At 40.0% G+C, this 72,089-nt stretch overlaps 2 protein-coding genes across 2 annotated transcripts in view; both read right to left on the bottom strand.

Moving 5' to 3' along the window:
- Positions 1-10,497: 10,497 nt before the first annotated feature.
- On the bottom strand, positions 10,498-55,566 carry DYNC1H1 (dynein cytoplasmic 1 heavy chain 1). Its single transcript, XM_027637564.1, has 78 exons — positions 55,262-55,566; positions 52,592-52,679; positions 51,813-51,986; positions 51,315-51,570; positions 50,212-50,398; positions 49,770-50,041; positions 49,433-49,660; positions 47,879-48,955; positions 47,465-47,644; positions 47,044-47,193; positions 46,607-46,753; positions 46,320-46,460; positions 46,010-46,186; positions 45,787-45,897; positions 45,584-45,703; positions 45,155-45,394; positions 44,463-44,618; positions 43,983-44,096; positions 43,266-43,376; positions 42,977-43,186; positions 42,455-42,601; positions 42,067-42,233; positions 41,187-41,360; positions 40,344-40,509; positions 40,075-40,263; positions 39,803-39,991; positions 38,845-39,127; positions 37,939-38,039; positions 36,303-36,462; positions 35,776-36,019; positions 35,410-35,593; positions 34,751-34,963; positions 34,340-34,578; positions 34,073-34,229; positions 33,440-33,667; positions 32,979-33,209; positions 32,727-32,867; positions 32,233-32,466; positions 31,461-31,667; positions 31,247-31,368; positions 30,721-30,886; positions 30,318-30,481; positions 29,956-30,085; positions 29,039-29,172; positions 28,680-28,794; positions 28,396-28,557; positions 28,105-28,319; positions 27,814-28,018; positions 27,500-27,673; positions 27,280-27,399; positions 27,032-27,152; positions 26,283-26,478; positions 25,506-25,623; positions 24,154-24,369; positions 23,386-23,598; positions 23,068-23,195; positions 22,501-22,654; positions 21,620-21,766; positions 21,389-21,539; positions 20,943-21,196; positions 20,638-20,772; positions 20,448-20,542; positions 20,181-20,355; positions 18,744-18,819; positions 17,432-17,592; positions 17,044-17,155; positions 16,901-16,961; positions 16,403-16,526; positions 15,952-16,065; positions 15,512-15,682; positions 15,109-15,326; positions 14,799-14,902; positions 14,185-14,396; positions 13,198-13,351; positions 12,266-12,408; positions 11,725-11,893; positions 11,236-11,363; positions 10,498-10,884 (listed from the first exon to the last, which is right to left on the bottom strand). Exons 1-78 carry the CDS (start codon positions 55,530-55,532, stop codon positions 10,756-10,758), a joined length of 13,950 nt encoding a protein of 4,649 aa, XP_027493365.1. The 5' UTR covers positions 55,533-55,566; the 3' UTR covers positions 10,498-10,755.
- A 4,865-nt stretch (positions 55,567-60,431) lies between these two features.
- The window catches only part of PPP2R5C (protein phosphatase 2 regulatory subunit B'gamma), a 50,071-nt gene continuing 38,413 nt past the window's right edge, over positions 60,432-72,089 (bottom strand). The window contains exons 10-14 of the mRNA XM_027637775.1: positions 71,676-71,803; positions 70,060-70,161; positions 68,116-68,188; positions 65,785-65,901; positions 60,432-63,376 (exon numbers count right to left, since the gene is read on the bottom strand). Coding sequence (XP_027493576.1) covers positions 63,245-63,376; positions 65,785-65,901; positions 68,116-68,188; positions 70,060-70,161; positions 71,676-71,803 — 552 coding nt within the window. The 3' untranslated portion in view covers positions 60,432-63,244. The remainder of the gene's footprint in view (positions 63,377-65,784; positions 65,902-68,115; positions 68,189-70,059; positions 70,162-71,675; positions 71,804-72,089) is intronic.

Raw genomic sequence — 72,089 nt, forward strand, 5'->3', positions numbered from 1 at the left:
TGATAACAAAACAAAGTTCAGCAAGGGGTTATGTACTGATAGTAAAATGCTTCTCCCTATTTGAGCTGCAGGACTGTGGAGCCAAGCACTCTGAATATGTGATTACAGTAACACTTGGCACAGCTTGGATGCTGGATTCAGAAGTACTTGATTCTGCTCCTCTCTCTGGAAGGAACCCCACTCCATAAGTGTTCTGGATTTTTGAGCCTTAGGAGCTGAAGTGCTGCTGCCCCTGTTGTTGTAGCAAAAGGCTCCCACCACTGTGTGCTGTACAGTCTGAATTTTGGATGGCAGCAAAAGGGAAAAATGTCTTTCATTGTCCTGGAAATTGCAACAGTCAATTGAAGCAGATGGGTTTCCAAATGTAACAAGAAAAGGAACAGAAAAAATACAAATGTAAATTCTGTGCTGTGGTGAATGTGGGGGGGAACTGTATATGTTTTTGAAACAAAAAAGCATCTAGAATGTGCTATAAACACAATAGCACTTACATAAACACATAAACACTTACAGCATTCATGGCCAATCATGTGTCTTGCCAGGGAAGGGGTTTTTCAGGTATTTTGCATTCATTTACTACTAACTATGAAGTGTTCAGTCTATTATATTCTTAGTTTGTATTTGGAGGTCTTAATTTGACAGCAGAGGGCTTGGCAATAGATCATTTCAGAGGGTCTTCTGCCTGTGCATAAATAAAACTTTTATCATGAGTTGCCCAAGAGTGAGGGTGCCCTGAAGAAAGAGTGACCTGAGTGTCAGAGCTGTACATTTCTAATACTTTGTTACGTAGTGATCATCTTTAAATGTTCTTCACTTTCAACCAAGAAAACCTTACCTAGGAAACATCTGAATAATTCATACTGGGACAATGAAAAGTGATTTCAGACAAATACTGGATTTTCTTGTAGCAAATTGTGTAATTGGGAAGAACTGGTGAGTAAAGCCATCCTGAGCAGGACTGGTCCAAGCAGGAGTGGATGTATCAGGGGAATGTTCAGTGCCCACAGCAGCAGTGGTGTGAAGAGGAGAAGACAGAGATGTGCATTCTTTTGTACCAAGGTGCTGTTCTGATGAGGAAGAAGAGGGTGTGAGGCAGAGGGTGTTTATCTTCACACTGTGCAGGGTTCTCGTTATGAGAACCCCTAGCCAAACATTTCACTTTTAGGGCTTTAAAATGCACAAGTATGGTTTCCAAGAATATTGCACTGTGTTGGTTTTTTTCTTACCTATTTGTGACTGGTCGTAAATTATATTGTTTTCTTTCTGTATCAAAGAAAAAAAGTCCAAAGCAGTTTTGGACTTTGCAAAAAACCTCTTTTTTCATGAAGAGAGGCCTTTCCATGTACTGTTCCACTGGTTTTCCTGCAACAGTTTTTAAAAAGCTGTTGACAAGCTTCTGTTGCAAAACATAAGTTAGTTTAGCAGATGTGTAGAGTGATTTCTGAAACTATAACAGTGATGGTCTCTCCTGCACAGTGCCATGGAGGTTATGCTATACTTGCTAAAATGCTCTCCAGCATTCCTGCTTTGCTCTATCAGACAGTTCTGTGCACTGGAAATCTGCAGGAAAGCTCCCACCCAACCATTTCTCGGTGATCCCGTGGGTGGGAACTGAACCTGGCAGCACAGACCTTGCCTCACTCATTTGGAGTATTTTTATTTTAGTTTTTAGGTGCTCACCATAGTTGCTCAGAAGAGGGATCCCTTCATGCAGGGTGCAGCCAGAATGTCACTTGCAGCAAATGTCAGGAGCTAAACCTCTGCTGATGCACAGCATGCCAGAGCCAGAAGATTTGAGAGATGTTAGCTAATTTAGAAGATCCGCAGCTTACTCTTGCACTTGAAAACTCAGCCCTGCCAGTTACAGAGTCCCACAGTGATATTTACATGGAACTGGAAAATGATTTTCAAACACCAATGGAAATAAACGGTGAAGAGGCAGCTGCTTTTCCATCAGAGGAATCATGTGAACTGTCTCAGGAATCTAGATCTACTGCAGCCCTGGGTGCTTGAATGCCCTTCACCCACAGATATCAAACCTTCAAGATCTCTGGGATTCATGGAGAACTCTTTTAAAATTGCTCTGCTCCATTGTCTGCCTGTAAGTCTGCTGCCCAGCCCTGCCCAGATGGGCACAGGCAGCAGGTTCACTGTGTGAACCTTGGCCTGTGTTCACCCTCACAGTCATGATTTTACCTGAAATCCCTCACAGACCAACCATTCTCTGGAGCCTGGGCCTTGTTGTCAACAGCTGTTGCCTGTAAAGCAGATAATTTTGGGCAGTCTTTTGGGAGTAAAGACTCCCAGCCACGTGTTTGGATGAAGGATGATGATCATTTGCTCTCATTCAGTTCAGCTGGCACTGCATAGAGCTCTTTAGCTCCCACCTCCATGCTGGGAGATGTTGAAGGAATATTGAGTAAGATATTTTGCCTTTTGCCTGCTATCTTTTGTTTTGAAAATGGTTGGAGAATCTGAAGAGGGGGAATAATCATGATGATCCTGGTCTGGTTAGAGAAGGTAAGGAGATTAAAAGGAAGTGTCTGAGAAGGAAAGAGGTGTAAGCAACAGGGTCTAGCTCAGCTGGAGACAGGAGTGGGCTGGAAGGCTTGTGGGGTTTGTGAGCTGCTCCTGGTGCAGCTGCTTCACTGTCACTTTCACAGGGACTTGTTCCTGGTACCTTTTCAGAGTGACATTGCTTTGGAGTGAGATGTTTGTTTTACTGAGGTTTTTATACTCAGTTTAAAATTAATCTAGAACAGTATTACCTTCTGCATTGTGCAGAAAGATGCAAGAAAGCCAGCTAGGAAGGAAATAATAGGAAAAAAAGTAATTTGATTTGGAAAAAGTAAAAATAGTACCTCATTTCCTATGAAAAGGGTGACAAGAAAGGGAATGGAGATGCAGCCTTCAAAAAGGTGGAATCAGATCTGCTTCTTTGTGAAAAATGGACTGGATTTGTAGTTCTCCAGTAAGTGTAGGAAAATGCTATTGCTGGTATTTAAAACGGCAGAATTGTTTTTCCTTTTCTCAGTGAGCAATGGCAGGTAGGGGTGGCAGTATCCAAATCACACCTGCTGGACTGTAAGTGATTAAGAGGGGTGCTTAGGAAACTTTGTGTGTCCAGCCACAACTGTCCCTCCAACAGATGGGAGATCATCTGCTCCAGCAAATGACGGGAAGAAATTCAAACGGTCTTTGAATACCCTGGCTGCCTCTGTGGGGGAGATCTGGGTTTCCCTTTGACTGTGGACTGTCTTCTGTCAGCCTGAGAGTCTCGTGAAGTAAAAGGGGCTGCAGAAAATAAACCAGTGAGAGAGGAGTGGGAGTGTTGCTTCTCTGGGCACCTGGCCTTGCAAAGTAGATGCATGTACATGTCTGTGTACGCATGTGCTTTTTTATATACACACACACTTACAGAAATGCAAGGACCAGAGGAGTGCAGGCCTCCAAGCAGTCACTGGCTCTGCTGAAGATCAGCCTGGAGCTGCAGTGGCACAAAGTGCTTTCTTTCACAGGAGGACTTTGTTTATCCTTATTTTTCTCTCACCCTTTTGGAAGGAGCAGTTCTCCAGGTGGAGGAGGCTGATCAGGGCACGTGTGAGGGGCGGGGGGGGGGGGGGGGGGGGGGGGCAGCCAAGGCCTGGCCTATAAATCTGGAGGAGAGGGGAGGTGCTGGCACCAGGATGGCCTCAGCTGAGAAGAGGCAGCGGCGGAGGAAGAGGCGTGGGGTTGGGCGGCCCATGGAGGGTATGGAAGGAAGGGAACCCCCTGCAACAGAGCCCTGGTGGGGAGTGAGTGTATAGGGACCAAATTTTGGGAGGGGGGGGCAACTGGGATAGACGACTGGCTGGTAGCACAGCTTTGCCTTTATCCCCCCCTGGTCTGTCTGGATGTCTTGAGTACAAATAACTCTGAGGGTTCAGAAAACTTGTAGTACCTTAAAGAAAAGGAAAAAAAGTCGCTTTACAGAGTATAAGCTTCTTTTTTTTAAAAAAAAAGTTTTTTCTCATGCTGCATGAAGGACCAATGAATGAATGAAGTAATTGTTGTGGTCGAAGACAGTGGCTGCTTCTTGTTTCTTTTTAAACAGAAGCTACTTTTGGTTGAGAACTTTAACACAGACTCTGTGAAGGACTGACCAACTTCTCTAGGATAAAGGGCAATCCTTCTAAAATTGCCCATGTCTGGGAAATTTATCTACAAGAATGTATTCTCTAATGTGCTCTCCTACTCTCTGCCTGTTTTAGTAGGTGCTCAGGAAAAGGAGGATTCTGTTAAAGGCCCAGACTATGTAGAAAGACTGGCATGTAAATGCATGGTAACTTTTCTGATTGCTGCTTCTCTACCTCCCTCTTGAAATATAATTCAGAAAATGTTTCTTGCTTTGCCATTTGCCTGATGGTGCAGCTCATAAAAGAACAGGTGAGGGTGAATTAATTTAAATGGTGTCACCTGCAAAGACACAAAAAGGGAGGGATGGAGGAAACTCTTCCACTTCTGCTACACTGTGGGAAATAGGGGGTCTCTGTAGCAAGAGCTCTTTCAAAAATGAGAATGTTTTAGTCATTTATCTGCAGTTACATTTTTGAGATGTAAGACCACCAAATGCAAAGGAACAAAAAAATCACAGTGTAAACTACCATTTGTTTTGTAGAGTTGTTTACATACCTGGAATAACTGTTCCTAGCAAATGCAAGGCATGTTCTGATTTGCTTCCCTTTGTGTTTTTTGGGGATGTGGAAGAGGGAAGACTTCTATTTTCTCCTTATGTCTCACTTGTACAACCCAATCAGCACCACAGTTGTGGGATATTTGGAAGGACAAGCTGGCTTCAGATGGGAAAGCTTCGTAGAAACTCAGCATGTACAGTTTGTACTAGAACTTCAGCTTCAACCTGAAGCTGCAGTAACTTCTGCTCTGAGTGGCATTTCTTTCCTTTCCTCCTCTGCAGCAGAAGTGCACAGTGGAGTCAAGCACAGACTCTGAGTCTGAATCCAGGGCAGAGGTAAGAACTGACTGAAGTGTCTGGATGGTGATGGGATTCCCTGATAGGTATCCAGCTCTTCCTTCAGTAGGGAGAGTCTAAGGCATGGTTTTGGCATTATTGGGTTTGTGTAAAAGGAAAGGGAGAAAATACCCCAACAACCCCAAACTCTACACTGTCCTCTCCATCAGGCTTTTCCTTACAGCTGTTACTAATTTTAGCACAACTGATTCTGGGAGGATGAGGCAGGAAAGAGACAGTGTTTTAGGCAGCAAAATGCTAAGAAGTGCTGACCTGGGTTGTTCCTGATGGTTAATTTTAAGCAGCTCTGGTCCAGTAGGATTTCTACAGCTCTGGGTAGAGAATCTCTCCCTTCTGACTGTCCATTTTAGAGGAGATTAAGAGAGCAGCTCTGCTGCTGTGGCAGTTAGTTATGGATATTGGTAACTTACTGAATGTTGTTCTGTCAAACCAGAATGTTTAGTGTTGATAAGAAAAGACCTGATGCTGCAGTGAAGAACTAAATAATTAATTTGTGGGTAAAAGTCTTCAGAATTGATGTTTGCTGTTGGTCCTTGTGAGTCACTGTGCTCTGTGACTCAGAGAAGCTGCCTGCCAGGAACCTGCCACCACTTCACCTTCCAGAAAATGCAGGGTAAAGCTGGAGTTGTCTGTGGTCTTCTGGGTCAAACAAGGCTGGAAGTCCAGTTGTCTGTCTGGACAGGGTGGAGGGGGGGCTGGCACATGTGCCAGCCTGAACAAAGACTTGGTTGCTCCCACCAAGGGTTCTGAGGCAGGTTCCAGGCCAGGATGGAGGATTTCTGGGCTGTTTGGAGAAGCAGAAGGGCTTTGTGGGGATGTCTCAGTTCTCGAACCAGCACAAGAATACAGAGTCACAAATGGTCTTGGACTTCAGCTCCCCTCCTAAAGCCTTTGAGTTCCTGTTATGAGGAGCCCAGATTCCCAAGCCCTGCTTTGTCTCAGCTGTACTCAGTTCTCCCTTGTCCCACTGGAAGCAGCACAGCACTAACTGGTAGTGTGTTCTCTGAGCAGCTGTGGTGGATCCTTCTAAAAGAGCACTTTCTCTGCTGTAAACTTTTTTTCTCTTTGTGTGACTGCTTTCAGAAAACCTGTGGTTTGCTTTCCAAAGGGAGTCCTCCCTGCATGATTTTTTTTTTTTTTTAAATAGGCCCAGATTATAAACACTCTTTAGAATTTCAAATCATCCATATGTAAAAGAACAAAAAGAGACCTGAGTGGGAGGGAAGCTCTCTAAACTCTACATTATTTCCTGACTACTATTATTTAAATGCTGTTTTGCTTTATTTTTCTGGTGGTGAGGTATGTAATTACTCATTGCTCTCTTTAGAGCAACATTTTAAGTGCAGTTAAGACTTACCATAACTCTATTTTAGGCTAACTTTACCAGACCTTTAAAAGTTAAGCTGAGACACACTTTTTTACTGTGTTTTAGGAAGACAGTAAAATCTGGCTTCCTCTTCTTTAGGATTTTTACATACTCTGGTTTTTCTTTGATCAGTAATTCATGGAAAGTTGCCTTATAAACCTATGTTAACTTCTCTTAAATAGGTCATGCCTAGCCCACTTGCTGGAGGACTCAAGAAAGCAAAGGACACCAGGGGATTGCAAGTAGGTTTTGGGTTTTACACAGAAGCCTGGACTTGGTGTAGCATCTGAATTTTAAAATAGAGGTGGGAATGTGTGGATTAACAGGAAAACTTCCACAGTAAGTCTGTGACTTAGGGAATCCCTGCAAGTGATTTTGAAGTCCACTGTATGTTGCCTCTTGTGGTGTTTTGGGGTTTTTTTTGTTTTTTATGGACAAATAAGCATCCACCACCTCTAGAGATGTTTATTTTAGTTTTTAGATCCTTATGATGGTGATTCAGAAGATGCATCTGTTCACTCTGACTGTAGCTTGAATTCTTCAAATATTATAGAAGTCGTACCATGGACAAACAGTGCCCCAAAAGCAATGGCTTTGGAGGATGCTGATACTTCAGATGATGGAGAGTCCTTCCCTAATTCTCCCGACTGGCTCTGCCCAAAAGTCAGCGAAATTCAGACAGTAAATGACTGTAAAACACCCCTGGATCTTCCTAGCCAAGAGGACTTTCTGTTGCAATCACCTGAACTGCCTGGAGACATGGAAATATTTACCCCCATGAGGCTGACACCTGACCATGGCTTTCTGATGAGTATTAACCCCTCAGCCCCCATGGAGCTCATTGCAAGCCCAGCTGACAGTGCTCCACAAACCTTGCTAGCAGCTCCTTGTGATGGTACAACGGCCAAGCAGCCCCTAAATAAAAGAAAACAAGTGATTCCCACTCCAGAGGGTGGCAGTGAAAAACTAAGAAGAAAGAAGTTCCGTGTGACTTAATCTGAGGGATGAATAAATAATTGGACAAACTGTTCTGAAGAATCAGCCTGGTGGAGATTTCTTTTGCAGAGGGTACCTGAACTGAACAAGCTTTAAACAAGCTGGCTCAAGCCTGTTACAAATGCAGCTGCGCTGTCACTGCAAACTCTGAGATCCACCTGAAAAATGGAATCAAACAAGTTACGTGGCAATTCTAGTGAAAACCAGCACAGGTATATCCACGGAGTGTCAGCCATGCTGGGGCCTCTTGGAGCACCAGCCCCAGCTCCTGTATGCAGTACCTGCAGGCACTGGCTCAGTTTCAGTGTAATTTCACCAAACATGGCAAAGATCTGTTGAGGAGGGAAGGAAGAATGTCCTCATGGCTGGAATTAGCTTTCAATACCTATAGCTCATCCCACACCTCCTTTATGTCAGTGTTTGGCCCTTGGTGTGTCTGACCTCCCCTACAGAGGAGGGCAGCAGCTGCTGCTGAGCTGTTTTCACAGGTCTGACTACAAACAAGTGAACTGCACCACGATGAACTGACTGCAGCCAATGGCAATTTAGCATTTGTTTTCTCCTTCAAGTGGGGAGAAACTGTCTCGTTGCTATTTAAATACCTGTTCCTACCTGATTTGAACAATGTTTTAGGTAGACAGTCTTCATACACCCGCCAGGTCAGCATTTATGATGTGAAGTAGCTGAATTAGGTGAGAGCTTCTTGCTTAGTGAGAATAATCACTCAGGAGCTGAGAAGTGGTGCCCACAGGTGGGAGGCCGGTTAGGCAGCAAAAACTGTATCTCTGACCTCCCTCTCTTGTATTGTAATTTCTTTTATCACCTTTAGAGTCTGGGTAGTCCATTTATGTGGAAGGGGAACTAACAGCTATGACAGTGTAATGATATATGTTAGTACCAACTACTTGTGAAAGCATTTGTTCTGTGCAACTGGCAGAGATTTTTAATTTGCAGTTTCTTTCATAAGACAGAAAGCCACTCAAAATATTATTTCAGTTCTAGTCTTGCACCCTTCCAGTAATAGCTGCATATTTGTTGCATATTTATTATATTAAAGCAACTTTTTTTTCATCCTTATCCCCCAGCTGGAAATGGTTTTTAATGAGTTTGGAAATAAAGTGGTTCAACAGTAGGATGCAGAGGCTTTTGCCCCAAGACAAGCTACTGTGGTTCCCCCTTGACTTGTCCTAGAGGCAAAGATTGGTGCAGTGAAAACCATGAAGTTAACTGAACCAAAACCAAACAACCCCCTTGCACTGTAGATTTGTGTGTACTGAAACTAGGCCCTAGTTCTTTTTGGAATAAGGACCTTTGAAAAGCTTGAAAAATATGACCTTGTGATATATACCCTTCAGTCTTGTGTCGGGTTGTTGTGTCATTTTAAGTTCTAGCTATTGGCCCCCCCAGCTGCCAGCCCCTTCCTCTCAGGCTAAATAAAACTGAACTGACTTTCAAACTGCAGCCAAGAACCCTAAACTCATCTAGAGAGGATTTCATTGAAACCAGTTGTTTCACACAGCATGCTGAAATAAATAACCCACTGGGAAAAAATAATACAGGATCAGGAGGGAAGCAATTTGAAGGATAAGCCACATGGGACAGTATATTTGTAATCTGCTTATTCAGTATGAGAATCCAACTGTGGATTAACTTCTGAACTGAAATTGCACCTTTTGTTAATTCAGGACAAATGCAAAAGGTAACATAAAAGAGCTGAAGAGTTTGGGAAGCTCTAGATATATGAGACACTCTTGATCACCTCATGAGTATTTCCTAATAGGTGGGAAGAGTTTTACAGTAGCTCTAAGCTGGTACCACAGCCCAGGTGCTGAGCTACTCACAAAAAGCAGGTGTTGAAAGAGGCACATTCAGCTGAGCTGCCAACAACCAGATCTTATAAAGGTTTAAGCTAACACTTCATACAGCAACTGGTGTCCAGAGCACACAGCCAGCAGGAGGAGGTCTGCTTCCTTCCTGTACAATGTATTTGAAATTATCCTGGAGGCAGTGATACAATTCCAGATACTAATATTCTGCTGCTGTAAAGGAAAGCATCTCATAGAGGTTTAACAAAACAAGGACATTATGGTTAAAAGTTGTGTTGGATGATGATGGATGTAGTTCCCATCTCTCTTCCTCACAATTATAGGCACAGACAAAGATTACATGGTGCACTGGTTTGGGATTCATTCTTTATAAGGTAACAAAACCAGTCAGGACAGTTCAAGCTATGGTGATTAACTATGCAAAACAGTGGGGAGCGGGCAGACAGCAGAACTCTGTTTAAGTAACTAGCAGGTATTGACCAAAACAAGTACATGAGGCAGGCAGAGATAATTTTTGCTCCCAGCACAGGCCTGTGCTGTAGAATCACTTATCACAGAAAAAATATTAAGAGTTGATGCAGGTTCAGAAAGTCACTGCTTGTATTGGAGAAATTACTGAAGGAAGGGGCTCCCCTGTTTTGAGACTGGAAAGCTGTGCACCTCCGTTCTTCACATGCATCTCTGCACACTTGATATTAGTCACTGTCAGTGGGGACAGTTGTTCTGAGAGGATGGTCAGAAGGGTAGAAATGCTTAGCCAATGAATTTAGGATCAGAAAAAGTAAGTGAATGCAATGCCCAAACCATTACATCAACCCAAGTAATTAGCAGGAACTCTCAAGTCTCCTAATTTAGTAACAGTTTGGTCACATGTGAGAGTCTGAAATAATACTGTAACTCCTTGTGTAAGCATTTAATATCATCCTCCTGGGCTTAATGAGACATGAATCTGGGGGCTTATTTGACCATAAAAGAAAGAGGAAGCTCTGTGGTCAACAGGACAAGAAAGTTTTGTTTAGGAAAGAAGCTCCAGCTTCTTGATCATCTTGGCAAGTTACAATGAACTGGCTCTTGCTTGAAGTAAGTAATTAATGCAATGGCATGAATTATCACAGCAGATAATGTCATACTTTGTGTCTTACTGCACTAAAGACTTACGTTCCAAGGGTTCTGTTACTGAAGGTTAGCTTGAACAGGAACTTGTTATTCTCTGAAAAAATAATAGGTACAGATTTTCCTGACCAAAAACATCACTGTAAGAATATAGTTCCAGAAACAAAGAGTTTTGCTATATATTTTATTTAGTATAACACAATCCATCAAATTGCACATATACCAATAACCATCTAAAAATCTCATCCAATTTTCCTTCAAAGAAATCTCTCTAGCCTATCTGCTTTCCAATGCATCACCCCCTTTCTTTCTAGCCAACTTGATATAAATCCATCTGACAATCTACCCAGGTTACAAAAGTACAGGTGAACACTATATAGAAGACTGACAGTTACTACAGCATTAATCAGTTAAACCAAATTTGTTCACTCAGTGCAGAGAACTGCAACACCACGTTCATAGAAGCTGCGTGGATCTTCCTTGGTGGCTATTTCAAAGTCAACAGTGAAAATCAGATCAGCACGAGTGAAGTTCAGATAAACTGGTAAAGTAACCTGGAGAAAACCATGAACATAGAACAGTTGTGTAAGACAGCTGAAGTGTGCAAGATGTTTCTATAACACTATAAGGTACTTACAAGATGAGAATTCATGCTCAGATAACTCAGTACTCAAAATATGAGGGAAAAACCCAAGCCCTAATAAACTCATGATGCCTTTATAGGTATAAATTCACGTTTTGATGTGAATAGTGTTAGTTTTCGGATGCCTCTCCTCCTTATCAATAGATACAAAAGAAAGACCTAGTCAACACTAGGTCTGTTTGCTGCTAGCCTAGTACAAGTATCTATAAAGCTTCAGGAAAAAAACTGCTAAGTATATCTAAATATTTTTAACAATACTTACAACATTTGCCTTTTTATCAGCATTTGTCTGCTTGATCCAGCGAAGCTGTGTAATGGGCAGTACAGTTGAAATAGCATTTGAAAGTGACAGCTTGTTGTTGCTGCATGTGGCTCCCTGAAGCTTCAGGCCTGTAAATTGAAATACAGTTTAGAGTTCTAAGAGCTTTCATACATCCGAAGACCACCTCCTTGTGTATCATTTAAGGGCTAAGTCCACTAAATGAGAAGTATTTTGTCCTGCAAAATGAAGAGGTTGCAGGTGATACACTATGCAATACCACTTAAATATATACTGACCTGAGCCTTGAGATTTATTAGCACTGTAAGCACTTCCCTAATAACCAATATCAAACTAATCTTTAAACAACTTCAGAAAGTGTGTATTAACATTTGCAGTGATAGGATCTTTTTCATTTGACATATCCCATTTAATACCAGAAGTTTCTGAAAACATTTTAGGTCAAGGTCCCCTTCTTTCTGATGAGTTTACCTGTGACTCCAAAGCTGCAGGCATCCAGGACTGCATTCTGGGTAGTTGTAACATTGACCTCAAGACAGAGTTCTTCAAGGGACCAACTGTTTGCTTGGGCAACATATTGTCTTGTAGCAGTAATATATGCCTCTGGTACAAACAGGCCACCAAGGCACACGTGGATGTTCTATTTAGGGGAGGTGGAAATTGGAGAAAAAATATTTCAGCTGCAGTATTAATTAATGACTAATAAATACTACTTCAGCAATCTATTTACATTAAAATGTTCCTGCTGCTACTGGAACACTGTGTAACTGTTGAGATGCCTTCTGCTCTAAGGCTTTCTTTTCTACAATACTAAGGCTCAGTTAGCACAGTTAGTCTGCTAAGCCTCACCATGCTGAGACCAGGAGAGACTCAACAGTATTTACAGGCACATTTCAGAGAATATTGACTCAAAGTCACTGTCTGAGGAACTATTTAGAAGTCCTGATATAAAAAGACTCCATGAGGAGTTACCCAGCTCCACCACCAACCCCTAGAAGTCAGCACAAGGTACCTTCAGTTCTTTTGCTCCACCAGATGCAGCTGCCTGGGAAATGTTCTGCAGCTGTTTAATGCGCTCACTGAAGTCAGACACCCACTGGATAACAGTCATACCAGCTGGCACTGTGTAATGAGACCAGCTACGAGGCAAAATACCTACAAAAATGTGATTAGAATTAAGTTTTGTTCGTACGCAGGTTGAAATTATACACTACATTGACACTTCGTGTTTTCTCCCAATAACCAATCAGATCTGGACAGGAATATCAATCTCTACTTTAAAAGGCCCCTCAGTAAGTGAAAGCACTTTCAAAGATCACAAAGCAAATGGCATCCAGGTGTACTCTGTATTTAAAATGCCATCCAGCTTCAGACACCCTTCAAGAGCAGCAGCTGCAGTAACACACAGCAGGACATAACTGATCTCCAAGTCTGCATGATTTCAGTTCTTTAGAAAAAACTGAAGAGGTCAAATATCTGTGTTTTAGGAAATGCTTTTGTACAAAGCAGACAGCAAATCTTCATGCATTATTACAAGCAGGATGTCTGTGAAAATTCCACATTTATATAAAATCTTGAAACAGAAATTCAGAGAACTTGAATATTTTCTAGGAGCAATATTACTCACTATGTGGTATGAGTAACTTTCTTCTGTCACAATTCAGACATTGAGAGAATTTATGAAGATTTCAGCTTAGAAATTAAGCTGCTAATATAAACCATACAAAAAAAGACTAATATTAGACACCTCAACTTGAAATTTCAAACCAAAACAACTGGAATTTTATGTTTGACACAAAAGTATTGCTTGTGTCAAACTGTAAAGCCTATCCAGATATTTCTGCCATTTTTTGGTTTTTTTTATAAGCTGCTGACCACAAAAGCCTCTTATGGAGTGCAAGAGGCAAAGAGAGCCCTGGGAGGTGGTGATTTGAAGGACCATACCTTTCACCAGTTCATTTATAAGTGTGCGCAAGTAGTTGGTTTGTTTCTTTTTTCCTTCACACACTTGTACCACATCTGCAAGGTCCTGACGAACATCCTGGAGCAGCTTAGCTCCCATTTTCACCTCTCTCTCAAAGAATCGGAACAAAGGATCCTGATGGTCAAAACATTGAAAGTTAAGTTGCAGATCAAAGTTCTTGCTCGAAAACTGCTACAAAAAGCAACCTCCAAATCCCGGGTGGACTGAGCAGTGACACTGTGACTACGAGCATTAAAGGTGGAAGATGCAGTGTGTGGTGCAGAAAGTAAGTGCAGAAACTGTTTTACACCCAACAATCTCCTCTCCCTCGGAGAAGTGAGAAAGAATTCATAGCTGAACAATTAATGCAGATTGCCTGCTGCAGCTCCTTCCAATCAACTATGGCTTTTTTTTAATCAGCAACAAAAGGTTCTTGCCTACTATCCCAGAGTAAGTCCTTGGAAGCAGTTAGACAATCATGGGCACATTTAACTAGGGAGCTTATTCCTAAGCTAGAGTTTAGGATACCACTATACAGATCTCAAGTTTCCAGCCCATGCAACTTCTGTTCTGAGTTAGCAGAAGCTGCTGCCCCATCTCCCCTCACTGACCATCACCACATTTTAGCAGCCATTAATGTGCACTGGTTGTAAAGACAGTATCACAAGCAGCAGTCAGTGTGTCAAAAGCACTTGTTTCTTGCTACCTGATCACAGAGAAGCTTCAGAATTGGTACCCTTACTAGACAATTTGCCCTTGCATTTCTTCAAATAATACCCAAAAGACATAAACCAGCTTTTAGGAGCATATCAAGGAACCCAGGGGAGCATTACACAGGTATGGCACTTGGAATCAGCACTGATACAGGTTCCATTGATCCCTGAACAGTTTAATTGGTACTTGCATTTCACCATGCACCTGAACCTGTGCTTTACCTATGCCCACATTAGATAAAATTTAGTTCTTACTTTAATGTTTTCCACAGTCCTCTTCAGATGGTTTAGAGTTTGTGGGATAAGGTGAAGCCAGTTGGAGGCTGTGGTATGCAGTGTTCTCATCCAGGCTGGACGCCCATCTGATGTAGAATCAGTTCTTGTCTTCTTCTCTGTTTCTGCATAAGCTAGATCATCCTCATCCTCCAGCATCTGCATTTTCAGCATTTTGCTGATCATATCTATGCCTAAAATAGGAAATACGCTGTTAGTCAGAGAAGCAGTGGAATCAACATGAAAACAACCTACTACATGCAAGAACCAGGACTTTTCTTCATCCCTAGTCTAGACCAAAGATTCAGAACTGCCCAGTTGTAGGTGGCTCCAGAGCTGACAACAAAGCTTCCCAGAATGAGGATGGGAGCTTGCCATCTGGAAGGCTAAATGTAACTGGTTTTTTGGTTCACAAGCTTCTGATCAGTTTTTGGACTACTCAAGTGCCTTACCTCGCAGAAGGTTAAACCAATTATGTTGAGGGAGGAGGGGAAAGCTATTGACTCTTTAGCAAAATTTGTATCTCTCTTCTGCGTTTTAGTTACAATGGTGGCCTGGTAATCTGCAAAAGATATCATTAAAGTTCTGGTTTTTACCTTGTGTGGTAAGAAGAACTTTCTCTGCATTATTTGGCAGGCCCAGCCATGATGGCGTTTGTGTATCTGGCAGCATCTCAACCCACTGGACAAACTCCTCACGCCTGCAGGTCAAGAGTTTTAATATTCATTAGAAAGTTTCCTCTATTACAATGCCAAGGTAATTCTTTGCCTGAGACAGATGTTTACACAGCACAGAAATATAGTAAGGTGTTTGGTTTTTTGCTTTTCTTTGTGTGCAAGTTTTTAACTTAAAAAAAAAAAAAAAGAAAAGTTGTACAGAGAGATCAGGATAAGGAAGAATCGATACCTGATTCCATCTGGCATCTGAATATCTTTATGCCCATCAACTTTGCAGGCCAGTTTGAATTCACTATCAAAACTCAGAGTAGTGAACAGACGTTCCAAGAAAGTGTTCAACAAACGTTGATCAAATTCATTATCAATACGACCTCCATAGATAGACTGTGCCATCAGTGTCTTCAATGCAGACCAGGGGATTTTATCAGGTGAAATGTTTTGACGACCCTATAATTAGCAGCAAACAACAGTTTTGACATCTCCTCTGACTCAGGAATCGAATTCAGGACTTAAATTAAATTGCCATCTGATTATTTGTGCCTACTCATTCAACTTCCTAAATGTTTCCAGAACAGACTGTTTCTCTGAAAATCTAATTTTTAACCTGTACCCAAGGACACAACACTACTTGCCTTTGCTGTATCATCCAACCACGTATCCACTGTGTCACAGGCAGATCTCAGGTCAGACTCTCCAAACTCATACTTCTTGGACCAACCCAATGGAGCATAGCGCAGGCGCTCTTGGATGATGGCATGGAACCAGGCCAGGAGGAAGTACAAACGAGCACGCTCATTTGGAGACTAGGAAGTGGAGAGAAAAAAAACCCAAACAAAACCAAACAACTGTTACTCAAGTGAACTGGTAAAAATCAAAGTCTGCTTAAAAGGATAGAAAGTATCAGATTTAATGCTAGATTGCTACCAAAACCTTATACATTCTACCAACAGAAGAAGTAACTACTAGTTTACTTCTGTGAGGAGAGAAGAACATCCTAGGTACATCATCTAAGGTTGTATTTTACTGAACACATTCTTCCTCTCAGTTTCATCGACACAAACTGCAACCTCACCTTGCACATCCTAGAAACTGGAATGCTGCTGAAGGTCCTCAGCATGTTTGCCTTCACACCGGGAGGAGGTTCGAACACAAAGATTCGTCCAGCACGTAACAAATTCACTGGTACCTAGAAAAGATCAATAAGCTCAAATCCACCTGTTTTAGCCTTCACTAAATTAAATCTCTCTAACACTATAGTTTGCATTAACTTCAAAACCTTGTCGTGAGCACACAAATTCTTGCCTTTCTTTTGGGAGGGCTAGAGGAAGCAGCAAAAGGGAGGGTATGATGTTTTCAGTTACAATTAAGTTATCAAAAATCAAGGTTAGTAACTCCCCTGACAGGTACGTATTTTCCTTTTCCTTACTGCAGAAAGGCAGTAATGAGAAACCTTCCCTGGATAGCACTCTTGGCTCTGAAAGCTGGTCACTCCCCCAGAGAATGAAATTTTAAATCAATGTTACCTTTGGATTAATCTCCATGGTAAGGAAGAGTCTGAAGCAAGCATGGGGTTGTAGGGAATGTAGCTTCTTTTCTAGTTGCATGAGCCAGCCAGGAGCCAGGTGAACATTCTTCAGCATTACCCATCTGTGAATTTTTGAAACAGGAAAAGTGCTTTTCAGTGTACAGCTTATAGATTCTTGCTGTAATCATTACAAGTAACAGAACAAGATATCAATGCTATAGATTTTCTTACCTCTTTTAAACCTGTTTTCTATGTAGAATCAATTACTATGTACTGTAAATAGGTTAACTTTCTTGTTTTGCAGATACAACTTACTTCTCTTGAAAATATTTAAACAGAAGTTGTGAACAGCCGTGCTTGTTATTACAAGTTTCAGTTCAAAAGATGGTCTCATTATTTTTATTCAGGGTTTTATCTATTTAGCCAGTAGATTACTTTCCCCCCTGTTTACCTTTCTACTAGGCAGTTTTCTAGCTGAAAATGAAACAGAACTTACCTTCCAGATTTCACTGCTGTGTTTATTGCTTTATCTGCCTGGTTAAACCCTTCAGCAGAACCTAAAAGACAAAAGGGTTGCTAAAGCTCTTACTGCTAACAATTTCATTTATACTTAGATAATGAAATAAGGTATGTTCTTACCAATAGCAATAGAAGTTATCTGTGTGTTCTGCTCAGCTGCAAGGTCTTCAACATGACCACTGGCATCATAACCAGGCACTGAACACATCAGCACAGGGGTATTTGGTTTCACCTGTGGTCCAGGAAGTTAAAAAAGATATGAATCAGTCATTAGATAAATATGGGAATGCAGTAAGCTCAGTGTTTCTTCCCTCTGCCCAGTTAAAGATATTATGTCACTCTTAGTTTTATATTAACAAATAGAAAAACAATCCACTCCTCATACCATGGGGAGAAGTGTAAGAAGTAAAGAAATGTTTGGTTGGACAGATTTACTCACTATGGAACTCATGCATGGTGGACTAAGCACTGCCTCAGGATTTTAGCCTTTCAAAAACAAGCAGGTTACCTCTGTATCTACAATTTGTGTCAGATCTAAAGGCTGTTCCATAATGGACATGAAAGACTCTCCAAGATTTGTTGAAACAAAGGTATGTGCCATGGCCAGCAAACGATCTGGACGGAAGGCCTGGATCAGAAGCAAGCGATGAATGGCCTGTCCAATAGGAGCTGGAAAGAGGAGACAGCAATAGATGGACAGGTAAGAAAACCATTCTAACCACCCTCCTCTCTTTAATTCTCCATTCCATTCTTCTCCATTTTGTTTTCAAGACTACATATTTAGAAAATTAATTATCCATTTGAAAGATCTGTTGCAACTTTTTAACAGAATGCCTACATTCCATCTTCAACTTGACAGTCAAAAGAAACTCACAGCTTCAGCTGGTTTGTCTTCTGCAACACTTCAACTGCCTGCTCAACTGCTCATGTTCTGAACCCTCCGCAAGCCCACTTGGACAAGATGCATTTGGATTCTACTGTACAGGCTAGAAGTATTGCCATGAGTGATTTTAATTTCTAAGGACAAGAGATCTCTTCACACCTTCTCACTCATACAATAATCTGCTGTTGAACTAGACTTATATAGTACGATGCACTTGTCTAGCATGCATAGGGTAGATAACCTAGAGTTGCTTCAGTTAATAGTCTAGTAAAACAGTAGCTAGTAAATACAAGCTTAGATCCTTAATTTAGAAAGCTGCCTACAGGAATGAGCCCAAAATGATACAGACAGGAAACACTTCCTAAAGTTACCTTTCATTCTGGGGAGGAACTGAAGGGCAACAGTTACCCTCAAGTTCTAATTCTTAACAAATTAGCACCAACAACTAACGTAGCAAGAGCTAAGACTTCAGGTTTAAGATACAACTGCAGGAGGAAACATTCTAGTAGACCAGCCCTGTCCTCAGAAAAACTTTGTCCTGGAGCTTTTTAGAGTCCTGAGCTGCCTCCAGCTTCGTGATGACTAAGGTTAATCCAAACTATTACATAATCTAATGAGATTGTAGAATTACGTTTCCTCAGTGGAAGATCAGATCACAGGTTAAGGTGCAGGAACCAAGCGTAGTAACTACAGCTTACAAAATGGTTTAAAAAGACTCAACAAAACCAAACACAAATTAACCTCCCAAAAAAACCCAAACCCCAAAACAACCCAAACCCACCAGACTTCAGGTTCTTACACAACCCCAACTTTATGATTTCCCTAACCATTAAGGTCCAAACTTAAGTTCTACTTTAGAATTGCTTTTAAAACCATAGTAACTCTACTAAGATCAGTACAGTATGACTGATGTGGACAACAGTGCAACTTCACTTACTTGCAGGTTTTTCTTCAGTCCAAAGGTATGGTACAGTCTGCTCGGGGGAACTGCTATCCAGCCAGATACAGAATTGCTGTATTGAAACAAAATGCAAAAAACCTGAAGGTAAGTTTCGAGGCATCAGAAACCTGCTGCAAGGTGCAGGTCCTGTTCATGGTGCAACAGAAATGTTCAATGTCAGCCTTAGTATTTAGAATTTAATGTACTGCAAAAGCGTTCAGTTACATACAAACTGTTAGTAGGAAACAAAGATTGCCAGGGTAGGGTTCAACTTGTCCAAACTCCACTGGTTTTGGATTTGCAAACAGAACTTTAAAATTTCCCAATTAATGGTTGTATCTTATCATCCATCTAAAATTTACATCATAATAAAAATTTATATTGAGTACCAGAAGAAGCATTTGAGCTTCTATCTATGAGTAAGTCTTGAGAAATAAAACAGGGCTAAAGCTGTTAAACAGGAACACTATTAATGAAATTGAGTCAATCATAAAACTTAGCCCCAAATATTGTCTAACACTCAGTTTGGTCTTTTCCCAGGCTTCTAAATACGGATGGTTTGAGTTTCACATATAAATGGTTTGAATGTTTCCTTGAGCAAGACTGCAATTTGACCAGCACATTTAATAGGTTCTTGACTCACTTCAATGAATTTCTCCAAGTTCTATTGATTTTTATGACAAAAATCCACATGTAAAACTCAAATTATACTTTGTCTATTACACTTCCTTTAGATGTGCCAAATTGTTTCCCTGATACGCCCTATTGCTGCATTGCCTCCAGCACTACAATTCTACAGATCTCTAATAAGCCCAAGCTGTACATCATTTTACCCCAGGCTGAAGAGTTTGATAAAAATTAGACATAGTAAAGAAAATTCGACTTCTAATATAAAAACTAGGCAGGGCAAACCAAGCAGGTACTATTTAAGATATGGACATAATTTGGAACCTGACAGTTTCGCAGTCAGAACAAAGATGTATTCTTTACAACACTTCAGTCATGAGAATAAGCAAAGTGTTCAGCAGCTGAGCACGATCCAAATTCATGTCCAAAAGCCCACCATAATGAAGTTATGTATGGTTGGGGCTGCTCCCCTCTCTTGCACAATTATCACACAATAGTGATGCAGGAAAAGACATGCAGTATCACACTTCCTGCTACCATGGGAACCAAAGCTGGTCAACAAAGCCAGATGAACGGTTAAGCCACTTCCAAGTCCATGTGAACAGTGGTATTTACAACAAGTTTCACAGCTGGATTGCTAAGGAAACAAGAATATTCATTTCCACAACAACTACAACTAGTTATTTGTAAGGCTGCCTCATTCCCATCCTAGGAGAGTTTCCTTGTGAGCATGAAGCTCTTCAAGCAGACACCTAAAAAGCCCGACAAGATAGTTCAGTGCAGAAACAAGCCCTAGCCAACACTTACCTCATCCGCTTGAACTTTTGAAACAAGGTCCTTAAATGCAGGAAGGCAGCTCAACCTCATCATTGCTTCTGTTTGCTCTACAGTCAAACCATTGATTTTGGGGAGAGATGCAGTGTTTAGTACAATCTCCTTCCCTCTCAAGAAGTGCTGGAATTCTGCATCATATGTAGGCTCCCTAACATTAAGGGAAAAGAAAAGTTCAGCTAGATGCCTTCAAGACAGCCCTCCCTTTGTCAACTAAAGTGAAATGAGAATATAAATGTTTACCCAATGGTGCCTTTCAGTTTGATCCGGGCCAACAACATGGCAAATGTTATATGATCCTGATGCAGCATGCCACGTGCCACTCTATTGAATGCCACCTACCAACAGAACAGGGAAGTTAGTACAGAGGCCATGAACTCTTGACTCTTCAAAAATGATTGAAGAATTACATTTATTAGTTAAAAAACTGAACCTGGAAGAGATCCTTTGTGATGATTGAGAGACGATGAGTATGGTCTGTAATTCCCTTCAGATTTGGGTTCTCATACAAGACATTGTGATAGATGTCCAAGAAAAACTGGAGGGAGTATTGGTACAGGAAATGTATCTGAAAGACAAAAGGGTTCAGTTTTTCTCTCTTGAGTCCTGCTGTTTGATAGTCACTGGCATATGCCAAACAAATTGCAATATGGCAGCCATGCTGGAATCAGGTAGTGCCTGTTTAGCTTTGAACAGTAAATACATGAAGCTTCTGGCAGGAAAAACAACTCGTCCTACCTGTTTCAGTGACTCCATAGTAAAGTAGATACTGCTGCATGCTGTAGAAAGAGGCAAGTACTGCTGAGAAACTGTCTCCACTTCTTGCATGACAATGTCAGTCTCTTCCACTTTTCTGGTAACCTCTGCTGCTTCCTTCTTCAGGTTCTCAAGAGTAGTAATGATGGTGTCATCATCCAGGATACGTCCCTTCACTTCATTAAGTGCCTGCAGTAGGGATTTTTCCAACTGACGCAAGCGCAGCTGAAATTCACCTTAATTAGAAGGAAAAATAGGTCACATTGTATAGATATGTTAGTTTTTAAGAATTATTTGAATTGTGTGTACTTTGGCTTTGGACATCTTGAGAAGCCAGAGTATGAAGACATTTTACTGTGTATTTCTACAGCTACAGTAAAACCAATGTATTCTTTTAGAACAGGAGGAGTTCATTTTGGTAAACATACCCTGAAGCTTGAGGAGGTCAGAACGTTTTTCATCAACATCTGGTCTTTCAGCTTTCAGGACTTCATTCAGACACTGGCTCTGTAAGCTGCTGCGAGTTACTGTGAAGTTCACAAATGTAACACGAGAGCAGAGGTCCGGTGGGAATTCGACCTGTCACAGGAAACACGAAAAACTTTCTCAGCTTTCCGAGACACCATTTCTCCAAACGGGACAGCTTTTGTTTTACTTACTGTTGGATCTCTGGTGGAGAGGAAGATGACGAAGGATGGTGACAAATCAATATCTTGGTCTCCTAGAGTAATGAGAACTCTGCCTCCAGTTCTTCGGACTTCGCGGTTCAGAACAGGATTCAGAACTGGATCGTAGCTCTCCACGTCCTAAAAGCAGAAATGTGTTAAGAGATTGTGTTCCTTGCAAGTGTCTCAAGCAAAAACTCCCAATCGAACTGGGCCTTAAAGGTCTGGTAACCAATCAATCAGCAGTTGGTTAGGAATACAGATCACATTCAGAAGGTATTTCCACTTTAGATTTGTAGTTGAGCTACACAAGCACAAAGTTTAGGCAGTTACCATGCATAACCTGAGAAGGGTAGTATTACTGACGGCTGTAATTGTGTTAGCTCTAATGTATTACAAGCCCTATCCTAAGCAACACAAGCAACAGTTACTGATCTGTGAGCTAACCCCATTTTCCCATTTCCATACTAAGAAGCAAAAAACCTGCAGTTACCTATTTTTTGTATTACTGAAACTTCTCTCTCATACTCAGAGTAATTTAATTCTAGATAACTAGCCATATTATTTGCTATTATCTATTACTAGAGATAGCACATGAAAACAAAGGTTGCAAGCCATTTTACAGATTGGAAAGTAAAGAAAGATCATTTCAAAATAAAAGCATTTGATCTTGAAATGGTGGAAAAGGAAACGCCTTCTTTTGATTTTCTAGCTCACCAATGTTCTTCTCAGGACTAACACCTCACATATCACTAGTTTACTTGGCAAATTCTAGTTGAAAATAAAGTTGCTTGCATGTCACTGAAAGAACAAATGCAAACTTTTCTAGTACACAGGGCAGAATTCAAGAGTTTCTACATGATCACGTAACTAACCTGAACTAGAAGTGGGTTACCAAATCTCAAGGCACTTTCCAAGTTCTTCCTGAAAGCGTCATCCAAGAAACTAGTACGAGTTATCTTACGGTCTTTATATTCATTCATGATAAACTCTGTAGCTTGCCCAGAGGGATCGATGATCAATGGATACCTGAAGTTAGTAATAAAACACTTTCATTATTCAGGTTTTGACTGCAGACAATATCTAAGCATTTTATAAATTCATGCTACATTATTAGTCTCAACTCTAAAACCTTGTTTACTGAAGGAATAATTTGGGACAGGTTCAATGACTTCAGAGTTTTGAAAGGTAAGTCTGTTATTTGGGCAACGAAACAGCTACAGTTGAAGCCAACTTTTTTGTTATGCTTAGCTGTTAAAATAAGGCAAGCAAAGGTGAATGAGAGTTTTTACGTTTACACATAGTTGAGAAGCTTTTACAAACATTAGAGGTTCCCACAAGAGTGAAACAGTGCTGTGAAAGAGTTACGGTGATGCAATAGGTGCAAACTCTGCCTGATGTGAGAATATTGTTTAAGAATTCTACATCTTAGAATGAAATACCTATTAAACCGCTTGAGCATGATGGCATTCTCAGTGCACAGGTCATCTGCAGGTAGAGAACTCGCTTGCCAGCGAAGCCGCTCATCGGCGTTGGAGAGGTACTCTGTCCTTGCAATGTCTGTACGGAACTGCAGGAAGGAAACACAGTTAATATTTAACTAGAGATTCTCCAACTAGGTGGTGAAGACATTTTAAGTAAATACAGCTCTAAAAGGTGTTCTTTTCCAACAGCTCCATCCTTTACCTAGCAATGTTAAAGCTTCTTTAGCTGCTGCAGTAAATCTATTTATGGTTAACTTATCATGACTGCATCTTTACCTGGATATTTGCCTGCTGCAAATGGTGAGACCATGTAGTGAACAGATTCTGACGCATCTGCTGATCGAAGTAGCCAGCATAGGCAATAAAAGCTCCTGAAAGTAAACAGTCTCCTGCAATAGTGGACATCTGGTTTTTGAAAGTTTCACTTGTCTTCTCCCATCTTTCACGTTCAGCAGAGAGACTCTTCAGAAGAGCTGTGCTACGGTTTACCTAGAAATAAGTGGTGAAGTAGACTCCTTAGATGATGAACTGTCTTATTATAAGTCTCTTGGAACACCTAAATATTGGCTCAAGGCCCAAGTTAAATTTAAAAGCCCAGAATGAGATTAAATTTGTGCAGAATCACTTCAGGGTTAATTAATTATGTTGATTTTAGCTGTTGCCTTGATTAACTTAAAAGTGCTAAGTACTAGCATAGTGGTGACATACTAATGACTAGATCAAGCAGATAGAGAAATTCACTCCCCTAGAAGTCCAGTTAAGACATTGCAATCCCACTACATCCATGCCTATTTCCAAAGGTTTTCTATGTATTTTAAGCCTTATCTGAACTGTCTTGTTAACCAAGTAGCAACATGTGTTGATATTTCTAATTCCAGCCAGGTTTCAATAGCTTAAGAAGCCTCATGACATCCAGAGATGAAACAGTTCAAACACACTGCACAGGTGAAGCAACTGAAGTCCACTTAAAAGTTTGAAGAACAATTAAATTTCAGGCTGTCAGAGATTAAAAAAAAAAAAATTACTGATATATAAATGTCTTACTTTTGCTTCTACAGCAGCCAAGTCTGCCTTAATGGCTTGAGCCTCCGAAATCAGTACTGCATATTCTTCTTTGTAACGGGCAATACTGGCCTCGAGATCACGAATCATCTGCTCCACTTCATTTGCTTTCTGTTGGTTGTCTTTGGCATCATCCTCCAGCTTCTGCAGTTCATTGCGTAGAGGTTCCACTCTTTTCAACATATCAGCATAGTTCAGCTGCAAACAATAAATAAACAAACCCTTTAAACTTTCTAAAATGACATGTGCTAACAAGAACCACAGAATTCAGGTATATACGATCAATAGCGTCTTTTCAAGTTTATGTACTTCTGACCCCTGTAAGAATTAACTACTTAAAATAAACTTAGTATTACGCATCAATCCCTAGGACTCTAGTTTAAACCCAGTACAGACATGTAAGTAATTGATTTTTGCAAGATCCTTCTCCTGCTCTGTAGATTCACACGAAGTCATCCAAAAGGTTCAGATCACATTAAGAAGTGCACAGTACTGTTTTACATACTCAACTGGGTGTCCATGCCAGTACTGTCCTAATCTGCCTTTCTTAGCAATGAAATGAGTATAGCTAAGCCACAGAACAAGTTGGTTAGAGCATGGTGTTAATAACACCAAGGTTGTGGGTTCAATCCCCACACTGGCCATTCACATAAGAGTTGGACTCAATGATCCTCGAGGGCCCCTTCCGACTCAGAATATTCACTGTCTGGGAGGTGTATCACACAATGTCTGTGTGATCTTGTAGGAAAATTAGGACAGGGCCTATTGGCAAGATTCAAGTGAAATACAGTCTCTCCACATCATGCCATTCCAAGCAGGCACAGTTTTAACGAGCCAAGTGCTTTGCTGTATGGAACACCAACAGGCAAGTAAAACCATTCTTTGATATCTCAGTATGGGGGCATCTTTGCCAAAACCTATTCCTTTAGGAAACGAGTCAAATATTTAGAAGTCTGCCTAAAAGATCTTGGCAGAGCTGCCTGTGAGCAGCCCCCACTCTGAGGCAAGACAAATGCAGTCTCTGTTAAGAGGATTGCATTGCATTTTCTAGTGGGGAGCTGCATTGTCCTGTAGAATGATACAGAAAGCATCCACTACTGTTCAATGTAAACCTAAAGTTTTTCAGTGCAGAAGCTGTATCACAACTGGTCAGTCCTCTGGCACAGCACTATAGATCCTATCAGCATTCATCTGAACCATCTACCCATTTCTTTGATGCAAAAGAGCTTGCAATACTTGGTTGAATAAAGGCAAATTGAGCACCTTTAGACATTGCTATATGCCTTCAGGCTCACTCTTTTCACTTTGCCTTTGCTTCCTCAAACTGACTTTACCTGTGCAATTGCCCATTTCACCATAGGTCCACAAGCCAGTGATGCTCTGTTTACAATTTCATAATTATAACTTGGATTTGACAGGTAGTTTTTCTTCATCCTCTCCCGGATGGCATCACTGCAAGGGAAAAGTTTTTACAGATAGCATGAATACACTGTATGTCAGCACAGGGGCATTCAGTATCCCTTTATCTGGCCTGCCTTCCACAGCTGACAATCAATATTTCCTGGGAGTTTTGCTATCTGGTAGCTGGAATGTTTCAATTAGTTCAACATGTTGTTTCAGAAATTACATCTTATGGGTGATACAAGGCATTTAGCAATACTTTTAAGATTAGTCAGTCAAGGATTGCTTAACTCCACTCAGAAAAATTTGGAGTTGGAAGGGAATTCTGATGTCTAGTTTGACATTCTGCTCATGTTCAGAGCCGGCTAGGAAACGGATCTCCTTAGTTGGATGAAACCCTCAGCAATCTCATCTGTTATTGCTGCAAAACCACTTTCAACTGACAGTGTGGTTTTGGACACCAACACACTGCTTTGCAACCATGCCTTGAAATTACTCGACAGCAGCTCTTTTGTCCCAGTTTGCCTGTTACACTTTGGCTTCAGCAGTCTGTCTCCTGTACTGCCTGCATGTTCACTACATGCAGGAATATGCTGGTGCCAAAAGAATTCAAGTGCTACCAAAGCAATTACACAGAGGAAAGTCCAGTTAAGACCCTCTGCTCTTTGTAAAAAATTTCTTCAAACAACTAACTCACACTTGCACTTTACCTGATTTCCTCAGCAGAGAAGTTAACAATGGTTGGAATGAAGTTCTCTCTCATGATGATGGAACGTATTTGTTTCCAGTCAGTGGTACTTTCCCCTAACAGTAGGCAGATGGACTCCAGTGCTAACTTAACTGCTGCAGGGGGATTAGCCATGGAACGGACCTCGACCAGGTGCTGCTTCTTGATTGACTTCACAGCTAATCAGTGCCAGAAACATGAAGAATGTTGATTGGGAAGAAAACAAACAGTTAAGGGTACCCTGGATTTGTAAAAATGCTTCAAGAGTCTCAAAAGAATATGAGGTTATTAGAGAAAAAGATATTACTGGATAACGTCCAAACTACTATCACAAGATATACTTCCATAAATGTCAGCTTGCCAAATGGTCACAGGCAACTTATTCTGCTGCCCAAAAACCATTCACTCAAACCAGTGATTTGTCTACCCAGTTTAATGAATACTGTCTGCGCAGCAGCAAGGTATCAGTGGTCTTTCTAGAACTGGTCTGCCAGAAACTAAGCCACAAGCCATAAAAGGAGCATCAAGTATCAGATCAGAACTATACACAGCACAAAAAAATCACAGTTCAAAGACTGTGAATTTAAAAGAAGGAATTTCTTTAACACTGTTCAGCCCCTTGCTAAGAGCCTACTTTTTTGTTAGGACCAACCCAGATTACAACAAAACACATTCCCATAGACCAGTCTTAGATCTAAGCCCATAGTGTGATCTCTCAAGGTGCTAACATACCATTCTGAGCTTCAATGACAGCAGGCTCCACCTTGTCAAGATCTTCTTTCACACTCATCTGCTTGTCTGCAATGACCTCCTGCTGCTTGTGCAGCTGTTCCTGAATCTCTTGGCTCATAACCTAGAAGGAAATTTCACAGACAAAATACTGCTTTTTAGAAGTTGAACTTCTTTCAGTACTTGCTCTGCAGGCTCTGTTTTGTAAATAAAATAGTTGCTATGCACAGAGATTTAACAAAACTTTTTACCTTCTTCTTCTCAGCTTCCTGTTGATCTTTCACCATCTTTTTCAACTTGTCATTGGCTGCTGCATTTTTCACTTCCAGTTCCTGACTCTTTATTCTTAGGTCACGCCGCAATTCTTCCACCTGAGATGGATTGTAAGATGGAAGAGAGCATTCATATCAAGCAGTGAGATCTATTTTATCACTCCAGCCTTATAGAGGGCAAAGCTTTAAAGATATGTACCTGATCAACTGTTTCCTTGATTTTTCTAAGACCAACATTCAAATGCATTTGCTGTTCCTCCAGTTCACTTCGCTTCTCATTGAACAAGTTGGCATAATGGTTGATGAAGTCTAAATAGTGGCGTGGTGTGATTGCCATGGTTCTGCCTCCTCGTTTTGCCAGTCGAGCATTAGCCTTCAGGGAACAAAAAGTTGCAGAGTATGCATTGGGCACTGGGTTTAAATCTATATGGATGCCAAAGATCATACTTTCTAGGAAACTGGTGCATGATGCTGTGACCTAAAGATAAGTTAGGCAGTATAATAATAACATACCTGATGAAGAGTCTGGTGAACAAACACACAACTGTTAACAATGGCCTCCCTGTGTGATGGTGGCTGTGGCAGCTTATCATACACAACTGGCATGTAATCGGGCACAATATAATTTGGTTTCTCAAGATCCATTTTGCTTGTGAACTCTTTGCCAACTTGGTACAGTGCCTCAGTTGACCAGTCTCCAAACCAGTTCAAGACACATCTGAAATACAAAGCATTTGTGAAGACTTTCCCAAAAGTACTGTTTCAGCAGTACTTGTGCAACATGTTGGAATATGCAGCAATTACCTGTTGAAGAGCGCAGGAGAGGTAGCTGCCCTGTCCTTCAGGCCCTCAGAAGACGGATTCATAGTGAACACAACATGGAGATTGCGAATAACTTGGCTGGTGAACCATTTGTAGAGTTCCTCGTGTGAATCTAACATTAAACCTTCTTTCTGTGCTCCTTCTTTACACTGAGTCATGAGGGTGGCATATTCATCTCCTTCAAAGAGACCAGGAACCTAATTCAAAAGATAGTTTTGCTGTAGCCTGTGGTTGTAGAAAGGTGCTTAAAATATTTACTTAAAATCTTCTTACCTCTCCATTGGCTAGGAGAGTGTTCATTCTTTCCAGGAATCCAGAATCCAATACATTTGACTCATCCATGATAAAAGCTATTTTTTCATTTTTACAGCCAGAGCGTCTCAATACTGTCCTAAGGTCTTCATCAAAATCTTCACCTGTATATTTTCTGTGGACCTGGTAAGATTTAGCATTAGTCATTAATATTTTGGTTTAGCTTTATTTGGGCTTTTTGTAGGTCAATATTTAAGGGTGAGTTTTGACTAACAGGTTTTTAAAAGTTAAACCAGCACACCAACCTTAATTTGGTAGACACTTAAACCGTTCATCCAGGCAACAAATCTTGAGAGGGTTGTTTTCCCTGCTCCACTGACTCCAATTAGCAGCAAGTGGCCCTGTGGCTGACGGAAAATTCTGAAAAAACAACATAACCAAGTGTGATTGGTGTTAGCAATTTACCAAAGATTTTTCTAGAACACCTAAACTTAGTACCAAAACTGACACACCTTTCCAAATAGGATCCTGCTACGTGGAGGCTTGAAGTTTATTTTCTATAGACAACATTGAGATCATGCTCCATTCTTACTGTGTACTCAGGCTACTCTGTTTTAAACTCTAAATACTACTTACATAAGCAGCAATGGAAATCTAAACTTACCGGTCAATTCTTAACACATGATCCAAGACTTCATTGAACAGAACAAGTGGTACATCAAGTTCTTCTTCATAAAAGACTTTAAGCCTAGCTTTCACATAGTCTCTTAATTCTTCTTGATCCACTGGAATATAATCCTAGAAGAACCAGTCAATACAGTACGGAAATTAAGGTTAAGAGAATTTGCTTAGGGATAAATTTATGAGTACAAAAAAGCAGAACTACTAGCAGCAATCCTCTACAAAAACTTAAGAATACTGTACTCCTTTAACTCACACAGGAACACGTCCACAGCCTCGAGTGCCATAGGTAGCTGCATGGGGTTTAAACACTGTATCTACTGAATCTACCATAGGCTGAACCTGTGCTGCCAGTTACCAAAGAGATTGGGAAGTACCACTACAGACTTACTCCCTTCTCTCACCTCCCCAGTTTATATTAAACAGCCTTTCCTAGTCACTTACTATTGGTCAGAGATGGGTAGCCAACTATGTGGACTTTTACCTCGACCCAGCAGGATTTGTACAGCTTGCCCAGCTGGAACACTTCAGATTGCAAGAAACAGTCCACCATAAAATGTGTAAAATCAGTATTGCTTAAGGGTCACTTTTTCATTCACAAGGTTACATAAGCAATAACTGTCAGCAACTACCTGGTAGTGTTACACTATTCTTGAGAAATATTATTTAATACTGCCTTCACATACTGTGGTAGCTCTTAGAATAGCATCCCTGGCATAACAGCTATTAAATTTGTGGTAGAGTTCACTTCAGATAATCATAGCAAAAATTTCTTGAAGATCAATTTAACAAAATTATGGTCAGCGATTTATGATTTAATTATAGTCATAAGAACTGCACCATTCACTTGCATCCAACTTTTTTAATTTGGGGTTTTAATTCTTAAAAATTTTCACTTGCCTTTGACAGCCAGTTGCTGTATAAGATAGGTCTGCTCATAGCCTTTTCTTTGTCAATGTTGGGGAAGTGTTTCAGGGCAACCATATCAATGTTCTCATCAGTCCAGCGCCTTTCCTCATCTTCAACAAGTCTAGACAAAGAAAAGTCAGTGAGTACAAATCCTCTACAATGGGAGGATATAGTCACATCACATGCCAGCACTATGAATAAAGTACATTTTTGCTTTGCAGATACTACTCCCAAGAGAGTCAAGCTAGAATGAAGGGTAATATTCTCATTTTCTAATGAGAGCTGGCAAGGAGTGGGGAAAATTAATTTTCAACTTTTTTTGGTTTTGCCTCCCCATCTCACGTTTATTTTACCTGTCTTGGAAGAGTCGTAAGGCTTCATGGGCCCAAATCCTGATCAGGCCTTCAACTGGTAAGGTTTCTAGCGGTCGTAATGCTTCAAATATACCTCTCACCCATCGAGTCATTTCACGAGGTGAGTAGATGTAGTGTGGCTGTGTGTCTTGAGTGAATCTCTCCTAAAAATTTAAACTTAATTAGTTACTTTATCTCAAAGTTGCACCGTATTCTTTACAGGCCTTGGCATTGCAAGATATTACTTTGCTAGTGTAATTCAGTAGTTTTTGTCAGAACTCAAGTAATTAGTTGAGCTCCTTTACACATATTGTCCATATGAAAGGCGAACACTGCATGTTAAAAGATTCAGCATAAAAGGAAGACTTCTAATTGGAGTTTGGGGTTGTATTCAACAAGTTACCTGAGACATTGTGTAGAATTCTACCATAGCAGCAGTGAGAGGTTCTGCATACGTGCGAAGTGATGGGATCAGCCTCAGCATTGCACGATTGAATGTTCCATAAATCTGAGTAAGTGAAGCTGGTCCAGGATAGTCCACATAAACCACAGGAACATGTCGTAGAAATCTGAAAAATTAGCATATTACAGTACAGAAAATGACAGTCTGTACTCTCCTTATTATCTTTTGCCAAAATTAAATGACTGCTTGATTCAAAATCATCAGCAGTAACTGCAGGTGGTTTGATTGCTCCTTAATGACTCCATTCTGAAGTATCCACAGTGTTCAGACAGGTGGTTCAATGGCCTAACAGTGAGTCCACTGTTTGGCTGTCATGGTAAGAACCAACTAGCAGCTAGTGCAAAAGCAAGGAACACAATTTCAGCATAGCTGTTGTTAAACAAGCGTATTAAGAAGAGATTACATAGTCAATGCTTCAGTTTTGACCCCTATTCTGTTGCTATATAGGGTTTACTAGATACATTACCTGTGTGAGAGGGGCTTTCTTCCAGGATCAGTAGGTGGATTACATGCACCAACAAACTGAATTCTCTCCAGTTTCACCCATGTCTGGTCAGATGTACGATAGAATCCTCCATGTTCCACCATCTGGAAAAAAACCCCAAAAATCAAATCAGTGGAACATTGTAGTTCCCTAAACGACACTGCTATGATACAGTTGATCACAAAGAAAAACAAACCTGTCTAATGAAGGATATGACTCTCTGTGTGCCGTATTTATCCATATCTGGCAAATTGATTTCATCACAGAACAGCACCAGCCACTTCCCTAACTGCACAGGAGCCAGCACCACTCCATTAGGGGTACGCCTGTACTCACAGTAGTGATCAAAAGTTTTCAAGAGCAGTTCTGGAGTGGTAGCACTAGAAAAGTTGAGTCCAACCACCTTAGAAAGAGAACAGTGAAAAAAAAATAGTTAAAATACACAAAGACCTGAAAGAGAACATATCAAAAGTCCTGAAAACAGGCATGTTTGGCTTTCCACAATGGAAATACATATACCATCAATATTACAGATCATTGTCTGTATATTGCTTATTCCCACTGCAGGTTTTCCATTTATTAGGCAGTATTGCTTCCTGTCCAGTCCTGTACTTTAAACATCACAGCCTCATGTAACTGTTACTCCACCTTGACACACTGGAGGATGAGAGCTATTCCTAAACACTACCATAGGTTTTTAAGTACTGAATGTAGGAATCCTCCTGTATTACTGAAGAGGCAAAGGAAGAAAGCAGTTCTTAGGTTAAGAGAAATTGATACTCTCAACATAATTTTTATTCTTTGCTATTGCATACACATAACTGACTGAGGTGAAGCTACCATTGAAATCTGGTTAGTGAACAACTTCCATGCTGAACTGAGACTGCTTTAATCTTTAAGAATTCAGAGACTCGTTACTACCCTACACATACACATGTGTACACAGACACACACAGTCCCTTGTGTACCTCCATGTCAGGCAGAGCTCTCAGAGCACTGAAGAGGGTCATGGTCTTTCCAGAACCTGGTGGGCCACAGAGCACCAGAGGTTTGTGTTCTGCCAGCCAAGTATACAGCAACGCTTCATGGCGAACTGTATCTAGGGTTGGTACTACAACATCAGGAGCTGCAACCTTGTGTGTTTCAACTTCAATCTGAGGAACCTTGGACTGCCATGGCACCCATTCACCTGTAATGGACACCTAGGAGCACAAAAATGTGATTAGACAATTTACAGTAGGAATCTAGCTCAACCTTAGTCAAAACACTTTTTTCTAAATGACAGGATGGTCTGTGGCATCCAATTTTATGTGTTTATTTAAACAAGCAGCTTGTTTGCTGAACTGTGAAACTGTAAAGTTTAAGACAGTCTAGTGGATTATTTTCCAGTTTCATCTCCAAAATCTAAAGGAAGCTTATAAGAACACGAAAGAGCAACACTTCTACCACAAGAAAGGCTTACCTCATAGTCAATTATGGGTATGTTGGGTGCAGTTGGCAGTGGCACAGTGGTGATTCTCCTAATGTATTCTCCCAGCTCTGCTCTCATTTTCAAACGGCTGTCCCCAGAAAGAGACCAGAGTATCGCATAGACCAGGTACCTCTATAAGAAGCAGCAAAAGCAACTATTGGTTTTAGAGTAATGGAACAAAACTTCATGAATAACTCAAATCTAGCCAAACACAGCAGCCACTGAACATCAGATTGTATTTACCTGGATGTAGCGCTCCAGCTGATCTATCTGCATTGGGAAGTCGGGGTGGTTGGCATTGTACTGGGCGACGTTGCGGCACGCTTGGTGCAACATGGAGAACAGAGACCCCAGGCAGCGCAGGCGGGTGAGATCCATGATGTGCTCCAGCTTGAAAGCGTGTTCCAGTGCTTTGGTTACCAGGCCGTTAGATGTGAAATACGGCTGCATTATTGTTGCAGCATCTCTCTGAATCTGTTGGGGGAGACAAACACTGCTCAAGGAATTTGCTTCTCATTTGATTACCAGGCAGCAGGAAATGATCCTGTTTAAGGTTTGAAGTGCTTCATATTTTAATGTTCTTAAAAAAAAAAAAAGTGAAGAGGAAGTCAGCTTTTCTATGATAGGCTGTCCTAAATTCTAAGTACTACCTGTAATACAAGTGTTTTTACTACTGTATCCCATAATGTAATCTAAAGTTATACCTGCAACATTGGGGATGCTGCTTCTTCTCCTTCATCTTCTTTGCCCTTTCGCCTTCGCTGGGCTTCCTCCTCACCTTCATCTAGAGGAATGCTTCTTAGCCTGGCCAGGAAGTTGTTGAATATCATGTCTGTACTGAGAACATCCTCACTGAACCACACCATACCGCACCTTGACACGGTAGCCAAAGTGGCATATTTCAGATCCTGTACCTCAAACATGATACGCACCTGAAAAACAGAAATTTAAAACAAGAGTTTGAAGTAAAATCAACCAACCAACAGCAGAACAAACCAAAAACCCTCTCCTTCAAAAAACGGAGACATTTCAAAATAAGCTGAATTGCATTTAGACTCTGAATAATCAACAGCAGCATTCTATTATGCTATGCTAAGTTCATCATTATTGAGTACTACCACAGACTTATATAACACACAAAGTTTGTCTTATGGGGTCAGAGTAAGCATAAAGTGAAATGCTTGTTTCCAAAAAAACTCCTAACTCCAGCAAAACACAACCCAAGCTCAGTATTACTCTGTTTGTGATGAGAAAGAGGGACAGCACTAGTACATAAGAAACTAAAGCAACAAGCTTGTGGCCAGCACATAAACATGGTGTAAAGAAAGTTACATTACATTTGGTGGGAGGCTGAGACGTTCGCCATTTGGCAGAGTCAGAAGTTTGTTGTCATCCAAAACAGAGTTCAAGTTCTCAACCCACTCAGGGTCTACATCACCATCAAAGATGATCCACTGACGTTTTTGTAGTTCACCTCTCACATTGTCTATGATCCTGTGTTAAAGGAAATATTTAGTGCAGTAGAGAACTACGACTCAGTAAGGTCAAATTACGCTTGGTACAAATGTACTGGCCAGTTTGCAGTTATGCTATTACAGACTCACTTTCTCAGGACATGTGTAAACAAGCCATCTGTCCATTCTCTGGTGTTTGGATCCAAAGTACCATAGAGGTGATCTTTGCTGATTGCTTTTGGATCTATAATGTGAGCAACACCTTCCACACCCTCCAGTCGTTCAAGGGCCTTCAGAAGTACTCTCCAAGCCATGCTCTTTCCACTTCCAGAGGGACCAACCATCATCAACCCATGATTTATCTGTGTAATCTGATACAGTTGAAGAACCTGTGACAGAAAAAATGAGGTAGCAATGAAGTCTTAACTTCAGTAGCCAATATAAGCCCTCTGTGGATTGTTCGCTTAAGAGAAGTAAACGTTTTCCACCTTTCATAATCAAAAAAAAAAACCTTAGTCTTATACATAAATTTCAATTCCATATTTGAGTTTTAGATTTTACCTTTTCAACCCACATGCCACCAACTTCTTCTCCATCACCATAGGTAAGGTACATTTCCTGACACACTTTCTTAAGCTCCTCTCGCAAGGCTGTCATCTCTCCACGATGATACTGTACTCCAGGGAATACATCAGAAAGGAGACTGAACAGTAATGGAATGTCTTCTGCAACCAGTTTTGGTACCATAGTTTCACATACACTTTGGATCAGGATCTGCAGAGAGCGAGTCACATTTCATTTAATATTTTTTATTATTTTTTATTTACCAGATGTGTCTGACAAGGAATAGTTCACTAAATACTTTACTGATAAAGCACCAGACCAGGGCGGTCTTAGCAAAACCAACCATTTGATGGGGTTCCAACTTTGGAACTACACAATGATTTCCTATTGATTTTCAGTTTATACAACTCTCGTTTCTCATGTCTCTTTACTATGCTATTGTTATTAACTGCTGAGGAATTGAGCACCAATAAGTGTTAGGGATGCACCACCTCATATGAACGAGTTTTTCATTCTGATTCAGAGACTCCTAAGATATGTTTAACTTAGTGCTTCTAAGCTATCAAATCACCACCTTTAGTAACTAACACTGTAGGGTTACTTTTGTTTAGTGTGCATCCTCTATCACAGAAGTAAAGATTTTGCACACACATTACCTCTTGCTCCGGTAAGTTCTCAGCAATTTCTCCCTCATCCACAACTTCACCACGCTCTTCCTTCTCCCGCTTTATCTTCTGAATCCTCTCCCTCTTCACGTTACCTGCACTAACCAGCACACTCTTCAGTGCTCTCAAGCCAAAGTCATAGTGACTTTGGGAGGACAGCTGTTCATCACAAAGCCTAAGAAGTAAGAGAGACAAAATACAATTTGATTGCCAATAGGAATCAATACAACACTCAGTAAATGTCATTGTTTACTTGAAATGATTGCTGCACAATGTGCTTAGTGAGTTGCAAAGAATATTATAGCTTTGAACAAATAAGTTCTACTGTTATTGACTGGAGCCAAACTTGTTACTCACTTGAAGAATGGTACTATCTTATTGGCAAGCACTTCAGCTGTACGGAAGCCTTGGGAGTACAACATGACCTGGGCAATCAACTGACGGTCTGGTTTTGTCATGGCCAAGCTACGGAACAACTTCTTCAAATTGTCAGGCAGATTAGATCTGCCTGCATAGCCAGGATTCATGGTGATGAAGATAGCCATGTCAGGGCTCACTTTGACTTGTTTGTTCAGCAGCTCACAGGTAATTGGTGTTGCAGCTGAAAAGAGAGTACATTTAGTTACACCTGATTCAGTGATCAATCATCTCGAGAACAGAAGTCACACCTTATTCTATTTTAGTTTCCTACAATAACAGACAGCAGGTTCTCTAGTACTGCAACTCAAATAATATAAATTTCTACCAGATGAAAGTTACTTCAAGTATTTAAGTTTGGACAGCAAATGGTTTCAACATTTTTTGCATTAGTTGTAAAAAATGTAACTGAGCAACAAAATAGCATGAAGGATGTTAGAGACTGTTAGGAATAAAGAATTACATACTCTTGTCATAGTTGGGGTTGGAGTGCTCTCGCAAGGCTTCCTGGATGCACTGAACTTGCTGTGAGACTGCGGAGAGCATTCGCTCCTCCAGTCTGTTGAACTCATCAAAGCAGCCCCATGCACCCACTTGGCAAAGTCCCACAAAGATACGTCCCATTGCCTGCACAGAGAGGGGAAAATCCACTCAATTGCATGATCCTGCCTGTGTGTGCACAGGCAAAGGGGAGCAGAGAAGAGCACTTTACAAAATGGAGGAAGGATATTTCTGCCCTTATACAAAGGCAGGAAGGAGCTGCATTTATATGTAGGTTACTATGCCTGTAGCATTGTAAGAGTTATTAAAGGGTTTCAATTGACTTTCAGGTGTTCACTGCTTCATGGAACCATAAAATATGATCACTCTCCTATCATATCCTACATACTGTACTGCAGTGTGTTCAAAAACAGGCAAAATAATTCCACTGCATAATGTTTTCTTTGCTGATACCATTATTATTGGGTGCAGTTCCAGTTCCTTATCACAAGGACACTAGAATTACAAAACATTTATTGAAAGGCCAGAGTATGATAGTCCCACATGAAGAACAACCTTTAAGGTAGGATTCTGTAAAAAGCAATGTGAGAGAGTATGATGGAAGTCTAGAAGTTACTGTTTTAGGATGAATAGGAATCAATTATTCACTGTCTTTTCCACTACAAGAACTAAGGAATCATTAAAAACAGACAAAAAGAAGGTGCTCTTTCATAAAATGCATGGTGATGCAGTGGAACAATTTGGTAGAGAATGTTATGGAAGTGTGCAAGTGGAATTAAGGGGATAAATGGTACGTGGAGAAATTCTGTTCATACTCCAGTGAACCTAACACGTTTCAGCTGGGACCTCCTGATCCTCATAACTGTCAGAGGGAGGAAGAGGACTGGGGGCAAGGAAGGAGTATCACCCACTACCTGTGATGCCAAATGCTGGCTAAATGGAACCCTGGTCTGGTAAAAATACACCTTTACACAAAAAACCCACACATGGCAAGCTGGCACAGTTCATAAACTACAGCGATTCCTTGTCTACCGTTTATACTGGTTTTTATATATACACCTAACCAAAGTTTTTATTTTGAGAGATTTGCAGTTCACAAAGGCATTTTGTCTCAATTTGAAGATGTCATTAACATTCAAATATCTGGATAAATTTTGTTTTGAAGAATTCTTCACATGCTGAGGCAAGCACCACAGCTATGTTGCAAAGGATAATTTAGCAATAGTACAGCTACTTCAGCAGTTTGACACACTCATCTGTTCCCCACTAAACCAGTACTATCAATACAAACTAAACAACTGAAGGTACTTTCCTAAAGCCAGTCTTAAGTCCCTGCCCTGTACTTCCCTCTTCCTTTCCTTCCATGTGCTGTTAAAGAACTACCTGTTCAAAAAAACCAGAACCTCTCCCCTAGCAGTAGTCTGTCCCACTTTTGTTTTAGGCATTTTTTGTTTCAGAGGTTTTCTATGACCCACAGATACCAGCTCAGTTAAGCCTTATAGGCAATCATCTTGAAAATAAACCCTGCTGGCTGCTTCAGAGTTCTGAAGAGATTCCTACTGCATGTTAGCAATGACTACACGTTTTTATCCAACAGCTTACCTGGAAGTCAAATGTTTCGTCGCAGTTGAAAACCAACACGAAGCGGCCCAGTTGATGTCCAAGAGCCTTCACAGATTCTGTTTTACCAGTACCAGCAGGACCTATTTTTGAAATGGGATAGACATGTTTTAGTGTGTATCATCTGAGGTACCACTGCCAGCTTGAGTAATCTGCCCGGTGAGGGTTCTGATGATGCTTGTCAAGAGGGTTCAAACAAAACCTTATAACTGCTTCCACTTTCCCCAAGACTGTTTTATTATTCAATATCTTAGTCATAAGTGTTCTGCATGTTTACATTAATGCTATATTGTGGCAGTGCATATTGTTCCCCCAGTTCACTCTCTCCACCTCATCTCGGGCCACATTATGGACTCAGGAATGCTTGTTAGGCCTCGGCCTTGATTAATGGCACCTGGGCAGATAGCTCCCCTTGAGCTTAACAGAAAAACCTCGTCTGCTCCCAGAACTTCTGTTGTCTAATGAGCTCCTGTTTTCCAACAAAGAGCTTTGAGACTTTATTTTTCTACCTGAACAACAGACCAAGTGGAATAAAATTTTCGTTATTGGACTTTTCAAACAAAATTCCAGTAACTACCAACTGAGATCGTGGCCCTTACCCCTTTGCATCCCTTACTGTTATCCCTACTTATCCTTCTGTGTCTCTGGTCTGTGCATAATTGTTTTAAATTCAATTTTTCTTTATGATTTCTATCTATACAGTAAGTAATAGAGTGAACCTTGCCATCGAATTTGTTGTGCTTTCAAAAATTTATATTAAACTCGCCTTTGCTGAAACCCTACTGATGATTCTTTAAGTGACCTAAACCACTCATTCACATACATATTAGAGAAGATAATCAAGTATTAGAGAAGATAAGAATTTATATACTTGTCTCACTAACTTACCAAATGGTGATCCTCCAAGTCTTGCCTCCAGGGCTTGTGTCATTGTCAGGTAGCAGCGGTCAGTAAGAGGAGTCTGTACCAGCTTATCCTGAACACCAAGGTACTCAAAGCCATAGTTGAATTTGGCATTTGCCATCTGAATTGAGAGCTGTTGCAACACATCTGTCTGCTTTGGGTCAAAGTAGAACCGCATTTGGCTGAGCCACTCAAAGGATTTGGAGTTGTCAATCTTGCTTTTGATCAGTGATCTTGTAACATCTCTCTGGTGCACCAACTCGGTGATCTGGAGAATGAAGTAACTCCTTAGACCACAGTAACACAAGCCATTGCTAACAAAGCCAGGAATCCTACAGCTTCTCAGATTAGCACAATTAATTGCCATCACTTAGAAATCATGACATAAAACCAGTCTCTGCTTTAAAACCTGTTGCCACAAAGACAAAACTAACAATGCTGCCTGCTGTTGTTAAGGACTTTCAGCAAAGCATTCTGGTCCAGTGAGTCTGTTAATCCATTACACCACTGAACTCGGTATTTCACTTGCCAGAAACTACGAAGACAGGTACTCCTAAAACAGATCAGGTATTTCCCTCTAAAAATCTACAGAAATAACCCAGAATGATTTTAACCTCCCCCTCCCCTCCAGTCCTTATCTACAAAAAAAAAAATGAATATTTTCATTACAATAATAAGCAGCTTAGTGACATATTTCACATTTAAATGAAGAAATCAGTAGCTCGCATATCTGGAAGAGCTGGTTTAAGAATCAATTCAGTGAGCCAGTCTATAAAACACAACTGTGAAAAACCACCACCACCTACAGGATCAGGCATTGATGTAATTGCTTCAAAAGCAAGAGACTTTTCCTATAAGTAGTCTTAGACTGATCAATATTTTCATTAAACTTTTAAAAATCCTCACCTGCAAACCCAGAAGAGGAAAGGAGGTTTTTACTTACCAAGTGCTCCAGTTTCCTTCTGCGAAGAGGCGGCTGCTCCATCAGCACAGAGTCTGCCAGGACATTGAGTGTGACCTCAACATTGGCCAGCACAGACTGGAGAGGACTGTTGTCTCCACCTCCACCATTGAGGGCTGACTCCACGTTCTCAGACCATGCAATCTGGGCTGACAGGACAACAAGCTGAGCCTGTGGAACAAAAATCCGCATCAGATTGTTTTCTTCACTGAAGTAACCAAGCTGCAGTATATTTAGGCGTTCCACGTTAATACCTGGTATTTGTCAATCCAAGAGATGTAGACTGCTGGATCAATTGAAGTTGCTTTTCCAAAGATTTCCACTTCAGTTACAGATTCTGCAAGCAATTTAGCAAGGGTCACTCTCATTTCTTTTTCAACAAGAGTAAGCCACTCATTGATCTTGGGATGTTCCGTGATGGAGACGGGTGTTTTGAACAGCACCTGCAAGAATTAAAGATTTAAGTAAGCCCACATTCACTTATTTTCAGAAGTTTATTTAAAAAGAAACACTGCAGCTATACCTCCTCTCCTTCACGTGAGGATATCCCAAGAACCACAGAGTTATCTTCATTCAGAATAATGCTAGCGACTCCTGCAAACATTTTCTTGAAGTGCTTCTGCAGCTTAGCAACATTTTTGCTGTTTCCAATGATTTCAAGCAAGTCTTCATCACCAACAAAATAAAACCTAATAATCACAGAAAATGAGATCTATATCAGAACTCCCAACTGTTGCTTTTAATTTATGATTTATGCTTCATAGATGGCCACTATACAGGAGTAATTGGCAACCATTTCCCTAACACTGCAAGAGTGCACGAACCATAAATTTGCTAAGTTATAACTTGGTGTTACCATTAAGTCTCAGTTCATGTGGTCTGTACCATACACAGGTGTGTACATACTGTGGATGCTCCATACTGTGGATCATTTTCTTTACCCTGAAATACCCACAGTAGAGCCTGGAATTGAATTAAGTCTATTAGGCAGAGACTCAGTACCTCCCTCAGCCTTACTCTCTCACGTTAAGCGACAAACCAGTTGAGGACTAGTCAGGCAAAATCTGTCCTTCAATCAAATGGCAGAAGAATCTTTAAGTTTACAGAAATCAGCTGCAATGGTTCCTTAAGCAGCATGTGAATTCTGCAACCAGCTACAGATGAGCAAGTAAGGGAAGTTTCAGTCCCACTTCCTTAGAAGTGGTTATAACTGAATTCTGTATATAGACAACACAGATTTAAATGGTTGTAACACCACAGATATGCAATACACAAAAATTGGCAGCTTTACAGAGCAGTACAGCAATTCCTGCACAGAAACATCATATTACTTTACTTCAAGAGACAACCAGAGTCAACTTCTTACCGAGGGAAAGAGGACCTCTCCCTTTCCAGGTATTCTCCCAGTGCCTTCTGTATCTTGCCAAGCAAGTCTGCCAGTCTTTCTAATGATCTCTGCACACCTTGAATGTTAAGAACATCCATCACAAGTGGAGATTTGGACACCTTTTTCATGAGTGCCAAAAATTCAGTGCTGATGCTGCAAGTAAAATAACACAGTATGTTGGTGCAAACTCAACAAACACAGGCCTGCGGGACACCAAAGTTACTTGTCTCTAAATGACCACTGTCTCTAACTGTTGCAGTTGCTCTAGGTAACACCAGGCTAAATTCCCAAAATAGCTCTTTATCTATGTCAAGTCCACAACAACAAAATCTAACTTCTTTGCAATGTCCAATCTACTAATTCCACTGCAGAAGATCTACTTTTCTTTATTTCCTGAAGAGATGCATAAATCCGATTCTTTGATCAGACTGGAAGTGTGTGGAATGAATAAGTATGATCAGAGCAAGGTAAAGTAGAGGAAGAAAATAATGTTTCAAGGGTGAGATAAAGGCTGCAGCAACAGAAATAAGCCTTCTTGCAGCCACAATGCCAGAAAAATCCTTGAAGTAGCTAGCAGGAACTAGCAAGAAAAATCACCTGAATCCCAATCATCTAAAACCCCCATCTTCTAGAAACTGTACATCAGCCTGCTTACCATAAACATTTTTCTGTCATAGTTGCACCTCTTTGCTTGATGAACTTACATCTACAGCAGGGCTATATATAATCCAGCTGGACCAGGTAAGAATACAGTCAGTATTTTAACTTAGAGAGCGTTACACCAAGTCATGAAGTTTCGGGCCTGGCCATATGGTGCCCCAAAGGAGGCAAGAAAAGAACAAAGCAATTGGAAAGTTACCTCTGGAACCGCTGGGTCTCCACAGGCAGCAAGTGCTTGATGTCTGCACTGCCAGTAAAGATACCCTCCAGGTACACCCATCGCCTTTGGACATCTATCCAGACATCAAAGAGTGCCATGATACGGTTCAGCTTATCTTCCCAGCTAAGGGCATCTTCCTCAAACACCTGAATTTGAAATACTGCATTAATATTCATTTTAATATTATCATGCTTTTGATTGCTAATAATTATTAATGGAAACAGTTGTTTGAGAGTTACAAAGTATGTAAATGCAATTAACTGTCAACTTACATGGTGAATATAGTCCCTGCTGACAAATATATGAACTAAACAATAGGGGAAGGCAGAATTAAAGGAAGATTCTTTAGCTTTTTTCTTCATTTTACCTTGTAGTATGGTGACAGCTTCATAGCAGACACGCTGTTAATGTGCTCCTTTACTTTGTTGAAAAGGTCATCCCACCCACGAATCAAACGACACTTGTTCTGGTAATTGACCAAGTCCAGTTCGTAAGTGTTCCACACTTCTCTTATCTGAAGAAAAAGATGTTTAAGGTATGATATCAATCATTTCTGTTTCAACATAGTTACAAAGTAGAAATGTGTTACAGTAATCAGATTTCACTTTTTTTACCCAAGGATTCTGGGTTTACGCTCAAGCTTTTAGAGTACTGAGATTATGATGCAGTTAGGTAAAACTTGAACAAGGTGGGGTCTTTGCAGTCACTATCAAAAACTGCTTTACCCGAATAATACAGGTTTCATTAGAGGAAGCTTACCCCAGCTCCATGGAGTCTTGGCACTTGTATTGACAGCTTAGAGTGACGAGTTTACTACACAACTGTCAACCACCCAACAGCAACCCTTTGGTTTGCTATTGCACGCACACATACAAGAGCTGATACTAGCCTGTTTCAAGAACTCTTCCAAAGCCATCTCTCCCTGAGCCACAAGCAGAACATCTTTGACAATTGCTTCATTTCTCTGTAAATCCACATCCCAGATCTGACCCAGGGTCAATTCAGAGACAACCCAGTTAACGTGAAGCCTTTTCATCAGCTGTTTCCAGTGACGGTCCTTAAGTGCCTCGGATTTCAGTTCGATAACTAACATGTTTATCTAAGGAGACAAGAAAGCGAATTACATCTTTGAGCTTGAGTACAGAACACATGCATTTTAGAAATGAGTACAAACTCACCTTCATGTAGCCCTTCAGAAGTCTCTGAACATATTCATAGGAGGCATACTGTCGCAAGCGGGCAGGGAAGTTCTTCAGTTGGTTCAGCAGACCATCTAAGTTTTGCCGAAGCTGTCAACAACATAAAAGCAATGAAATCTTCTCTACAAGTGTTGTGCACAAAACTGTACAAGTTGTCTATGTACTTTTTACAGATAACTATTGCTAATGAGATATTGTCAACAGTATGGCTCTTTTAAGTGTTAAACATATTTGCCTAAGATGTGGTTACTTACATTACGGGAATGTAATTTTTTTGGCCCAATTAAGATTTCTGACAGTCTTGTCACAGGCAGCTTATGGTTTAGTGATCCAACTGCTTTTTACCCCCTGAGCACTGAATTAAAACCAACGCTGTTCACCCAACCATATAATGAAGTTTCTCTAATGAGGTCCAACAGCCTATTTAAAAACAACACAGTTTTTCCTCTGTACATGCAGTCCAATCTCAGTCTCAAAACTACTGGAACTGCATAAATCCTCTGTAATATTAGATGTGACAAATCCAGTGAATATTTTTCAGCTTAGCATAAAGAAGAAACATGCTCACAAGACACTGAAAAAGGTACCTGAACACTGAAAATGTGACAATTGAGTATGTCTATGTCAAGAGGTCTAATTCCTAATTTGCATACACTTGTGGTAGTTATATTGTCTATGTAAATAGAAGAGAAGTACCTTGCGAGGCTGTACTGAAACCCAGGGTTGTTCTTTCATTTGATCAATCTGTTCCCAAACCTTTGAGAGTTCAGACCAGACACCTTTGAGATCCTGCAACTCTTCAAGGGCTACCTGTAGTAAAGAATCCATCAAAAATCAGCAGTTATTCCTAATTTCTTCAAAGTTATTAGCATGGAGGAGTTAAACAGAATGCTTTTAATATGTCTAAAACCTTCAGACAGCTCGTCAGTTCAACAGAACTGCAATAGCAAGTGACCAAGATGAGATTTTTGCATCTCAGGTCACATAACTGTTTCAAAAGAATAAGACAGACATAGAAGAGATCACGATCTCTTAAGGCTAGAATTGAACCAGTGTGGAGATGGTGTCCTGATACCTATGCAGCACAGGTTTCAAGTCCCTCTTTTAAGGGAGAGGATGATGGAACTGAAACATTTTTATCCACAACTGACAAGAAGTTATGTGAGCAAGTTGTACCTGAACACGCTCTTCACTGCCACTGAGCAGTCCTGTATCTGTCAGTTCCAGAGCCTCCTTGGCCTTCGCACACTTCTCACGATCATCCTTCAGCCTGCCGAATTTTCCTTCGTAAATGGTAAGAGCTTGAAGAGCCTCTTCTGGACGCAGATTTCCCTAAAGTTTGCATGGGATACATTAATTCAATAATCCTACAATCAAGCTGAATGCAAGTTAAAAGTAAGGACGAAATACTAAATGTTGGTTTGTCTCATTATTTCTCCATTTCCAGTTTTCTGACAATAAGGCAACATACTAGTCCAGAGTAAGTCTCATTCCAATTTTACATGCAGTTTTAGGCTTTATTAAAAAGCACTTCGGGGAAAAAAAAAAAAGCAAAAAGCAGCTTGCTTCTGAATCATCCTACATGCATAGCTCTGACATATCCCTTGTTTCAGACAAAGCTCTGATAGTCACTGAAGTCATCTTTCTTTCTGCATTTAACAGAGGCTTATGTTTTAAGGGTAAATTTCCCTCTGCAACCAACCCCAAAAATCAACACATTGACAAGTTATTATAGAACCCTCAAAAACACTTCTACCATCATCTAAAATGAAAAACTGCAAAAAAAAGAGCATAAAAATAAACTTAGTACTTCTTACTGAATGTAGAAAATCTACCTCATTTACTGAATATTATTCATCACTACTTACTGTTACGGGCTTTGTTTTCTCCCAGTCTGTCAGCAAGTCAGTTGTTCGGCTCTCCACTGCACGATCCTCCTGAACTATTTTCATCTGCAAATTTGCTACTTGTTGTTGAATGGCAGAATCTTTTCTGCGCATAATGTCATTAAAGGCACCCCATTCTCCTTCAATGTTGTCAATGTACAGCCAAGAGGAAGGAAACTGGAACCTTTGTTTCTCAAGCAAGCGCTGACCATTGCGATAAAGCTACAAGAGACAGTGGTTGTAAGTTAAAACGACAAAACTAACTTTAAACACAAGGTTAAATACAAATGCTCACTACAGAGCTTATCAAATTCAAGTCTCCTTTTAAGAGAACTTGAATATCATAAAGCTGCACCTTAAGAGATAAGCCTGACATTTCTACAAGTAAAAATCATAAGCAAAACAGCATACCTCAACTTGCTTTTCAAACTGTTTGATTTTACGTTTCAAGGACTGCACGTATGTGATGAATGTCACTGCGTCTGAAGTGCTAGCAGTGTCCACAGAATGCTGTTCCAGCTCTTGACGGGACTGTGAAGGGCACAAATCAGTGTTTTAGCATTCTAGAACAGTTGATCTGAAAGTGAAAAACTTGAAATAAGGACTTATCTTACCTTAGAAATTTGTGAATGGAACTCTGTCATATTCTGACCAAGCATCTGGCCAAACTTGCTGAGCACTTCCTTGTGCCAGGAGTCATACTTCAAGTTCACCTTTGATTGTACCTACAAGTAAATAATGTTACATAACAGTAATTTGTCAGCCTTGTTATTTTTTGTCATATGCCCATTCTGAAATTTAATGCATCTATCATAAACGATAATTACAATTTCTTACCTTGCCGTAGTCTATGACAACAGGCCCAAATTCCTTTCTGGTTTCTGCATTGTCAAATGTTCCTCTTGCCTTTCTTATCTGAACCAGAAGGGCTTGCCACTTATTCAGGTCTTCTCCGAGACGGTTGTATATGTTTTCAGCCTGCATATCCCACAGGCACTGGTACTGCAGCCAAACCTAATTCAGGTATTTCACAATGTTCAGAATCTTTCCAGTACATTCCAAAAGATGCATTTCCCTCCAACCCCCAGGGAAAACTGAAAGTCCATGTTCATTTTAGCTGTAGCATTACACGGTGTCAGCCTCCTACCTTGACATACTGCTCCACTTCAGTCACAATTCCCATGACAGCCGAGTATGACTCCTCCAGAGCTGCAGGGCCATCAGGCATCCTTGTCAATGCATTACGATAGAACTTCTCTTCCTCAGACAGCTCATAATGCACCCCGACCTAAGAACCACAATTATACTTGTGATATACATTCCTTTCTAGAGCACTCAGACGCAGTTCTAGAGCAACACATTAACATATCGAGCACAATTTATTGCAAAGTGAAGGTAATTGCTCAGACTTAGATACAGCTTCATTACACTTACCTGATACCTCTGACTTTGAATTCTTGGTAGCGACAGGATTACCATCTTCCAAGAAAACATTTCTTGGTAAAGTTTGTATCTACACTCTTCAATTGGTGGATTCAAGTATATCACCTGGTTGGTTATTCTTAGTTCATGTACAATGTTCTGCAGAAACAGTAAAAGCAATCATTTTTACTGGCAGATACTACTACATGTAGACAAGAATTTTGGACTTCAAGTAGCACTTCTGAAAAATCAACTTGCACTTAAATGGGAGGAGGCAAGTATTCCTCCAAAAACAGATGCAGAAGAAATATATATCTCCCATATAAGTCTCAGAAATAATTTCTGCAATTAACAACTGACAGTAAGAAAAAACCCAAAACAAACAAACAAAAACCCTAACCTAAAAAAAGCCAACCAACCACAAAAAAGCACAACACAAGAAAGCTTACTTTGATCTTGGGTTCACCACCAGGCTTATGGCTCACTTGAGGAGCGTCTGTATCCATGTCAACTTCTGCTTTGTCATCTGCTTGACCAAGAAGAACTTGGGTCCAGGCCCGCAGCCCAGCTTGCAAACGAACACCCAGAATTCTTTCAATCTAAAGAAAATAAGACACATTGGAGGAAAAATCTGCATATTCACTGCATGAAGATCTCTGTTACCAATATATTCTAACACTTATGGCACACTATAGCACCTTAAAGAACCAATACCTGAGGGGGCTACAGACAGCTGCAGAGGGACTTTGTACAAGGGCTTGTAGCAATAACACAGGGGGTAATGGCGTTAAATTGAAAGAGTAGGTTTAGATTAGATATTAGGAAGAATCTCTCCTCTAAACATATACTACTCCTTGATCTCAAACCTACCTCCATATCCAGCTTATTGACCCAAATTGGCAAATTTGAATATGAATGAAGATTTAAGTCATCCACAGCTTTCTGAACTCTGTTCAAGATTTCGGAGAAAGTCTTGTGATCATACATGCATGTTTCCAATGATCTCACTTCCAGGTCTATTTTCTCTTCAATAATGAGCAGATCATCCACCTAAAACGGTTTAGGAAAAATGGGATGTTTAGTTTGACAGGTTAGACTGAGACAACAATAATTACGCAGTAATGGTTAATCACTTATCTTTATTTTTATCAATCACCTACTTAACCCAAGAGCTACAGAACTGGTCCTCAGTCATCCAATTTGACTTTTGGATAACCGCACATTTATACTTGAAGTATAAGTACAAATGTAAAAATTTTGCAGAATTTGAAAGATAAAACAAACCTTTTCCTGGAAACTGAAGACAGTCTCTGCTAACCGCTGTACATATGGATCAAGTTTGTATGATTCCCACACCAGTGCAATTCCTTCTGCAATCAAAGCCTGCACCTCTTTCTTCAAGCCAGCAACCAGCAGAGAGATGGTATTACGCTCCTCTACCTTCTCACATGTTCGCTCATACGTGCGGACACTTTCAATGAGAGAAATAGCAAATGGGTAGAGCTGGTTTGCTTGGTGAGCTTTGTTGACAATTGCCAGTGGGACACGGAAGCCAAGCCACTTCAGGTTTCGCACTTCTTTTGAAAGTGTAATTATTTCTGGGAGGAAGTTGACTTTCAGTTTCAGGACATTTCCAGATCGACCTCGAACACGAGTGCTTTCAATGGTGAAAATGCGACCAGACACACCAAGATTGCGCTGCTGAACTTTTCTTGCCCAGTCATCAAAGATCTCCTGAGTGTTGAGCTTCATGCGAAAGCTATCTCCGTCCTGCTTTAGCTTCTGACCTTCTACATGGTTCTCCCAGCCTTTACCAAGGACATCCTCAACACGCTTCATGTAAGCAGTGAGCTGCCTGTCAATCTGTTTCGCCCAAATTATGGAGCCGGACACAGGAGGCAAGTCACGGACGTGGCTCATTTTACAAGCTTGACTCTGCGGGTATTGTACTTTAAATTTGTCATGAAGAGACTCAATGTCATCTTTCACACGCTGGATCAGTTGTGTTTGATATTCACGGATGGCACCGCGGATGTGAGGTCTGACAAACAGGGCATTGAACCGAGAGAAGATCCTGAACATTTCGTTGGCATTCTTTGCTGTACCAAGCTGATCCCTCAAACGGGCAGTTATTCTTGTTTCAACTCTGTCAATCCTTTCATCATAGCGCTTCATTGCTGCCTCCCAGGCTTCTGTACCTTCTTTGGAAACATCTAATCCATCTACTTCCTTAACGTTCTCATAAGCAAGATTGACTTCTTCAATCGCATTAGCATCTGCAGCATCAAAAAGGACTTCTGCTACTTTCATATCCTGTGGTTCAGGTACCTCTCCTTGATTTTGCTGGGCAACAGCAGTTACCTGCATTAGAATCACAGTTTAGTGAGTTGGATGCTTCAAAATTTACCTGGAAATGGATAAACACAGTTTTTTCTAAAAAGCCTTGCAACCCCCACTACAAATTAGTAACAAATCCTTAACAACCTTTCAGTCATGTTTCAGATTTAAGTGCCAGTAGGAATGGGGCAACACAGGTACTTCACAAACTTCCACTGCTGCAGCATAATCTCATTTTCCACTGTGGTTTAGCCAAGCTCAAGGATTTATATGTCTAGACTTGCTGTGTTTATTAACATAAGGATGGTCATGTATTATTCAATGTAAGTCAGAATTAAAGCTAAGCCAATTAGCAGGGGTTTGAAACTAAACTGGTTTTGGAAGCAGACGGTGAAACTGAATGTTACATTAGTTTTGTGTTGGTAACTTCTCTAAGTAACAGTAATGCTCTTGAAGGAGCCACACAGATTTTCAGTTCAATAACAACTTCAAAAAAATTACCTGAGGTCGCAAGACCCTCACAATAACTGCCCTCAGCTGCTCGTGCTGACGCCTGAATTTCCTCATTTGATCAAGACGACTCTGGAGTTTCCTATGAGCAGGATTTATCCGCCACACCATCTTCAGGTTCTCTTCCCTTTTCCTTTTAACGATATCTCTGAGCAGAACTTGTAGCTTCTCATATTCATCATCCCAGGTTTGGAATACTTCAAAGCATGCAACCATCACCTGAAAAAAGTTTTAGAATGGGAACTTCAGCTCCCAAATGAAACGCTTCCAGAAAGTCACTGATCAATGCAAAAATACAGTGACCAGTACCACAAAACCATGAACATACCTTTTCAAACTCTTCATAGGCAACATGCATGAGTTTTCTGGTTCCCAACACTTTAAGTAGCTGAGAACTCAGATCTCTTGAAATGGCCTCCACTAAACGCAATGCCCTCTGGATTGGATATTTTGTGTTTCTGATTTTTCTCAAATGGGTAAATATTGCAACAAGGGCCTGCCTTATTTTGTCCAGTTCAGTAGCAGACAGCAAGTCATTCAGTGGGAAGTCTTTCATCAGCGGATTATAGTCATTCACAGTTTCCAGTGCCTGTTTTAGACCTAAACGAAAAAGATTCTGAATGTAACTTATTTCATTAACCAAATCTGTAGCTGTAACTAGACCAAGGTTCCTCTACCAGTGTTGTTCTATGTACCACAGTGCTCAAATTTTGTAACAGCTTAAGTTCCGTAGGACATTTGTGAAAAATGTTACTGAAAAGGTATTTTACCCGTGTCTGTGTCGAAGCTGACGGTTGCATGAAAACGTTTGCCATGTTTTAGAATATCGAGAGTCAGAAGAACTTCTGGGCTTTCACGTTTTTCCTGAATGCGGTACAGAGCCCGTTCCAAATTTAACCAGAAGCTTATCTCCTGTAATGCAGTGCCTGATGCAGGATCTCGATCTAATTTGGTCACCTTCAAAGTAATAGAGAGAAAGAGAAGGGAGGGAGAAAAGCATTTAATTTACATGCTCCAACTGTAAAAGCTTGCTGTTGCTAAATATAATTGAAACATGTAATATCTGCTAGGTTTTAATAATCCAACCTCAGACAGTTTTGGCACTCATTCTGTGAAAAGTGTAGGAACTGCATGCAACACATGAGGAAGTTTAATTCCAGAGGTCCCGAAGGTGAGTTTTAGGACCCTCATGTAGTATTTTCAGCATGGCCTAAAAACGTCACCTGCCTGCTTTCCTGATCAGTGTCTGTATTCTGGTTAATGACAGATGAGCCAGGCAGGATAACAGATGTTTTAGCTCTCAAGTAAGACAAAGCAACACTGTTCCAAGAGCAACATGTGTTTACAGAGGGAAAAAATCCAGAGTAGTATATGAGATGCTACTTTTGAGTAAGAGCAGTTCTTTTGAAGAGTAACAGGCAGCAGTATGAGATTACAAGATAGGGTTGGAGTAACTGCTGTGATGCAGTTGTGGATGCACCAGAGGAAATAAAAAACCAAACCAACAAGACCTGTTTCTCTCAATCTGCTGAAAAGGTTTTAAGAACAGCTACAAAATTCACAAGATTATTGCCAGTTACTTAAGTCTACTACAATATGTATAAAACAGTCATGCTCTCAGCTATTTGTAGAACAATTTAGACTAGACTCCAAATTTAAACGAAGTTTAGCCTAATTCTAGACTAGATTTAGCCTAATTTAGAATAGTCTCTCTGGTGACTCAGAAAACTGGTCTAGTCTCAGATCTTCAGAGCATCCTGCATGAAGCAACACTTTACCAGTTAAACTGTGAAGAAGCTATACCGTACTACAAAGGTTAGCACTTAGTTGTTTTTCTGGGTTCTTCTGGTTTGTTTTGGTTTTGTTTTTTTACCTTTTGTATTTCTCTAATCCAGCGGTTGACTCCAGACTGTAACTGATTGAGGAACAATGGATCCTCAGCTTTCTCACCAAAGTCTGTAACCTTGGGTTTTTCTCCACGTTCATAACACTGCTTGGCAACATTAGTAATGGTTGCATGAATTGGCAGACTGATCTCTGGAATTTCAATATTCTGCTGCAAATGCAAGAGGCCCATTTCAAGCTCTGCAATCTTTTTCTCAACCGAAGGAGCCATCTTATCTCCGTCCCTGAAAAGGCACAGATATTACTGTATAAGAAGCCAAACCAAAAACCATACACAACACACTCAGGCCATCATCTGAACTGCTTTCCAAGAGTCAGCAACAGCATCATGTGCAACTCTGTGCCTAAACAATTTAACATGACTCACCTTTAGGAGTTGCTTTGGTTTGTTTTGGTTTTTTTTTTTTTGCATTAAACACTTAGTTCAATTCATTAGCACAGAAATGTAGTATTTCTACTGAATTACCTGTCTGCTTTGCCAGATTCTCGGATATAGGACTTGAAAAAGGGAGCAACAGCATTGCTAATGAAAGAGTGTAGTGTTTCATACGGAGAGTCTTCACTGAGAGTGAGCACTCTGAGCTGGGAAGACACTGGTTTGTCGGCATCGATCACTGGTGTACGTTTAATGAACGCCAGGCTGCAGAACAGAGAACAGAGTTACTAACCAATCATTTGGAACTTAAGCAACAGTTAGAACAGCTTTAATCTGACTGCAAGTTTAGCAGTCAAATGCTAATCTGTATCATCATACTTCATAATCTTTCTTCTATGAGAGTCGAATACAAGTCTTCCAAATAAATACATCTTTATACTTCAGCAATCAGCCAAACTGAACTGCCAATAAGGACTCTGAAGCAAGGGCACACTGAAGAGGCACACATTTTACAGAGCTTCAGAGCCCAATATACATCAAGATAAGTGACAAATATTTAAGAGTCAGACATAACTGAATATTATTGAACCCAAGTTGTATCTGTTACATTTGTATGTATGCCAAACAAATAAAACTTTGTTCTTTAACTGCAGAGTTAGAAGTCCTAAGTCTGTTCCTTTCAGCCTCATGACACACCCTTATTTTATCAGAGCCTCCACTCTGAAAAGCTATTGCCCCACTTGAATAAAAATACTGCCTGAAAGCACTAGGTAAATTGGAGGTAAATTTGTAGGTAAAGTAGGTAAATCTACTTGTGCAGGTTTTTACATTCATAGGGTAGAAATGTTAAATCTATTTTACTAATTCACCTGTTTGACTTTATTCCATAATGAATGTCAGTGCTGATACTGTAGGAAATAAACTCTTTTTCCTCTTCTCCTTCATCTCCCACATCCTCTGCAAAAAAATATACTGTGTAAGAAATGCTTCATTTCCAACGCATCTGCCACCCGCTCTCAACCATCTTCTGCTATTATCAGGCTATTTTCTGACCTTTAATTTCCACATCAACTTACTTAACTAAACTAGGTCAAATGTAGCTTTGCAATATCTCTCAGATTCAGAATGGGTTCATTGTTTTTTAACGAACTCCATTAACTTTTTTAGGTTGCTATTAAAAAACAATAAAACATTACAACAAGTGAATTATAACTTGTATTCTGAGAGAGAAATCTGCATTACAGAATGTGCATTTACTTGTAGAGATATGCTGCCAGGATAATTACATTTCAGCAAGAACATTAAACAGCTGCTTTTTTCTTTCAAAGGTGGCTTTGTATTTTCAGACTTTTCCTTTGAAAATGATTAGGAAATTAAGTCTCTGAACAAAAAAACCACCTCTTGACAGAACAAAAGGCCAAGCTATGGGAAGTACTCAGGCATTACCACAGCCAATGCATCACAGATGATGTAATTGCTGTGGATGCAGTGCTGCAATGCAGTGATTTCAGTGCAGAAGGTTACTGCCTGTTGGGGGACACTTTGGACACATTGCAGTAGACTCTCATCCTGATTTCATTCATACCCTCTTAGCAGATACAGCCTCAGGGCGTCACAGTTGTGATCCCGAGGACCAGAAGCCTGGTCAAAGAACAACACTGCACTAGACACCACAGGAACCTGTATGAAAGCTGTTGGCAGGCTGGGTAGCTGGTGATACCAGAGAGCATTTTTCATTACTCAGAAACATGGCTTCTGTTTCATTGTAATCATTAATTTACGTCGTGCTATGTAGTCCACAGACAAGCTTCAGTAATAACATTGCTTTTAACAGTGTCAGAGAAAAGATCTCCATATGCTGGTGGAGGTTCCAGATTTGTTAAGTCTGAAGACTGGTTGCCAATCAGAAAATCCACTCTGTCCAAATAACTGCTATTAAACCAGAAGACACAGATAGAAATGCCTTCTGCGTATTGTAAATCAGTATTTGGCATCTGAAACACGTAATGAGCGTCTCAATTTCTTTTTAACCACACACATACATATATATAACAATATGTATGCCACAAGCATGGAGCTAACTGATCACCACTATCTTTTATTTATCCTTCCAACCTGAACTAAGGATAACTGACTTCATGAGCCAGGCACGGGACAAATGCAGACATCATCTGCATAGCCAATTAATATTCAATGGATTTTCTTTAAATCTTATTGAATACTGTATCATGAATTCATAAAGACAGTTGTTCTTTTGTTCCCTTCTAGAAAATTAACCCCGCTGAAAAAGAAGTCTCAAACTCTGGAAGGGGAAGCAGAAGGATAATCAGTGGAAACAGGCATAAGATAAACAAAGACAGGGTATTTTTAAGCAACATCTTAAGCTTATAGTGAATAGAGAGCAAACAGAAGAACCTCATTTATGCTTCCCTCAGTGAGCAGCAACTGCAGAGCATACATGCATTATGTTAAACTGTGGCTGTTGACATGTTAAATAATGCAGTATGAAGTATGACTATATTAAGATTTGATATATATCTACAGGAATGGAACCATCAGCACACTAGGAGTAGAGATCCAGAAGCTTAATATTAAAATTTGCAAGGTCACGCTGGCAGGCAGGTATTTACATTTACAGACTGCAGGGGCTTGTTTAATAGTAAGAGTCTGCATTACTGATGAAGCCTAGTCGTGTTTTGGCATTGTTCATTAGGCTGCGTTCTGTGACAGTAAGAGCCTATTTAGCAACACATTTGTTGACAATTTTCGAAATAAATGGTAACAGCAGCATGTAAAGAACAAAGATATTCGAGTCAGAGTCTCAGCTTAGCTGCAGTATTTATTTAATGCAGCACTTGATGCGGTTCCGAGCACAAGCAGCACAGCCACCGAGCTGTGGTACCTAAACAAAGGCACTGCAAGGTCCACATCTGCGTTTGTCAGTTTCGGGGTCTCGCTAGTTAACCATGACACGACGTTTTTTACAAGCCTATTCAGGTATAGGGTATTTATATTCCTTTTATCCGAGGTTTTGGCGCTTTAGTTCGTCTCAGTGCCGCTGCCTGCCTCGCCCAGAAGGAGGCCGCTTCCCCAGCAGCCTGCGGCACCCACAGCCGACTGACGAAGCACCTTCGGAGCCTCCCCAAGCAGGGGCGGACGCAGCCGCAGCACGCCCAGATCTGCGCCCACAGCCCCGCCGAGCATCCTCCGGGCCCCAGGAACAAAGGCGGCGGCGGAGGCCGGGCTGGGCGGCGGCAGAAGCGGGGACCCGCCCGCCGCCCGGGTTCTGCTGCCACCGCCCTCTCCGGACCCCGATCCCGCGCCATGCCCGCTCTCTTCCAACCCCGACCCCCATCCCGCGCCGTGCCCGCTCTTTCCCTCTCTCTTTCCCTCTCCCTCTCCCGCGCGGTGCCCGGCCGGGCCGTGCTGAGGCGGAGCGGCCCCGCGGCGGCCGGCGCGCCCCTCCCACCCGCGGCAGGGCGGCGGCTCCGGGCGGCCGCGGCCATTTTGCCACGGCGGCGGCCCCGCTGCCGCCTTACCTTTGAGCGTGGAGCGCTCCACCAGCACCGTGTGGACCTGCGGGTCGGAGAGGAACTTGCGCATATGCTCCAGGGCGCCCTTCTCCTCCAGCGCTGCCTCCAGCGCCGCCGGCGCCTCGCCGCCGTCTTCCAGCAGCAGCGGCACCAACTTGCGCAGGTGCTTCTGCAGCACCGACACGTCGGCCACGTTCTGCACCGCCGAGCCCGACACCTCCATGCCGCCTTCCTCGCCGCCGGGGCCGCCGCCCCCACCGCCGCCGGAGTCAGACATGCCGAGGCAGAGGACACGGGCCGGCGCCGCGCTCCGCCCGCCCCACCGCGCCCCGGCTGAGCCCGCCCGCCGCGCTGCGAGCCCCGCCCGGCCGCGCCGCGGGGGAGCCTGGGACGGGCGGCCCGGCCCGCTCCGCCCCGCCCGCCTCCCTCAGCCTCCGAGCGGCTCCCCCGCCTCCCCGCTGCTTCCCGCCGGCTCCTCCCGCCTCCCCGCGGCCTCGCTATTCTATTTATAGAATGACAGGATGGTTTGGGTTGGAAGGGACCTTAAAGATCATCCGGTTCCATCCCCCTTGCCGTGGGCAGGGACACCTTCCGCTAGACCAGATTGCTCAAAGCCCAACCTGGCCTTGAACGCTGCCAGGGATGGCGCATCCACAGCTTCTCTGGGCAACCTATTCCAGTGCCTCACTACCCTCACAGCAAAAAGCTTCCTCCTCATATCTCATTTAAACCTACTCTCTTTTGGTTTGAATGCATCTCCCCTTTGTCCTGTCACTACATGCGCTTGTGAAAGTCCCCCCTCCATCTTTCTTGTAGGCTCCCTTCAGGTACTGGAGGATTCCCTTCAGGAAATCCTTCAGCAAGGATTTTATCCAAGTGATTTATTCTGGAAGGAGAGGGCGGATCTGAGCGGGAAGGGGAAAATCCTCCCCCCTCCCTCCCCCCACATCCAGGCCTCGGCGCCCTGGCAGCACCGCCCGGGCGAGACGTGTTCTGCTGCTGCCGCCGCCCCAGGACCTGGAAGACAAAGCAGTTCCGAGGCTCATTTGTCCAAATAAAAAATGTTTATTTCACGTGGAAAATTAACCCAGAAGCCTTAACAGATGGCACAAGTGACATTTTCCCACGAAGATAGCAGCAGGCCAACTGCAAGGCTTCTTCAGTGAAGAGCCACCCCCGACTCTTGTACCTCGGGGGGGCTTTATATACCCAGCCCAGCCAGCCCTGCAATTATCCTTTAATGAATCCAGCACCCAAACCATTAATCCCAGTCTTTTGTGAGACTGTTTCCCAAACACAAAGGACACACAAGGAGCAAAAGCACATCACTGAAAAAGGGGACTTTAATTAAAAAGTAAATCTAATTTTTAAAAGTTCTTAAAGGTCTTTTACAGCTGCCACATCCCAGTGTCTTTGACTGATCAAGGTATTAGATGAGTTCAACTAACTGCTACTGAGATGGATGATCCCAGTTCTCTGTGCCCAAATAAGTACCCTCCTCCCCTGGTCCTGGCTGGCATTTGAATGTGTCTTGGAGAGGGGGCTGTGAAGTCCCAAAGCAATTCCACTGACTCCCTAAAAGTACACTAGGGATGGCGGGTGACCCACAGACTGAAACTCCAGTTTTTGCTCATATGTAGGTGGAAAATGGAATGTTGCCCCCAAAAGAGAAGCAAAAACTGCCTTGAACCCCACATACATTTCCTCAGATAGATAAACAGGGAAATGCAGAGACCCTCAGGCCCAGGATCTGTCAGATGTACTGCACAAGAAGGAAGCTGGGGCGAAACATCCTGCCTGGCAAAGAAAGTCCTGAGTTGTAAGCCACTATACAAGTGTAACTCAGCAAAAGTGTCTAGGTCCAGCTACAATACTGGAATCCTGAAAGCTCAGCCACATGCCCTGGCTCCTCCATTTCTACTAAGGGAAAAAGCATGCCATGCTCACATAGGCTCCTAAAGGGTTTATGAGTCCAGTTGAACCTTGACAAAACACTGATTTTATTAAGCAATAGAAACACCAAACCTTCTTGTTTGGGGGAAAAAAATAAGATCTGTTCAGCAAGCAAGTTTCAACCACAAGCACCAAAAAAGATGATTGGTTTTTGATGAATCAAAACCATTTAAACACCTTCCCCCTCCACTAGAAAGGTAGAATTTATTTTTGATGAAGAAAAATAGCTGTAGGTACTGATCTGAATATTCTATTTACAGAATTGTTACTGAGACAGCATTTAATAAACCACTTGCCTATTGCCATTTTCCAAAGTCTAGTTTGCTCACATCTGATCATTCTTCTATATGTAGGTTATGTTTTAGGATAGCTTTTTACATGAAAAAAATAGCAAAATTTTCTAAGCTGAATGAATTCCAAAGCTATCCCATATCTGGTGGTGTCTGATTACTTTCCAATGGGGGGAGAATAAGCTGTTTCTTAAATCCACATAGTAAGTGCCAGCACAGGCCAAGCATCCAAAAACACAGGCTAAATTAACATTGTGGCCTTCGGGATGTTCATTAAAAGGGTGTTGATAATATTCTTGAGCAACTTTGATGCATCTGAAGTGTAACTTTGCATCTCCTTGGAGGTGAGCTCAAGAGATGGTTCCAAGTATTGGCATGCTTGTCCTTCTAAAGGAATCATCACCTACTGCACCAAAACCTGACAGAATATTTGTAGCTTACAAAGTAAGATACAATATTTCATTACTGTTGCCAGGAACAAAAATACAAATAAGGAAAGTTAGGAAGTAAGAAGCAAGCAGGACAGGGATGGGAAATCACAATTCAAGCAAATACTTATATATATTGCTGTCAAATCACAGAGTAAGTAGGGTCAAAAAACCCCCAACAGTAGATTTTAAAAATAGAAATGCACCATGTCTGACAAGACTTCATGGCATAAAGAACAAGTCTAGAATTCTGATATCTAAATGTTAGGCTACTTGCAACTAAAAGCTGGTGTAGGTAAGACACTTTGTATTCCTTTAATCACTTCATCCTTATCTACTGTGCCAAAGGGAATGGGAGAAAGATACCAACTAAGTAAAGGGAAATTGAAGCAGAGACAAGACAAACTAGCTTTTTGCAGAAGTTCTCTTGTGCAGTTAAAGACTATGGAGAGAAAAGGTTTTAGCTTGCTCAGTCAGGGTGAAAATAGTTTGCCTTGATCTTCCACTAGTTAATTACAGATGTCCTTTTCTTGAATACACAAAGGACCTGGCCCTCCTCAAAGGTATGAGAAGCCACTGAAATCAGTCATACAAACAGCAAGACTGACAGTATGACATATATGCCCTACAATTTAACTAAAGATACGTATTTCAGAGAATGAGAACTACGACTTGTCAAGGCAGACAAGATTTCCTCCTGGCAAATGCCATGCAACATATGTAGAAACAGAACCTTTTTCACACTTTATAAAAGAAACAACTTAAGGGAAAAAAAAAGTTTCTTTCCCTATCCTTAATAATAATTTAGTAGTATCTGAGACCAAAAACAAACCAAAAAAACCAAACAAGTAACCATCAGAGCAAATCACTTGCTTTCCCATCTCTAATCCTCTTGCATCTTTAATTCTACAGCCAGGGTACCAGAAAAATTACTATGGCAAACCCTTCATGCTAGCACGGACCCTTTCAGTGTGGTTTTCGCAAAAATATCTAAAATAGCTCAAAGCAATTATGTGAATGCCTTTCTCCCCTTTGTAGTTAAACAGTGGAAGCCCTCTCCCCTTACCACCACAGCTTATGAACCCTGCACGTTGTGTGTGTGCAGCCCTCCCTGGTGTGGCAGTGAGTGCAGTTCCCTCGTGCCTGGGCCCAGGGAAAGCCAGCTACAGTCGTGCTGCTCTTCAATTACGAGGGGAAGGGATAATCCATTACCTTCTTTAGCTCCACAGTAAATCCTCCCTTGGGAATTTCTTCATACAAAAATGTTTAACTACATCAAAGCTTTATTTCATAAGGTAAAGACGGCTCGAGCCAAGTCTCCTCATAGAAAAGAAACTAATCCAGGGAGACAGTGATATGGTAATTAGAATGGCATTTCTTAATTAGCTATACACAGTCAAGAGTCTCCACACTCACTGCACACAGCAAGGACAAGATCAGAGGGGCAGAAATGCTCCACTTTCAGGTGGGTGGCCTGTAATGTGTTCCAGAACATTGGGATAACCTGGAATCACAGTGATCTCCTGTAAGTACGTTTGGGAGGTACACAAAGCAAATCTAACAAACCTCTAAATACAAGCAATGGGTGCTACACCAGCACCTTCCTTTCCAATTCTACAAAGCCAAACCATGAAAGCAATGCCAAAAAAGGTTGTTGGTCAAAGCCCCCAGGCTTAATTCCCTTAGAGAGAAAGGATTAAAGGTCACTTCCTGAACATGCTTGCAACTCAGTAAGGTATTTATATGGGAAAAATGTCAGCATTGTCAGTATTTTAAAAATATTGCATTTTGAGAGATATTTGACCCTAATTTCCTAAAGTGAATGACTGGATTCTCAGTTGTTTCAATATCTAGTTTTTCATTCATGATGTGATGTGTTTACTACTGAGCTCAAGCAGAAAGCCATCTCTTTCAGTATGCAAAGACCTAACTTATAACTCAAATCTTACATTTATAACTCAAGTCAGTAGTCAGCTGTTGATCCCAGGTTCACCCCCAACTTCCCCTCCAACCCTCCCCTCACTGAACGTCAGCTTTATATGAGTTACTTCCTTAGTTCTTTTGAAGACTTTTATGGATTGCAGAGGGAAGACAACTCCTACTGCAGACTTAAGTTTTTCCCTACATCTTTGCCACTTGACCACCTATCACCTACCACAATATAATGCTCGATTTTTTGGCTGCTTTGCTTGACACCTGTCAATATAGAAGTGTTACAGGGGAAAATATGGTGGTATGAAAGGTGCATTTTCTATAATTGTAGACTGGAGTTTTAGCAAATTCCTTTTAGTACTGATTGGTGCTCTACAATTGAAGTCTGTTTTTTCTACTGAATATCCATTATTCCTGAGGGTTTTTTTTTCTTTTTTGGTAATGGCCTTTCCATATTTCTTTTGCTTTTGTGAAATTATGAAATTATTTTCATCTGTACAGCTGACTGTGCAAACAATGATAATCTGAACACACCCCAAACCCCGTGTTAAATTTAGTTTCATGATGAGCAAGTAAAATTCACATGTTCTTTATTTGTCCATATAATACACCCTTTTTTTTTTTAAGTTTTAAAATTAGATAAAAGCATATTAAATGGCAGGTGTATGAAGTTCTTCAGAAACAATGCCAGAACAAAAAATCGAATTACAAAATGTTAAAAAATATGTAGGTACATTTGAACTTAACATTCCACTAATGCATAATGTTACAGATATTGTCTAATGAAAAATAATTGTGCCACTTACCTATTTTTGCTGTTTCTAGGAACTTTTTATTCTGTACATAGGACGATTCTGTACAAAATATGAAGTCTACATTTTTATTACTTATTACCATAAAACAAGGTACAATGTATGTACAATATTAAAATGAAGCCATACTAAAGCCACACTAAAAAGACACTTGTAATATTACTTTTGACATTCCTGATGTACAGGTGTAATTTTGGAAAATGGGGGGAAGGTGTCAGACAGAACTTTATGAAGAACAACAGTCACCAAAATTCTACGTCAATTTTTCTTTTTATTTTGGATGTATTAGTTTTAGAATTGTTTAGTACAGGATTATAAGAAGTATATAAATATTGATAATAAACATGCTAAACAATTAGTGGTGATAGATTTTGGAATATTGCCTAAGCAAATGTTTAGTGGCCCAAAACTTCAAATATGTCTTCATAGAGACCTTCAAGCCCTAAAAAATACCACAATATTTCCCTTTTTGGTGAGTGTTTATCTTCAATAAAGAACAAAAATAAAATCTAGACATTGAAAGATGTCCCTATACGTTGAGCATCACACAATCAATCAAACATTGATATACAGCTTTTTTATACCCCCCTTGGGTAACATAGGAATAATTCCTTTCAGCGACCTCTTGCACAAACATACTGAACACCCAAAATCAAAGGTAACTGATAATCTACCAGCTAAAGATGGAAGTTCAAACAATGGTATATCAAAATACGTAGACGTTGCTTTACACAATTAAAAAAGCACCCTTTTTCCCTCAAAAGGAGAAGGCATCTTTAAACTGCTTTCATATAGTTTATCCTAATGGTAAAGCATATTCTTTTCAAGTTTTACAGGAAATGTTTTCAGACACAGTGGACATTCCACTTAAAAGATTGGGTTGGTCTTGAAATTTAGTTGTTGTAAGCCAATATTTATCACTCACAATTTTCTTCCAATAGACAACGTAACAAATATTGGAAATTGAATGTTAAATGCAACCAACAAACAGCAGGCACTACATCTGCACAAGGTTACTATGAATGTCTGCTTTGAGCAATTCTTTTTTATGGATGCAGGAGATGTTATACTTCCTTAAAAAGTAGAACAAAACTGTTTTTAAAGAAGCCACGTTTTTTATCTCTTTATGCATCAAGACATTAAACATTAAGTTATATCATGTTACTGCCAGAGACAAAAGAAACTAATCACCCATTCAGAATAGCAGAACACATTTCAAACAGCTTTTAAGCAGGATAAGTAAGTCAAAATACTGGCCACCCTGAGAGAAATCAAATATTGAAGACAAAGCACTATATTTTTAAAGAGATTTTCCTCCCGTGCTTTACCATCTACAACAAAAAGCTCATTACATGCAAGTAATCTTGTGGAATATATAGCAGCATTTGAAGATCATCAGCAACTCAGATGCATTTTCAGTTCACTTGTGAGGTGTATTTGCAGCACATGTGCTCTTTACAACAACAACAAAAAATATTTTCACGGTAAAATTATGGTCACTATCTCCTCAGCTCTTAGACTCATTTAGAAAGAAGCAGAATGGAATTCAAGAGTCTGTTCTCCTTTTTTTTTTTTTTTTAAATAATAAGCTTATGATCTCGTGTTACCTAAGAGGTTATGTTCACCTTTCAGATAAAAACTGATGCAACTGAAATCACACATAATATCTGCCACAGAATATTGAACTCCTAGAGCCCAAGAAAAATGCTGAGTATTAAAAGCTCAGATAAGGGAGAAAACAGCGAAAGAGTTATTTTATTGACTTGAAAAAACTTAAAATGAAATTTCATATTCAGTCTATTCCCAGTCATAGTAAACAAATTTTCATTTTAGGAAAAAAATCTTCTACCAGTTCATACCTGGAATACTGGTGCCATATTATACACTAAAGACTGGAAGATATGGCTTTAAATCTACATAAAGTATTAGGATGTGGTATATATAGATATATATATATATATCTTTATCCTAAGTAAAAGAGAAATGAATTTACAGAATTCTTAGAAAGGAATGATGACTGAGGATTGTCATGAATGTTACCAGTTTGTAAGCCATGTTTTATAATACGAAAGAATAATTGTGTATTTTCAAAACTGCTGGTATATTACAGGACAGTAATAATGTGGAAACAACTGTAAAGGTGAGAAATCCTAGAAAAAGTTTAATACTTATATTTGAAATAAGTTTACTTTTGAAAAACACATTTATCATTAGTACCAACTCTTGGTCATTCACTTATTTAGACGGAAAGAGTTTATAGAATGTTTTTCTCAAATACGACTACAAAAACTGCATGTTATCAGCCAGTTGGTACTATGACAACACCTCCAGGAAATTGTGTCCACTTGATTATAGTCAACCCAATATTCTGCAAATGGAACTGGGTAATTTACCATTGTTTGAACTACTAATCTTGAGCTGCATACTCTATTAAAGTTATTGCCTACAGAACTGGGTTGAAGAAAGCTTTGACTTTGTGTAACTGATTGGTATGGCACAAAAAAGTAAGTTCTACTGTAGAACTGAGTCCAGAAAAAAAACTTTTCCTCCAAAATAATATTTCACTGTAATAGTTTAATGCCCATCATGTGATATTAATTCATCAGCTCTGCAATGTGATTCCAAGGCTTTCATGGTATAGATATCCTGAGGCAGTTCTGACTTGCGTCGCACAAGAGGACGATCTTTTTTCTGATCTTTCTGTGCCTGAAATGAAAATAGAAGAAAGTTGGCCAAACTTCTAATTACTAAACAATTACTTAAGAATATTTATTGCACATAAGTATGTTGACTTATGGGAAAAGAAATAAAAAACATATGGGAAGAAGTTTATACTTTCTTCTCTTTACCCTACCAGCTATGCAGTTTCAAGTATTAAACCCACTTTTTTGCTCAGAGGAAAAATTAGAAACAACTTAGAAATTCTAAGCTATTAACAATCACAACATTACTGCCACTTCACCAATTTTACCAATGCTCTTCAAAACCACAGTATTCCTATCAAAGTATCTTTAAACTATGTAATGGTGCCTTTATGTAGTTCCCATGTCTCTCTCATACCCTGTTTATTCATGTTCTTCTATAAAGAAGTCCTTACAGAAAACCTGACTGGTTTTTACTTAGTCATTGATTTACTAGCATTTTCAAAAAGTTAGTAAGTCACAGTGGTCAAATTTCATTGTGGCAAACAGTATTCACTAAAAATGCTTACATAGTCTGGTACAGAAAAAAATTCCTGATCTACTTTCCCAGTCAGTCCATCACCTCTTCAGCAAGGACATTCTGCCACATTGCTGACCTCTGGAATAAACCTGACTTTCACTGCAATTCTATAGATTTTAACATAGCTTCTCACTTTTGAAGTTTAATTTAAGAAACAAACTAAGCTGTCCTTTTGACTTGCCTTTTTACCTGACAGCTGTAGTAGCTCCTTTTAACATTAATTTCTGATGGTGCTTAGCAAGGGATATCCAATGGTTCATCAAGTGTCCTCTCAGAGACTGATGCAGGAATGCTACCTAGCTTGCTTTCTGCAATACTCTAATCCTTATATCAATTCTTTTCCTACCTGGTGACCCAAACTTATCCATCTTCTTGCAAACTTATACTTCTCACAGCTTTCTAGAAGTTTTTCCTAATAGTAAGGATTACTGTTTGAAAACATTTTGTGTCTTCACCAGGACAGGATCTTCGCCTTTGAATAACTGGCTTATAACCTTTTAATCATCTCACTCACTCCTTGTACACTTTCTGAGCAAGGAAAGGCAAAATAATTTTGTTTGTACCTTTCCCCACTAGCACTGGTACCAGGCTCTGGAGCGTGTGAAAGGAGGCCCCTCTCCCCATCACATGGGCCTGGCTAAGCTATCCAAGGTCTGAAGCAAGGCAGAGTTTTAGAAACTTTAATAAGCCCAGTGCTCCTCACTGACTAGCTCTAATGAGCATTCCCATTCAGGAGAATGTTACCTCATTCATTGCCTTGGATAGAGATATAATTCAGCCACCAAGATTTACATGTAATGCGCTGGAATCCACAGCATATAGAAGTGTTAAAAAACAATCATTGAGCATGTTTTAGAGGCATTTCAGCATTTCTTTTAATTTAGGCCTTCATTCAAAATGTTATAGTATAAATAATAAATAAAATATAATCTTGCAGGATAATGACACTGGAATTTTAAGAAAGCAATGCAAGAGGTAAGGCTGACCACATGCTTATTTTTATTAAATGTCTTATTGGATACATTGGTTCAAATTAACAGACTTTATGTCCAATCTCAACTCTTCTTTCCAGCTCCATTTCTCTGGTCTTAGACTTTGCTGGACTTAGACATATTCACAGTACTACATAGTACATATTTCTACCAGAAATCTTAGTGATACTGCAATACTTCCTGTCACCTCTCCATTTTCCATGAGCTCCAAGTCAAAATATCTAGTTTGAATCTTGGTATTCATGTTCCACTTGACTGAATAAATTAAAAATACCTGAAGATTACTGAGCATTAGCTAAAGACAAAAAGGATGGAAATGACCTTGAGAGTCCTTGCTCTGTAGTTGGTAACAGAACCTGACAGATGGTGGACTGAGGAAGAAGACCCATGAGTGGGCAAGACAAAAGCACACTTGACATATCTTTTCAAAACACAGGAGCTTTAGTCACTAAGAAGGCTCTGAACAACAAATAAAAAAATGTATGAAATATAGTGAGATTCTAATGACAAGTTTTTCTTATGAAAAAACAAAGCTGTTTTATAGAGAGGAGACTAGAACATGATGTGGTAGATTTTAGCTACAGTTCTAGCTATCCTTAAAACATAATTATTGTTCCCATCATGGTGCAAAAAGCTATGCCTAAGAGAAAAAAAACCCAAAGTTTCTGCAGAAGAAATGTCAAAAGAAACTATTAGGTAGATTCACTAGATTAGAAACATAACACTGTATTCCTGGCTGCTACAGTATCACTTGAAAGTAGCAGTTGTGATGAAGTGTATTACTCCAGGATAAATGGTTACAAGGCTGAAAACACAACAGAAGTTTATGTCTGCGATTAACAGTCACTTAAAAAATCAATTAATAAATTCGAGCACTTTGCTATCTTCACAAGGCTTTACCTGACAAGCCTCTTCTTTCACTGTCTTTTTCAGCGTCTGCAAATCTTCAATTAAAGGCCCATCTGTTTCCATTGCAACAGGACTGTTCAGCAAACTCGTGTCACTATATGTCGGGTACTAATAAAATGCAAAGTGTTAAAATAATCATTCTTAGTAGTAATACCTAAATACTCAGAGTGCATTTGAGCATTTGAATTATATGACTAGTTATTATATGAGATTAGCTTCGATATCTTATGCTTCCAGGCACACGTAATAAATTTTAGAATGGAAATCCAATACTTTCGTTTGGCAGAAACATCCTGCTGAAAAACACAGTGAGCATAAAAACCCCCGTGGTTTGATTATCTGAGACTGAATTTTAAAATACTCAGATTTTGCCAGTCTGCCTACTTTGGCAATTAGTTATGTGAAACCTTATTTATACGCTGTCTAGTGATTTGTGAACCATGCAGCAACCCAAACACAACAATTTTACTTTTGGGTGCAATTCTATGTTGAAAGAGACAATACACTGTCAAAAGATCAAATATAGTTAATATACATTTAATAGAATTTCAAAACAAAATATTAAACTTTTCTGTTTCAGAAAGTAAAAGTCATAAAAGTCTTTTGAGAATTTAAAAAAAAAATCTTGTAAAAACTCTTACAGTCCAGCAATCTCAATATTTTATATTTTAATTCCGATGAGGTGTATATGATCTTGAATTCAAAGCTCATTTATGCGTGCAGATTTTTCATCAATTTTTCCTCATAAATATTTTGGTATCTGAGTATACCAATAACTTAATGCATGGATTTAATGATTTTAACTATTCTAAAACCTTGTGTCATGCAGAGTCAGGAGTAGCTCTGAAGAACAAGAATTGTCAGTCATTAGACAAACTAAAAAGTTAAAAGAAATTCCAGGAAAAAGAGACTCCTAAAAGCCATTATCCAGAGTGCTGAAAGTGTTTATATCCTTATGTCAATTCAGTGGAGCACTCAGTATTAAAATTACTTAATTGCTTCTAATTATTAGCTCTCTTCAAGTATACTATGCAGAACATACTGTGTAAGGTTGTGTTAACAAGTTTCAGAAAATATACATTTACAAAAAGTTACTTGGTAAGAAAAGGAAATATGTACTGTAGAAATTTTTTTGTTATTACTACAACTCAATCCCCCTTATTAATCAAACATGCAACAGTTCATTGTTTGTGATAGCAAATGACCATGTATATCAAGCTTTTGTATGGCTTATCTCATTAGATAAATGCTTTGTCAAAGTCAATTACTGCTTTCATATGAACAGCTCTTTTTGATTAATTTAATTTTTCTGTTGTCAACTGACTTACTTTAAAATTTTGACAGATTTTATTTAAGCAGTTTAGTAATTGTTCCCTGAGAAATGCCACAAGAAGAAAAAAACATTTATGAATTTCCTCCTTCTTAGACAAAAAGATTACCTTACGATTTCTGTTTTAAAATAGCACTGAGATCAGAAAGTATCCCACTTCTGTTTACAGAGTACAGTTTCTCTCTCTTTCACCACTTTAAACTCAGCTAGATTGTGTTGGAAATACACAGTACAGTAAGTTTCTTGCTGCGGTATAGTAAAATTCTGTCTGTAAAGTAATTTAAATGTTTGGGGTCTTTTTATTCATAGCAGTACGATTGAGATAAAGGAAAACTGGCAGCATTCTCCAAGCAAATTAAGGGGTTGGGGAACCCAGGCCAAACCATTCCCTTCTCCCATAATTTCAAAATATAATGAATAGTCTAAAGGACCTTTGTTTATCAGAATTTAATTTACATCGAGTAATGCCTGACAGGATGTTTTCCTTTAGGAAGAACCTGAGGTGCAGGTTCCCCAGCAGACCGGCCCAGTGCAGGTATGAGAACAAATGCAGCAGACAAGGACGTACAATATTGCTTTAATCCATTTGACACAAAGGAAAACTGACCAGTCATAACTCACAGTTTGCAGAAAGATCTCTTTTGTAATATATTGTTTGCAAAACAGCTTTTCAAGAGAAACCAATTATGGCATCTCTATATTTTTCCAAAGTTTTGCACAATAACTTTTCATACCGCAATAGAGTATATGTCCTATTATAAGAAAAGGAAAAAGTACTTCATATCATACTTCTAAGAAATCTTTAAAAAAAAAATAAAAATTACTTGCACAAGAGAAAGGTTACAAATTTTAAAAGTACTTTTATTGTATATCTTTCATAATACAATTAGTGAAATTGCTTTATTTCCATGATCAGTCAGACCTGTTTCCCCCACTGATATTTAACAAAACTGAAGTATTTAAACATGAGCATGTTAATCTTTTCTAAATACCTGGGGATTTGATTTGGCTAGATTTTCTATTTTAACCCATGCTTCTTCCCGTTCCTTCAATTTTAGCTTCTCTCTGAAAAAAAAAAATCATGTAGAAGTAAAAGAATTCAACAGAATAAATTATTCAGCTATGCCTATTTCAGTCTACTGCCCAAAACATCGCTGTTGACAGGATAATTTGCATCATATATCAACAGCCCATGACCTCAAATCAACATAAAAAGGGAAAAATCTCATAGGTTCTCAGGAAAGCAACAAACTGGCTGATAGTAGTTGATCTTTAATAAGTGTACATTGTTAAAAGAGTTAAAATTAAACCAGAAAGAAGTCTTGATCTATGTCGAAAGCATGTTTGTGTTTTAACTTTATAATACTTGAATTCTATATTGAAACATAAGAAGTCACTAACTGCCTGCAAAAATGGGCAGGCATTTTTACTGTCAGCCCAACAGCTTCAGGTAATAGTTTACAGGAAAAGGCCCAGGGACATTTTGAATTGAACTCTAACACAGAAGTACCCAACAAAACCATGCTCATTCTAGGGAGTTGCAAGCCAAGAGCGATGAGCCAGAATGCCTTTTTTTAATTAAAGTAGCAAAGGTTTGCTTCCTTATGCCTAACACAATTTGAAATGGTAAAATCTAGGATTTTTTTTCCTTTCCTTCTTACAAATAAACATCTTATTGCAGAGATCACAATGATCATCTGCCTTTGAAAGCTAGTAGAATTTAAAACAACTCTGAACTAAGAGGGCTAAAAATGCTCTCAGCCTTCAATTCATAGAGCAGTTGATCAAAACGTTAAGAGAACAAAAAAGGAAGAGCAGCTGTATCCAAGCACATACACAATTTGCCTCCAGCTCTCAAGTTAATTCAAGCTGGGAGTGAAGAAGTCTTTAACTATCCCCTTTTTAAGTTCTTGTGTGGTAGGAGATTTTTTTCTGTTTTGTTTTGCTACCATGTCACTCAGCACTCTCCTTGCTTTAGTTCACATTCAAAATACCCCCCAAAAAACTCCTAAAAAACAGAGAAGAGTGATTTCTCATTTAAATGGGATTCCACTTATTTGCTATCTGGGAAAAGATAATTACAGACTTTTTTTCAAGAGCCAATGCCTACAATTTTGTCATCTATAAACACACACACTCTAAAAATTTGCTACACTACAAGCTCATTTCTATTTGAAATGTAATAAGGAACTTCAAAACTTGGACAAATCAATCTACATTGAAAATCTGTTCCACTTCCAATATATCAGTTTGAAATAGGTTTACAATTTAAACCACTACTTGAAAGAATCCCTATTTACTTTGAAATTAAAAATAAAATTTAAATCCAGGTATTTTCAGGACCCATTTTAGCATAGTTAGCTATGCTCCCAGTTCCTAAAATGAGACCCAAACCACTAACACTTTTGACTTCTCAATCTCACTTGAGGAGGATTCTTCTGTCAGATAAAGTCTGAACCCTGTACTACAATACAGTAACAACTTGATTTCAGGTAACTTTTATAAGAACATGAAGATATGCTCACACACAATGCAATGCTGAAAAACACTGGAAAAGTATTTTGGGACAGAGTGACAACATGAAAGAAAATAACACCGGGTAAATAAAGCATGCTAAAATAAACACAGGATATGAACTGAACTGTTTAACAGATCTGCTACACTGGGCTCCATGATTCACAGTGTCCCTCTCGAAAACTTCTTTTTTAGGAAGATGGTGACCCCAGCAGTATTAGGTCTAAGCCTACATGAGGCACCCTATTGTTAAAAAGATTCACAGTTCACATATAACAAGAAGTTTCACCAAGTCAGCTTTGAGACTGCTGTACTGGAATCAAATGGGCAACTTCCCACTAATGACACAGTGGTTTTTCAGAGCTAAAGCACTCTGAACAAATTACTCAAGAACAGACAGACACACTGACACAAAAACTTACTTCAGTTTTTCTGCTTTAAATTGCTGTGTGCAGTCATCGAACAGTTTTTGGTTCATCTCCATGAAGAGTTTCAGAGCATTGTATATCAAGCCATGTATTGTCCTATAAGTAAAACTTCTGGTTGAAACTCAGAGTACTTTAAACTTTGAAATCTACTTTTTCTGGTCAACAGTAGCCAATACCCTACATAACTGGAAAATTACATCATTTCAGAATAAGTGGAAACAAAGTTAATTAATGGAAGTTTCAGTTAACCCACAAAAGGCCTAACACAAGAACTAAAATTATCAACTTTGAATGCAGTTTTCTTACACTACACTACTACTCATTGCTTACACTTTGATGTTTGAACTTAACTTTTAATACTATGTGTATCAATACAGGACTAGTTTTGAAATTTAGTAGCTAACACTAATCAAGATAGATTTATTATAGACAATGCAAGATGCCATTAAAGATTGTGACTTACTGGCAACTGACAAATTCAAGAAAAAAGAGTTAGTGATTAAAAGGAGTGTAGAAAAGACACCATTTTTTTTATTTTGAAAACTGCCACACAGCAACAGCATCCACTTCAACACAATTATCCATGACTCTTTAGAAAAGTGTTAGAAAAGTAATGTGGAAAACACCAAAAAAATTACACAAAACCAATCTGCCTTACGCAGCACTTTCACAGAGTAGTTTACAGCTCTGGTCTGTGATGCATTGCTGCTCAAAAAGCAATCAGTTAAACAATTACTTTGGGTCATGCAACAAGTAAGAGTGCAGCTGTACTGGGTGGCATGACTTCTGTTCAGACTAAAATGAATGCACGACCTTGAAGGTCAGAAAAAACAACCAACAGTAATCCACGTTTACTGTGTACAGTTGCATCACTGAATCGGAATTTTATTAATGAGTACATTATTTATCAGTGCTTGCACCCAGCAACAGTAAGCAATCACTTTAATATCACTTCAGCTTTCATTTCTTTCCCAGTGTTTAGTGGCAGATTGATTACTCATTCTTGGCCAGCCCACCAGCAGTCCTCAAATCATGGCCAGAACCAGACTGGGATACTGTCACCATCCCAGCAGTTGCACAATAACTCAAACAAAGAGGCACTTTACAATGGAACAGCTGCAGAAGGGAGCTGACCAGGACTGTTTTCATGTGCAAGTACTACGTTATTGTGAGGGAAAAAAGTGAAACTAGTCAATGGAGAAAGAAGGAAAAAAATCCCAACAGTAAACAAAAAGAAAAGAAAAGGAAAAAAAATGATCTGATTTACAAGATATTTCACTAGAATGCAGAAAAACACAAATCAGAAATCAAAGTTAGCCTTTAGAAGTATCTGAGCTACAGGTGAATGCCAAATATGTTTCACATTTATAGAAGAACATTATGAATTAGAGGCACTAAAACACTGTTTCTTGTTCAATGAAAAAAGGAAAAACTTCTTCCTCAATTCTTAATATTTCCTAAAAATTGACAACAGTAGTCTCTTAATCCAGCAACTTTACTGTCATAGAACAAACAGCTCAACACATTCTTAAACTAGCAACAGATCTCAACTCTTAAGCCTAGGACTAAACATAAGTGAAGTAGCAGAAATTTGTACAAGTGTTTCTTACTTATTCCAATGTGTCTTTGAATTCCGGTACAGGGATGGAAACATGATGGGTAAAATCTTTGCTGCATTATCACTAATTAAACTCATAATATATTCATTATTCCAGTAGTATAATGCTCGCTCTGCCACCTAAGACGACATGAAAAAAGGAACACTTCTTTAATCTCTTATAGAGCAAATAACTAAAACATTTGGTAAATACAAGGGAAAGTTAAGGAAAGTTGTGACTCAGATTTGGATTTTTTTAGCGTAAATGGGAGTCATAGAGCTGATGGAAAGAGAAGGAAAAATTGCTTTTTCCTTGATAGAGAAGTGATTCAAACCATAACCCATGAATTCTGAAATTCAAGCAAAGAAATACTTCCCAGAGGAATGAGTATTTGCAGAATTCCATTACAAGCTATGAAATGCAAAT

This window comes from Corapipo altera, unplaced genomic scaffold (assembly GCF_003945725.1).
Source record: "Corapipo altera isolate COAL_440 unplaced genomic scaffold, ASM394572v1 23, whole genome shotgun sequence".
Taxonomy (NCBI): Eukaryota; Metazoa; Chordata; class Aves; order Passeriformes; family Pipridae; genus Corapipo; species Corapipo altera.

Excerpts from the sequence above, each read along its gene's own strand:
- DYNC1H1 (XM_027637564.1), bottom strand. The coding sequence starts at position 55,532 with ATGTCTGACTCCGGCGGCGGTGGGGGCGGCGGCCCCGGCGGCGAGGAA. Across the intron at positions 14,903-15,108 it reads CAGATGCCAGATGGAATCAG|GCGTGAGGAGTTTGTCCAGT; the intron begins GTATCGATTCTT and ends CTTGACCTGCAG. Across the intron at positions 12,409-13,197 it reads TATAAATGAACTGGTGAAAG|GTATTTTGCCTCGTAGCTGG; the intron begins GTATGGTCCTTC and ends ACATTTTTGTAG.